General features: G+C 44.9%; 2 protein-coding genes and 2 long non-coding RNA genes across 4 annotated transcripts; 2 read left to right on the forward strand and 2 right to left on the reverse strand.

Moving 5' to 3' along the window:
- The first annotated feature begins 14,274 nt into the window (after positions 1–14,274).
- Positions 14,275–16,321, forward strand: LOC121695989. Its single transcript, XR_006026213.1, has 2 exons — positions 14,275–14,718; positions 14,880–16,321. It is a non-coding gene; the product is annotated as an uncharacterized LOC121695989 (long non-coding RNA).
- A 1,476-nt stretch (positions 16,322–17,797) lies between these two features.
- Positions 17,798–24,803, reverse strand: rp9 (RP9 pre-mRNA splicing factor). The gene is made up of 6 exons (XM_042077257.1): positions 24,513–24,803; positions 24,276–24,306; positions 23,957–24,086; positions 22,305–22,396; positions 21,727–21,788; positions 17,798–18,737 (listed from the first exon to the last, which is right to left on the reverse strand). The coding sequence occupies exons 1-6, from the start codon at positions 24,656–24,658 to the stop codon at positions 18,482–18,484; spliced, it is 717 nt and encodes a 238-aa protein (XP_041933191.1). The 5' UTR covers positions 24,659–24,803; the 3' UTR covers positions 17,798–18,481.
- Positions 24,804–25,178: 375 nt separating this feature from the next.
- c21h18orf21 (chromosome 21 C18orf21 homolog) lies at positions 25,179–43,657 on the reverse strand. The gene is made up of 5 exons (XM_042077561.1): positions 43,278–43,657; positions 37,207–37,226; positions 36,165–36,364; positions 26,353–26,546; positions 25,179–26,257 (listed from the first exon to the last, which is right to left on the reverse strand). Exons 1-5 carry the CDS (start codon positions 43,352–43,354, stop codon positions 26,113–26,115), a joined length of 636 nt encoding a protein of 211 aa, XP_041933495.1. The 5' UTR covers positions 43,355–43,657; the 3' UTR covers positions 25,179–26,112.
- A 1,129-nt stretch (positions 43,658–44,786) lies between these two features.
- Positions 44,787–51,014, forward strand: LOC121696228. Its single transcript, XR_006026253.1, has 2 exons — positions 44,787–45,059; positions 50,240–51,014. It is a non-coding gene; the product is annotated as an uncharacterized LOC121696228 (long non-coding RNA).
- Positions 51,015–51,765: the final 751 nt, after the last annotated feature.

The raw sequence follows: 51,765 nt of genomic DNA on the forward strand, positions 1-51,765 counted from the left end.
GAGAGAGAGAGAGAGAGAGAGAGAGAGAGAGAGCACGAGAGAGAGAGAGAGAGAGAGAGAGCACGAGAGCGAGACAGCGAGAGAGAGAGAAGGATTTTTTCAGATAGTTCATGCAGAAAACAGGTGTGTGAATCCACAGAGCAATCATCTCATTTCGTCTCATTACCATCCCTCATAAAAAAGAGCCCACTTCAAAAGACCAGCCAGACCCAGCTGTACACTTGAGCTTGGTTACATAAGGCAGTCATAATTTTTCCCTGTATGTGTATAATGTGGGAAAACACTTCACTGCTTTAAAATACTGAAAGAAAACACACACACACACACACACACACGAGAGAGACAACCTTTCAGCATTAGCAACAAGATAAAAACCCCTCTGCCATTTGGCTTCCAGCAACTTCAGCTAATAAAAGAGGGGATTTAAAGCTATTCCCAGCCAGTGCCATTTGAGGCAATAAGAGGACCGCTTGGGGCCCTGGCACATAGTGGCTGGACTGTGGCTCACCTGATGGACATGTGGCTGCTGACACTGGGAGTGGCCGCAAACAAGCAAGGGGCGCCGGCTGAGTGACCTTCTGCTCCGAGCTCGGTCAGCACAGCAGGTAACGCTGCCACTGACCCAAAATGGGTCAAGACGAGGTGATGTCAGCCTGCCACCGGTCCTGTCACCGTGGCGACACACCCTGCTCATGCCGACGGTGTGTGTGTGTGTGTGTGTGTGTGTGTGTGTGTGGGGGGGGGGGGGGGGGGGGATGATGGATGGAGTAAACGAGAGAAAGGAGAAGAGAAGATGAAAAGCGAGAGGTGGAGAGGTGGAGAAGTGGAGAGGGATAGAGACACCGAGAATAAAAGAAAAGAAAAAGAAAAGAGAGAGGAGAGAAGTTTGTCTAAACACTTGTGGGAGGGAACAACGGAGACATGGCAGGACAGACGGAAAGAGAGAAAAAAAGAGAGAGAAACAAAAAGAGTGTCAAAGAAAGAACAGAGAAGAGGGGGGACAAAGAAGAGAGGCAACAGAGAGAAAAGACACAAAAGCAAAGCCAAGGAGGAGTATCTAAAAAGGCAGAGGGGGGGAACAATACCCACGTGGTGGGCGGCTGAGAGAGTTTCTCACAATGGGCAATTACCATTCTGAGACTTTATGAGTACAGCCACAGAGTGGCGGGGTAGTTTAAGAGGAGGAGGCATCGCAACATCTACTACAGTGAGGCATTCAGCAAGTCAAGGAGGCCTGTCGGACCAGCGTGTTCCGAGACAAAGACTTCTTCTGCGCTACCCACAATGCATCCGGGGGCCCCTTCGTTCCACAGTGGTTTTTGCGCTCACAGAATTCCAGCTCCACTCGACAGTGGAAAAGAGGGGATGACAGCAATCCTAAAAATTCCAGAATTCCTCACCACCACCACCCCCCACCTCCCTTTTCCCAGAGCCAAACCAGAGCCCCCTCCTCAGTGCCCCCCCCCCCCCCTCCCCTTTGGTCCCCACAAGACTCCAGTATGGCTTCTCTTGGCTTTGGGGCATTCTTCGGGGGGCTGGACTGCATAGCTGAGAGATTAAGCGATCCGAGGGTTGGGGTCCAGAGAGCTGTGGTCTGCTCCGGCCACTGATGCAGTTCCATATCAGGAATGTCTGATGCTGCTGCTCCTTTCAACATCACTACTAGGCTCCTCCAACCCTCCTCCGAAAAAAAGAAAAGAGAAAAACAGAAAAATATGGCAGAACTTACCACTGTATGTGTGTGTGTGTGTGTGAGTGTGAGAGAGAGAGAGAGTGTGAGTGAGTGAGAGAGAGAGAGAGAGAGAGAGTGAGAGAGAGAGAGAGTGTGAGAGAGTGAGAGTGAGTGAGAGTGAGAGAGAGAGGGGGGGAGGAAAGAGTGGGAGAGTCAGTGCGTGCTGTGAGTGTGAATGTGTGTTAATGAATGAGTAACCGAAAGTGAATTCTTGTGAATCTGTGTCTATATACCCATCTGTGTGTGTGTGCGTGTGTGTGTGTATGTGTGTGTGTGCACGTAACCCCCCTACCCCAGTGAGTGTACACACAGTCAGTGAGGTGGTGGTTAGGACGGATAGCTATGCAGAGGCCTGGTGAGTGCCAAGGCCTGTGTTTAACCAACGTCCCTCAGCGCCTCTAGGAGCATTTCAACCCTAATTACTCTAGCTATGCCATCACTGAACCCCCCTCACCCCTCTCTCACACGCACGCACACGCACACACGCATAGACACACACACACCCAACCCCACCACCCCCCAACCCAAATAACAGGGTTTTCAAATCACACAGGACCATCAGCAGCAGCAGCAGCAGCAAAGAAAGATGGGCTAGAATTCCACAGCTAACACTGCATAACTTGTGGCGAAATCATGAGGGGGAAGATCCAAATGGTGGCTAGCAGCAGCCCCTCCCCCTGCACAGTTTAAACTAGATCATGGGTCAACATCTCTAGTCGAGCTCTCACAACAGTGTAACATGTCCATGTCTGATTGTAAGAGAGTAGGCCGTTATTAACACAGGGTAGAATGGACTGACTTAGCTGCTTCCTTAGCTGAGGTACGAAATGGCACCTCTTGTTTTGGGTACTAGTCAGCACATAAACTATGAACTTAAGCCTGCAGGTTGGTTAGAAATCATTGAATGATCGATACTGAACAGAAGCATGGCTGCCGCTGGCCTGGCTGCTAGCCTGATGTGCTGCTTCCCCTACAGTGATTGACCCATGTTGACCCAAGTGTTCATGGGACCCAGAACTAAAACTTTGCTAATTCCGTGGTCTATGACACATAGATTTGCATTAACATGTAAGAAACGTGGTTGTCCACACAGTGTTTGTCCACATGTGAGGGTGTGTTTGATTGTTGTGTGCGCTGACACACATTACGAGCGTTTTGACTGTGTGTTATGAGAGCCATCGTGTAGGTGGCTTTCTCAGGGTTTGAGTGAAATCGTCTGCATCATCAGCATCGTATGTGCTCAGTCACAGGTCTCCATCCTTCATTTGGATTTATTCATAGACACAGAGTCTAAGCCCTAATCACTTTCAATTGCAGTCTTTTAATAATAAAATTCTAAATATATGTTTACTTCATAAGTGAGAGAGAGAGAGAGAGAGAGAGAGAGAGAGAGAGAGAGAGAGAGAGAGAGAAATAAAATGTGAATGAGTGGGCTGTAGAGTGGAAGTAAGCAAAGGCTCACAGGGCAAGTGGCTGTTAGATAAATAAAAATGAAAGAAAGAAAGAAAAACAGATACATAGCTGGCCAGCCATCAGTGGTCACCGATTCCCTGCCTCGGCTGTGCATTTACAAGAGCTCCTCTCTCCGCGCCCTCAGGAGCACTTCAGCTTTGAGTGGGCAGAGGTGGGCAGTAGGCTGGATAGATAAACACACACACACACACACACAAAAACACACACACACACACACACACACACACACACACACACACGCTCTTTCTAAAATACCTCGTTCTATAAAAAGGACAGCGTGACACGGATACTCTTATGAAACACGGCCCATCTCCCATTGAAAAAAAAAAAGACAAACAAAAAACCCCAACTGAAACCCACCAACATGCATTAGGTAATCTGAGGAGTTTCAGTGCATTGTTGAGCTGCACTAACTCCTCCGCACTTCATTGTTAAAACAAAGAAACGAGAGCATGTTGTCAAACAAGTACAATAAACTCTCCAAATCACATGTTTAACAGAGAGCAGCTCCAGATCGAAGGGCCTCACCAGCACACCAGTGCCCTGTGCTAGGGTTCAGGGTTCCTGTCATGTTCAGGAAAGAGGAAGGGAAACAAGCCATTTCCTAAAAAATCCCTAAATATAAACGTTCCGGCCCCCGTTGGTATTCCAGTCGAGGCGACACAAAAGAATTCGGGAGGAAAGACCAGAGGCACGTTGACGCATCGAGAAAGAGAGGGGGAAAAGTAGCCGCTTCTGCCACACACATATTGCAGACTCTACTGGAATCGTTATGAGGTAGCTGCGGGGCTTAAACTAATTACAAGTTAATTGCGACGACAGCACGGCTTACAGCGGCGCGATCATTCAGAGCCACATGGGATCTTTTTTGGTGGCCACCGCAACTTGACACGAAACAATACCATTTCTCTGGGAAAAACGGGTGAAATGGTTTCACAGGCGTACAAAAACGTCTGTTATTCTTCTGTCAATCTTCTACGGATGTGTAGCGAGTATTCATGTTGCGCTCACTCGAGTCTCTATATGGGCTGTGCTTAAAGAGCCATTGAGCAGTTTCAGGATCCCAGTCAGTCAGTGAATGTGTGGGAACTGGTATGGAGCCGTGGGATTAGGGAAGCGCTACAGTGAAGCCAAAAGCTGTTGCTTCACTCATTTATGGAAAATACACATGCAGACACAACACACATACAGGATTTTAATTGAAGCTAATCCTCTTCTTCCCCCAAAGGAAGAGAAAACAAAAACATTGCCATAATTGCATGGCGTCACGTTCCATTACCCTGGCTCTGCTCATGCAACACAACGATCACCCCCCCCCCCCCCCCCACACACACACACACACACACCACACACCGAAAACAAGTGTGTGAGTGCAAGGCAAGCTGAACGATTCTCCACTTCTCCTGAAGGCAAACACAGCATGGTTTCAAACTGAAAGATGATAACAGGAGAAAGCTGTTACGCTTGAGTCGCAACAGTCAATGAATCACACAGACACACACTGCCACACACACAGACTTACAGGTTTGAATGGTAGCTAGTTTCCACCTCATTCATTTGTCTATCTTTGCAGGAACATAGCTTTGGAGGGATACGGTCAGAGCAATAAGCAGGGTAGAGAAAGCAAAGGTCGTAGTGTTTCTATGTTCTAATGTTGATGTTTAAATCAGACACACACAGACAGGCAGACACACATACACACATATATAGTCACACACATGCACACATACAGTGAGTAATAAGCTGTAGTCCATACAGACTAAAAAAAGAAAAAAACCTCATTAAGGTCCTTTACAAATGCAGCCATCACTGGCTCTTCACTGTCCACCCCCCCATTGCTGCTCCTAACAACCAAAGGGCAGCACAGTTTACAGAGCAACGTGGCAGGATATATTCATTTTGGACATCCACCAAATCTGTATCTCAGGCACTCACAGTATAGGCTTTCTAAAAAGGAAACACAGAAAACTCACAAGAAACTCCATCAAGAGTCACTTAACACAAACAAGGACGTAAAATTGTCTCCCCGACTTCAAACGAGGAGTTGTCTTGTCTCGCTCTGATAAGGACCAGGGCAGAACAGATTTGGAAAAAGAGAGTGAGGATAACTGTCACACTAACTGCCGAACATTGTTAGAGAGATTTACAAGAAGGGCCATTCTCTGTGTCTGAGCTGCAGCCAAAAAAAAAAAAAAAAAAAAAAAAAAAACCTGTCTTGGGATCCCTGGTGGTTTTTTGCTACCCTAGATTGAAACCTGAAAAAGGGTCTGGAACATTCTGTGATTGATTTGCTGCTATTTATACATGTCCTATTTGAAGCAGAAAAAAAAATGCTACAAAATTCACAGACTGTGAATGCGAGTAAAAACTCTGTTTTTAAAAGAAACCATTTTCTTTCCATCTCATTCTATAAAATCTGCGATCTGTATTCCGTCCGCGACCTGGGAGGAAAAGCACAACAGTTTATCAGATGACCGACCATAAATTCTGTCATATTTCTACAGTAGCCTCAGAACCTCTCGTTCACTCTCCTCTCCACTCTCCCCCCCTCTTAGCCACAGACAGTGGAAAACATTCTCGAGAGTGAAACGAAAATAAACATTCTCTGAGCCACGAGTCGGGCTTAACGACGGAAAGGTCCGGCAACAATACCACAGTTCAATCGCCACCTCAAAGCACATCTGAAGGCTTCTGCAAGACACATGGCTACGTTTTACGAAAGAAGGAGCTCGCAATGGGGAATCAATCAACACAGTACCGACTGTTCAAGAACCAGATCTGGGCCAGATCTGGCCCAAATCAAGGGCCATATCAAAGCCAGAGTTGACCCACAGTCGGCTGTTATGTGGGATAGCTCTGCTGTCCAAGGACTTCTCCACACTGGAGTCAGCACATATGTCTTATTGCAATATTTCCAAGATAGCGATCGAACACTGTGAGCAATTATATGTTGAGTGAAATACTGGTTGAATGACATAGACATAATCAGAATGTAGTCTAGAATATAGCATACAGCCTATAATCCTCAGGTAAGCTTTGAATTCTATTTATAAAAATGTTAATAAAAGAAAAATCCACCATGTCCACCTCTAAATGGACCACCGTGTCCTGCCCTTCAGACATCTACTGCACTCTGAGCTTAACCCACCACTTGGTCCCCATTTGATTAAAATCATCCAAGCGAGGTAATGAAGACTTAAGGCGTATTAGATGATCTGAGGTGTGCAATATTCTGTCTGGGGCCCGTGGTGCACAAAGCTCCAAGGTGTGACTGGCACAAGAACAGGGAACAATAGAAACACTGATTTATTTTTTCTCTCACTCTCTGTCTCACTCTGGCTCTCACACAGTCACTCTCTCTCTCACACACACACACTTGCCCCCCTCGCTAGTGCCCAGCTGTGTCAGACACTTCACACCCCTCACCCTCCATCTTGGGTGAGTTCCAGCACCCTAGTTTTCTGTGGCCACTCTCCCCTTCAACCCCCCCCCCCCCCTTCACGAGGGTCCCAGGCTCGCCCCTACAGCAAAAGGCAGTGCTGGGTGTAAAGGGACAGCCCCTGCCTTCTGAGGTGGGTGTGAAAACTGGACAATGCCTGTCTTTGGGCCTCCATCCAACCAGAGCCCATGCCGGGAATAAACTGTGTGTGGTACAGAAAGGACGGTACAAAAAAAAAAAAGCAGAGAAAGCGCTTAAGCGAGGACTCAGGAATAATAACAAGGACCTACCTGACCATTCTAGATATTGAGTACAGAGGTTCTGATCTCAAGCATTCACTTGGCTCCCAAAGATCTTTTTTTTTATGCACTCTACATATACAACATGAAGGGGAAACGTGTAGTCAAGGTTTTGAATTGCCAGGGAGTCGGATAGAGTGCATGTATAGAAATAGACAAGAAAGGGGCAGCAAGAGGGAGAGAGGAAGTGAGTGTGTGTGGTGTGTGTGCACATGTGAGTGTGTGTGTGTGTGTGTGTTTAGTCTCAGAGAGAGAGAGAGAGTGGGTGTGTGTGTGCACGTGTGTGTGTGTGTTTAGTGTCAGACGTATGTCTGAAAGCGCTTAGAGAGAAAGAAAGAAAGAAAGAAAGAAAGGGAGAAAGAGATAGAGAGAATGTGTGTGTGCTCACGTGTGTGTGTTAGTGTCAAAGAGAGAGGGAGAGAGAAAGAGATTTTCAGCTCTCTGCCTCAGTCGAAACCCATTCATTGAGGTTAGCTCGGGGCTCTGACTCTGCCCTGTAGTAAAGCACAAAACCGCCCAGCGACGTATGCCCTACATTTGTGGCTGGGCCATTTCGATCGGGGGGGGGTGAGAGAGAGAGACACACACACACACACACACACACACACACACACACTCACTCTATTTAAGGGACAAGGGCACAGGCATGGGCACATTATAAAAAAAGCCTGAACCGCTTTGTGCTCTTTGATGGGTTAAATGTGGCTCCGTTTTGTGGGGCAGTGCCCAGGGTCGGGTGAGGGAGCGAGGGAGTGGCATGAGCTGCAGGAGGGCGGACCGTCCAGCCGAGGCCAACAGAGCCTCGAGGCTGTTCTGCCGCGTTTCATACACAGAGGCGGATTATGTCATTAGACGGGTGATCAAATTAAAGGCAGTTTCTCCGGAAGGTCAGTGCAAAACAGACGAGAGAGATTACACGCTTTAACTCAACATGATGTGAAATGACATTAAAAACCCACCACCACCATCACTACTAAATGCTTCCAGACTCTTTCTCTCTTTCACTGTCCGTCTTCCTTGAGATCAGCCCTTGCAGGAAGTTCTGCAGCTCTCGGTCGCCATGGGGACCACACCCAGCGGCATCCGCTCGATGAGGAAATGAGACCGAGACAGAGGCGCTTGCTTGACAGCAGCAGGAAGTGCAGGGGGCTTCACCTGATGCGTGTTCACGCTGCACTTCCTGCATTCGGAGGACAGCGGTTTCTGTTTTCAACAACACAACCGAAGTCCTCACAAACACACACACACACACACACAACTCTGCATTCCACCCCTGTGTGGTTTTATTGCTTTGGTCTTGGGCTGTGAAATGCGCTCAGACCAGTAGAGCAGCTCACAGATAACCCCTGCCAGGGGGAACACTCCGCTAAGCTGTCAGACAGAGCAGTTAGCTTTAACTGGAGCTGTAGCGACAAGGAGAGAGGCAGACACACACACACACACACACACACACACACACACACACACACACACACACCCCTCCTCCTCCTCCTCCCCTTGCGCTGATGCTGAGCTTGGCCTTAGCTCATCCTGGCACACACGAAACAGTGTCACTGTTTGTTTGGAAACGTGGTGCTGGGAGGGCCAGACTGCGTGACGGGAGATGGCAGCAGGTGGCCTGAACCACGCACCGACAGCCGGACGGAGATAAGAGAGAGAGAGAGAGAGAGAGAGAGAGAGAGAGAGAGAGAGAGAGAGAGAGAGAGAGAGAGAGAGAGAGAGAGAGAGAGATGAAAGAGAGGCAGAGGGACAGAGAGAGCAAAGAGAGGTAAACAAAGACAAAGACACAAAGAGAGAAATGCCGGCAGGGTTAGAAAGGACAAGGACAGCAACCAACTCCTCAAACAGAAGGCAGTTTGACAAAATGAAAATAAACAAAAAAGCTATCCTGAAGCTTTTTATTTTTTTACTTTAAAAAAAGTAAGGTGCATTCCAACTGGAGCAGTAGCCCCTGGTCAACCATGTCTGGAACTGAGCCACAGTGAGAGAATTCCAACAATAGCACCTTGAAAAAGAAAATTGAAAAAAAGAAATAACACAAACTCTTCACAGCTGGCTGCACCAGACCTCCATTTCTCTCTGGGTTTATGAGAGCCACAGACAAGAGACGAGCAGCCAGCTTCCACAGATGTTCGCCTATCCCTCCCACCAGCCAGACGTCCAGACCTCCAGCCCCACCTCATTCTGATCTCAGCATCGCGGTTCCGAGAACTCCGGAGCACTGAGGTTGAACGCAGGGGGAAAAGGGAAAGAACACATGCGTAGGTAGGTAGCCAGCAAACACAAGGTGTTGCATTGTTGGTATGACATATTACAGAATTCCACACCAGCACCTTACCAACCTCGCACAACACCAACGTATCCACCCCATGCCGCCCCCCCCCCCCCCCCCACCTTACAGAAGAGGTAACGCTTGTCAAACAGGATCCCACCAGACCTGCCCTCATTTCTCCACAAACGAGAGGAGATTTGTCAGAGCAGCCAGCAGTGAACCCCCGGCTCCCACACACGCACGCACGCTCTCTCTCCTGGAGGCTGCTGAGGGCTGCTAGTACACTGTCCCAGCACACCTGGCACACTGCACCAAAACACACTCCTAGCCAAGACACTGATGAGTCCCAGCGTACTTGGAACAACACAGACACCGTTTCAATCCCCTCGGCTTCCCAAGCCCAGGTGAGGAAATGTCTGACAGGTACACATGGCAACTTTCACAGAGGCTTCCTCCATCAGCAGGGGATTACGGGTAAGGGAAAAAATAGACCTTAAACTGCACACTGCAGAGGACACAGATATGGTAATCCTGCTGGCTGGGTGAGATATGCGCAAGTGTGATATGACAACAAATGCATTAAGGGGAACCATATAGGTCAGAGAGAGATCAAGCCTGTGTTATTACCTACTTACTAAGAGGGAAAAAACAAAAAACACATACACACACACACACACACACACACACACACACACACACAAATTACTTAAATCCTTTCACCTTTGTGAAAGAAGGGCGAAACTGAACCGCACCCCCTCTGGTGTCGCTTTGAAACGCTACCCGATATCAAAGACTTTTTGAAAACATCTATAGCTCAAGGTATCATTTGTCCCACAGGAGGCAATATCCTGGGCTGAAGAACAGCCACGTCTTCCTCCTCCTCCTGGCTAGTCTATGCCTGCTGCTGTTGCTGCCGCTTGCTTTTTGCGGCCGACAAATTGATGAGTTTGAAACGTAATCTGCACTTTTTACAGAGGGTGTCTAATGGTCCAGATGTTAAATCCCTCCCTGCATGCGTTTAAAAAGGAGGGGGAAAAAGTGATGAGAAAGTAAAAAGGTCTGTTAATCTGGATGCATTCAGAAAAAGGCGGGAGAGAAAAAGAGAGAGAGAGAGAGAGAGAGAGAGAGAGAGAGAGAGAGAGAGAGAGAGACACACACACACACACACAATCAGCATGGCAATGAGAATGAAGTGATGACGAGCAAGTCATGCCAAAGCCATCAGCTGACCAACAGCCCCACACACACACACACACACGCACACACGCACGCACACACGCACACACGAACACACGAACACACGAATGCACGCACGCAGTGAGATTCAGATTCAAGGTCAGTCAGCAATGACATCAACACAAACCAAACACACAGACAGACACATACATCTCTCTCGCCATCTTTCCTGCTCTGACATGGGATGGCTGATCCAACTGAGAGAGACTGCAGAGAGATAACATCTTTTAAAACAAGATTAAAAGCTCACACATATACACCCTACACACACACACACACACACACACAGCTATGCTCACAAACATAAACAATCAACACTCGGTAACACATCAAACCAGTTCAATTTAGAGTTTAAAGGCAAATTGTCACTCACTTTGTGGGCTGCGGGTTTTGTAACAAACACATAATGAAGCCCGCGCACCAGAGTGCACAAGTCAAAAAACAATAACACTGTGTTTAACACTGGGCGTCTCCTAGACCTACACTCTGGTCTGGGTCTTGCCAATTATGGGTTTAACAAAAGGAGCTCGGCCAGAAGACACGAACTGGTTGTTTCTAAATGACTACCTCCGTTTCATCAAACCTTCCAAGAAAGTAGGGAGAAACGAGAGAGAGGACTGGCTTAGAGGATGAGAAAAAAAGAATGAGCTTGCGTCCAGTGCAAAGTAGAGTTTTTCTTCCAGTTCAACTCCCCACTCACCCATATGGGCTGTCCATTCTCATCAGGGGAGCCGTTTGATGGGTCCTGCTGGACCGTATCAGAGGGGGCAGGGTGGGGGTGGGAGAACGGGGGGGGGTCCACTCTGTCCCGGTCTCTGGCTGACTCATACTGTGTGTGTGTGTATGCAGCTAGGCTTCACAATACTGCCAGGAGCCAAGCGTGTGTGTGTGTGTGTGTGTGTGTGTGTGTGTGTGTGTGTGTGTGTGTGTTGGGAATAGGGGATAGGGAAGCTGACAGTAGGGAAGAGGCAGCCAGATCAGGCCAAATGCATGCGCATCTTCCCAAGACCCCATCCAACGGCTCGCCCCTAATGCAAGCCGCCTTCATCCGGGAGGATTTAGGAGCCATCCCTGATCCCGGGAAAGCCATCAGGATCATGGCTAGCTTTAAAACGCCCGTCCGTGCTTAAGAGTAAAACATCATAAAAGTGATCCTCGGCTCGGGCACGTGCCATGATCCTCGGCTCGGGCACGTGCCACTTTGCTCCTTATCCACCCTTAGTCAAGCGATCCCACTGTTATCTGACCGCTGCTGAGCCTAGCACTGATCTGGCATTACCAGGTGTCTGGTCAGGTGATAGCCAAATCCATTTCTGATCAGTAACGGAGTCAGTTATCTGAGCAGTGAATCATGACCCAATCTTAAGAAGCTTCTGCTAGATCAATCACAAAGTTAGACACCGTACTGACCAGTACTGACCAGATCTGCCCCATAATCTTCTGTTATTTGCCTTGTGAGAGGAGAAATGTTGATGGATGATGCTCTGTTGGCTGTAGCTTTTCACAGCTCATGGTCAAAGGAGCGACCAACCCTTGTAGGCAGCAGCCTGAACAGTAGCAGACATCCTAGAGAACTCTTCTGTATCCACACATAAACACACACAAGAACAAGCTGTACACAGCTGGACTGCACTCACACACACACACACACACACACACACACACACACACACACACATCTGTATCTGGAGAACCCTCAAGCACACAGCTGCGTCGGGGGGCCGACCACATGGACGACACGAGGCAAGTTCCCTGGTGATTTAAGCAGGACGTCCCACTGCTAAATCACACACCACTGGCCAGCAGCTCCTCCAACACCAGCAAGACCCAGTGAGCTTCAGCAGTCCTCCCACATTAGAGGCTCCAAACCCTCAGGCATATTTTTAAACATCCCACGAGCACATCAGTGGGCTGGCGAACACGCAGGTGCAGCCCGGAATTAGCTCTGAAGTGAGCAGGCTAGAAACGCACCTTAAAAACCTCTCTTGGAAGAGTGAATGAACGACAAACCAGAGAACTCATTCCCTTGCCAATAGACCTCATGATCTAAAAAGACACATGATCTAGGGGCAAACTGAGGACAGAGGAACAGGTGAGGTGGTACAACCTGTAATAAATCAATAAGCCTTATTGATATTTTAAGCTTGTGTGGCTACAGTGCAGACAAAACAGTACTACATGGCATTTGTGGTTCTCAGAGACCCGTTCCGATTGCCATTTCACTTCAAGGAGTTGTTTCAAGACTTTCCAGCTTAAGATTTTTAACCAAGGTAACACGGAGGATGGCAAATACAAGCATTGAAACCCTCTCCTGGGGAGAAAGAAAAAATAATTTCACCTTGAGATACAGAAACAGAACTTTGCATTCACAAACTCATAGGGAAGTGACAGGGGTTAAGAAACACTCCACAGGGACCACTCCTTGTCAGTGACACTCAGCCAAAAACAAGTTCAAGGGAGTATAAGCCCCCCATAAAAACCTGGCTCCAGGAGAGCTTCTATCTCTGCAGATCAAAACCTCTCTGTGATGAGCAGATAAAGAAGGAGCTAAGGAGGCATACATCAGTTGGGGTGGCAATTTACATAACCTCCACAAAATCCCAGGGAGAATAAAGTCAAATGCGGGAAAAGACGGAGCAGAGACGCACACCACAGCCAATGAGGGGAGAGAGAGGGGGGGGGGGGGAAGAGAGGGGAGAGAGAGAGAGAGAGAGAGATCACGGCAGGCGGAGAACAGCTCGTAAATTGGCAAGGTTGCACTCGGAGGCGAGGGGCTGAGAAACTGCCGGAGAAAACACACACAAGCACGTGTGATGAATTTGAATGAGCTGCTTCTGCTAATGTTGTTTATGCACACGCCAACTCTGTCAGGGAACTTTGCTCGTCACTTCCCATATTTCTCAACGAAAACGGATCTTTAGTTACCTACTTTTGCGCTGCAATGCCACATTCATCAGAAGGACACACCAACATTCATTTGTTACGCGTCCAGGCAAGCTGGTCTCAGATTCTCCACTTGTTTAAATGTGTGTACTTATGAACATATGAAAACAGGTCAGCGACCTATATCAGACATGAATTGACGCACTTCCAGGCCATTTCTGGAGAACGCACTATTAACCAATAACAAACGCATTGCTCTTGTGGGCAACCCGACTGTTTACAGTGCGTGAACACCGACGAGCAGTCTACACACGCTTCCATGAGGTCATCATATCCGCCGGCTACATTGGTGAATCAACTGACAGAGGAACTTGGGGTCTGGATATAGGCCTACTGTTAGTGCAATTTTTGTCTGAGGAGGAGTCTACGCCTAATGCTTGTCATGTGACAATGTCATTAGAAGTGACACATAACTGAGGCGTAGTCAATAGACTTGAAGTAAATTCATGGCAGATGCCGAAAATAGAAATGTCTATTTGACACAGTCCAGTCAGTCTTCATCAGAACACAATGCCCACTCAACTAATTATATTACAGAGGACTTGGGTCATAAGGCAAATGCGTTATAATGTAGCCCCGGGCGTGCGTAAAACCACGTGCAGTAGGAAACGGGAGAAAACCATGTCTTGCCCTCCAGCTCAGCGCTGATAACTAAACTTTACACTTTAGTGAGACACAGCCCACGGAAGGGGGGGGGCAGGAAAGGGCCAGGCAGAGTGGGTGAAGATATCGTTATCTGCAAATCTCATAATCAGAATTTTGCTCGTTCAAAAAGACAGAGGTGTAGTTCAGTGGCCTCGGAAAGCTCGATTTCCAAATTCAAAACAAACACACTGCAATCAAGCTCCAAAAACAAACAACGAGGAATCGTGCATTCAAAAAGACAACTTTTGATCCTATGGAAGTTTAAAGGCCCAAATAATATAACATTTACGAAGAACATCTATTGTAAAATTGACGCTGATCAAAAAAGCGATTTGCTCCATGGGAAATAACGTTAAATGTACCGTGGATTTTCCGCTAAAGTTATGAATCACTGTGATTTCTCCATAGAACGACCAACCCCAATCGGAAGGATACACTGAAAGAGCAATTAAGACGTCTAAATCTAAGAAGTCAACCTAAATTAATCCGACAACAAGCTGTCGTGCTGACAGTTCCACCCGCTACTGTTGCAAAAGGTTTCGGGTCAAATGTTGAGTCTTCCCATTTCCCCCGTACCCTCATCTTCACCTCAAGGCGGAAACTACGATGTATTCAAACGACAAAGCATATGCGTGGGTTCATGCAAAGTGCGTGCACCGACGTTTACTAACCTGGCGAGGTAAGGCGACTTTTCCACCGCAATAAAGTGCTGATGTTCTGACTTTGTAGCAGTCGTTCTCTCTCGGTAGCTCATTTACTCGCTCTCCTCCGCGTTAGTGCTGATGTTTCTACTTCCTCTTTCCTCCTTCGTCTGCTGGTTGGCTCTTCTCCCCCTGCCAGCGATGTGAGGGACATTGACCAATTACGACACAACAAATCCTGACAATTGAATAGATAAGTATCCCCTCCTGCACTTTCATTCACTGATAAAAAGCTTTAAAAATACATATTTTTAAAGAGAGCGTAACCGACTTAGACGAATAAGTGTTAATGAAACCTCATTCTTAGATGTAGTTCATGTTGCGACAGCTAAAATGCAATATTTATTTCAGTGGGTGGGGAATTACCTGAACAATGACTTTTAAATAATTAATGACTTTTAATTATATGTAGGCTACTGTTTAGAATAGGCTATGAACTGGCTAAATGCTTTTTAATATTACCTTCTTTTAAAACAACAGTTACACGGATCAAGATAAACAGTGGTATTTAGTTTAATAAAGTCTGTTTTTTCATTATTATTATTATTATTATTATTATATTTCATCATTTATCAATAGGCCTATAGAACAAGAAAAGAACGAATGATAACATCACCCTGGACATGTTCCATACGTGTTTTAGTCAAGCATGTGACATTACCTGCCTATGATATCCTTTGTAACAAAAGCCCTGTGTCTGTTTCTCCTAACATTTTTGCTATCATATCATACCGTGCACATAATCATGTAGAAATGCAACTACATGTCAATGTCAAATATATATTCATATTTAGCTGAGGGGCTGGTCCGAGGGAAAAGTTTAATCTCCATTGAAAGCCCTTGAAGAATCTCTTCAATTTACCATGTGGCTCAAAAGATTATATAATCCTTAAGCAGTTTTGAAGCTTATTTCTGAATGTTACATAAAAATGTCATCTTTGCAGGACTGTTGTACTCACACCCCTGGGAATAAGACATTGTGATAAACTAACCATACAGATGGATGTAGCATTCTTATCCATACTGCAAGTCCTCCTTCCATCAACATCCAGAATAAGAATCATCTGCTTGAACTGAATCACCGGCCTGCAGCTGTCTCCTCTTGGTGTCTCCAACACACACACTTGCCATGCTTGCATTCGGACTTTAAGCTGAACTGCAGTTCAAACACCTCCATGCCATATTAAGCCTGGGGATGAGGTCTTCTATAAAGCTCTTCTATAAAGTTGCCCTTCTGACGGTCAAGAATGACTACACAAAGCATATACCTTAGGGAGTGCTTGGTCAGTTAAAACACTGAAGAAAGTGTTTTTTATTATTATTCTAAACTCTTTCAAAACTTAACTCTTTAATGTTTATTTAAAACAACTTTTACACATCATACATTATATGACATAAGGAATAACAGAAGTGTTGAAGCATAATATTATTTTAAAAACTGTCGTAATGCTTAATTGTTTTTAAGCCACAAGATGTGATGAATTACAAAACAGCGAAACATCCTGAAACACTTTAAGATTTCAGATGCCTGCCGGGGAAGAATTCACCATGAAAGTATCTTCAAATAAATAAATAACACAATGTATAAGTTAGCATTTTCTTGGGGCCCTGCTACAGTTAAGCTCCCTGTGAGACCCTCCCTGGGAGAGGTGCATCTGTGAGGCTGATGCCTCTGGCCAGATAAAAGACAACATGAAACACACACACACACACACACACACAGAGAGAGAGAGAGAGAGAGAGAGAGAGAGAGAGAGAGAGAGAGAGAGAGAGAGAGAGAGAGAGAGAGTGAGTGAGAGAGACACACACACACACGGTTTCAATAGTGCTGATTTATTTCATGCCCTGAGCAGGGGCGCCACGGAAACGGAGAGTTGCCATGGAAAGCAGGATAAGCAGCCGGGAGGGAGAGGTGATCAGACGGACCCCGCTGTTACTAAGGAGACTGCGTTATCTCCTCCGCGTCTCCGCAGGCAGAGTACCGCTTGTGTGTGTGTCTATGTGGTTTTTTTTCTCTTCAGAAAACCAACAAGCACACAATCCCCAAACCCACATTTATATAAAAATGTATGGGTGTGTCGCTTCTTGAAGGACAGTTTTGGGCTTATAATAGCAGACTAGGAGGATTGGTGCGGCCAAGGCGCTGGCCCTAGACGCTGCTTCTTCAGTGAAGGGCCGGGCCCCAAGCGGCTCTCTTATTAGAGAGGAGCGGAGCTGGGAGGGAGTGTTTGATGTGGTGCAGGGCCACGCTACAGAATGCCACACGTATTCCCCAGGACCCTCAGAGGGATTCCTGGTTCTTAAGAGAGGAATTAAGAGCTTAAAGGAGGAAGGAGCCGGCTCTTCCTCCTCGCCATATGTGCTAATGCGTGTCACCTCCCCATAGTTGTAATTGGGTGAAGAGAAAGTGAGACATTGAATGTGTGAGTGTTTGTGTGGAGCCAGGGTATCGGTTGTGGACATGTGTCTTTGTTTGTTTATTCATCACTGTGTTCCTGGGTTGTGTGTTAGTTTTAGCTCATTGAAGGACTACATTGTTAGGGGATTTGTGTGTGTGTGTAGAGGGTTTAACATGTTTGTGTGTGTGTTTGTGTGTGTGTGTGTGTGTGTGTGAGAGAGTGGGTGTGTTTCAGGACACAAACAGAGCAGGGATTGTTGCATCAACAGATGCAGGAGATAATGCCCACAGAGGCACCATTATCTAGGAGCCTGAGCAGATGAGCAATCACACCTCAGTTTAAATCATGTTGGCCAAGTTTTAAAAATAGCAGCCTACCTGGTAATTTATCACACTGGACACTCCTGACCTACAAATCCATTACCCTGCAGATATAGAACAGTGTGCTCATACAATAGGGTGAAATGATAATTAGTTTCAGAGCACACCAAATCTCAGCGAAACCATACAAAAAAACAAAACAAAAAAAACAATAAAAAGTGAAATAAATAAATATATATGTACAGCTCTGATACTGTTCATTAGCTGTCATGGAGAACAACACTGGGAAAGCTGCTGCAAGCTCTGTGAGGTCAACCACAAACTAAAACACACAAGGGTGGCATTTCAAATTTATTTGATTCATTCACTCAATCAGCCTGCTTCATCATGGTAATCAGTGGCCTTTCACATAACCAATCTTACGTGGGGAAAAAAAAACAGCAAAAGGATAAACGCAGGACATGCAAAGAAATATGGAGAATACAAGAAACATACTGCAGTACAGTAATTCAATGCATTACATCATCCATCATAGTCTTCTCTGATAGAAAAATACACGTGTCCTGCACCTGATATGCATCTCAGACACCATCTTTTCCCACTCCTTCGTCACCAACGTCCGTTCAGCTGGGGTCACACCATGCAGTTTTATTGCCATACAGCACGGCCACTTGTGCGTGCTGTGTCCAGTGCAGATGCCTAACAAGCTCAACACCACCCATGCTGGAGAAAGCAGAGGCAAGTCCATGCATTATTCAACAGCTCCTGAGGGTGGGAAGGGGGGGGGGGGGGGGGGGTGGCCCAAGGGGGGAGTGGGGTTGGGGGTGGAGGAGTGCAGCTGCCCTGCATCCCCCCCCCCCCCCCCCCCCCTACTCATCCCATCCACAACAATACTTGCATCTCCTCTCCGCCCACCCACCATCTATTCTCCATCTTCACTGATCCTCCATCCATCTCTCTCTCTCTCTCTCTCTCTACCCACCCCAGGGCCTCATTCAGATTCAGCCCCCTTACACAGTCAGTCAGTCTGACTCAGAGCCCTTGCTCCTCGTCCTCGACTTGTGCCTGTGTGCGCTCCTCCTCCTCTTCTTTTTCTTCTCTTTGGCCTTCTTCTTTTCTCTCTTCTTCTTCTTCTCCTTGGATCTCTTCTTCTTGTGTTTGTGACCATGGCCGGAGGAAGAGGAGGAGGACGAGGATGATGAGGAGGAGGAGGAGCTGGAGTCGTCGTCGTCGTCGTCAGACGTAGTGTCCTGTAACAGCTGCTGGAGCTGCTGGATGCTGCAGGGAGGAGAGACCAAGATCAATAATTTGTGTGTGTGTGTGCACACTGTTAACTGACAGTGACAGTGGTATGTTGATCTTAATTACTGGTACATCGCAAACTAGGTGTTGGATGTAGGATGTCGACACTGTATGTGTGTGTGAGTTGGCTATGTGTGACCATGATAAACAAGTGTACTTTCACACAGGAAGATGATAAACTTTTCAACCCATGAGTGAATTGGAGAATCACTTAAGAAGCTTTGAACAGCCAGAAAGAAATCCCTTGATCTCCATAGTTGAGATCAAACATTTCCAAAAAACAAAAACAAAAAAAGCCCCAAAAATGAATGAATGTGCTCATTCGAAAGACATGAAACACTGCTTCACTGAATAATAGATCTCCCCTCCTCCTGAAAATAAGAGAGATGTATAAACAGTTTTAATGAACACTGACAATTCACTGGCCCATTACCTCTCATTAAGCAACCACTTCACTAGCTTTGTTTGATCCTAAATGTGCACCGCACAAGACTAAAAAAGTAAATAAGTAAGTAAAACAAAATAAAATAAGACACCCAGCAGAGAACTCCACCAACTAACTTCAAAAGTCATCCTCAAGTGCTCCAAAACCTCAATAAAGTATTTATCAGTGTAGAGGCATTCTTTTGTGGGAGCTCCGTTTGTCTGTTAGCGCCCCTGCGCAACAGTGGCCTGAGAGTAACTCTTAACCAGTCGTCGTTTCATCCGTTTGAAAAAGTAAAATAAATAAAGGAAAAATCAACTCTGAAAACTTCTGGACCACGGTACACCTGCAAGTCTCATTAATCTTTCACACCCCCCACCCCCCACATTTGGTAAAATAGCCTTCTTGCTTTCCACCGGGCCAATTCCTAAAAATGTCAGTTTCGCTCTGAAGACGCATCACTTCGGCAGTGTTTGCATCGCTGTTTATTTTCAAATGCTTCTGCAATGCAACAACATGCCCGCACAGGGACAATGGAGACAAATTGACTAAATATATCAGGTGCAGAGATCCATGTAACTTCATTACACCTCTACTGTATTTCACTTACAGATCTCCCTGAAGCAACTATAATAATTCCATAAAAACACTGCATTAAATTGTCTTAGTGTTCCCCAAGGGTAAGTACAAGTATATATACACTCTTTTGATCCCGTGAGGGAAATTTGGTCTCTGCATTTATCCCAATCCGTGAATTAGTGAAACACACTCAGCACACAGTGAACACACAGTGAGGTGAAGCACACACTAATCCCGACACAGTGAGCTGCCTGCTACAACAGCGGCACTCGGGGACCAGTGAGGGGTTAGGTGCATTGCTCAAGGGCACTTCAGCCACTTCCTACTTCGGGGTTCGAACCGGCAACCCTCCGGTTACAAGTCCAAAGTGCTAACCAGTAGGCCACGGCTGCCCCCCGTATGGACCATGCATTAACATGCATTTCTGAAACCGTACTCCTCTGGCTTTGTATACAGTGCACTCTGAAAAGTTGAGCTACTTCAGTTGAATGGTATCTTGATATCCTTGATAACACTACATCTGAATAAGACAAAGGAGGGAAAATTTCAGCACAGCACTCATTCACATCTTGCCTGCGTTGACACAAGGCAATTAATCTGCGGCAGTATTCTTGGAAGACCTTCATTTGAAATCAACTCTGACAATTAAGAACCAGAGGAAACAATTAAAACCTCTTCAGTTCATCAATTATTTGTTCCCCGTTCCCCCTGGTCTAACCCTCGCCTGCGCTGGATAATTAAAGTGCACCACTTCATGCCTCACTTCACTTGGTGGACTTTACACTCTTCAGATGTCGAGTCAGCTCCAAAATATGGCATCTTCTGAGTTTTTAAAAAAAGAAAAATGCAGGGTATTCCACTGCATGAATATGTATGTTTTTACTCTGCAGCTCATTCTAGCTTGTCCAGGCGTGCCTCCCATACCTCTGGATCAGAGACTTGCAGAGACTACAGAGAAGGTGTAGCACACAGCCACATATCCAGGCAACACATTCCACAAACTGACAGCAGAAAAGAGAAAGGTATTTCTTTCAGTTAAACAGTTGCATTCAAAATGACTTACTCTACAGTTATTCATTTTGTCAGTATGTGTACACGCTAGGTACTGCACCCATGGTACTGCTGTTCCACCAGCTGAGTGACAATAACACTAAAAAGAGCGCATGAGCAAATCACTGCAAGTTATTACTTACTGGGGATTTTGGTAATTACACTGCATGCATTTATACCGTAAACCACCATTTTACTTCAGAGCTCATGTTGCATTGGTTCTTGTGATTAGCATAGTTTCCGATTAGCTGCTACACTTTATGAGTTGTTCGCCGAGTCGGCGCTGCAGGTTTGCAGCTTCCAGTTGGTGTGATTCCATCTCACTAATAGGACATCCATTAAATCCCAAACCTATTACACCAAGCCACACGTCAAGCTTAATAAAATTTCTATAACCCACAGGCCTGTTCTTAAAGTAATGTGGTTTAAGTCATTTTTCTCCAGCTTTTTTTCCTTAACGCAGACAGTGGTGCATCTTCCAAGTTGATATACTCTTCTCAGAAAACAGAGAGTAGCTTTTGTTTTACTGTCGGATTGCAATGCATTCGTCTCCACAATGAGTTGTGGAGACAAAGTTGAATGAAAGAGGATGACGTGTTTGTACTGCTGTTTTCAGCACAGGCTGAGACCTGCCAGGCTGCTGAAGCTACAGCTGCGGGGTTGGGTCAACAAAGAACGACTCCATGCCAAATGAGAAAAAGTAAAGAATGTGTTGCTATTGCTCAGCTATTTGAGCTTCTTATCTTAAATGTTTTTTTTTTCTTTGTTCAAGGCCCTTCCCAAGAAATCATGTCAGATAACCGACAAGTGGAGATGTTAACTCAGCACCCTCATTTCATTAGTACAGGCACGTTTCTTGCGTGTGCGTGCCACACACCACATCTTTGAGGTCAGTCATGGCAGAAAACTCACCGCATTTCCTTCTCATTGCGCTTGTTCTCCCTGATCAGGTCATACATGGGGTCCTCGTGGGCCTACACACACACACACACACACACACACACACACACACACACACACACACACAGCTACGTCAGTGCAGAGGAAGTCGGCGACACCTCATCCATTAACGGATTACAAGACATCATCAAGCGCCAATCACTCAAATTACATCAGCATTTCAGGGCACTTATCCGCACAATGTCATTACAGTGATAAAAGCTTACAGTCATTAAAACTTGGTGGCCATTGGAACTTGAATAATGACCTTGACCCTAATACCAAGAGTGATATTGTATATTAATCTTTGTAAAAAATGATTTTAGAATAAAAAATACAAATAAAACATATATAGCACCACACCAGTTGAGCTACAAGAACAACCACGTACACAAGGTATGACCCATCAAACGGACATGACTAACAGAGGTAATGTGTAACTGGAGCATCTGCAGGCCTTCTCTGTAGAGACTATGTAACTTCCAAATCTGGGCTTTCGACAGGCTTTGCACAATGTGACACATTTAGAGAGCTCTGACAAGGACACGCACCACCCTGAACTGCTCCAGTTTCTGGTTTCCCTTGATGAAGAATGGACACTCTCGGTCTCCAGTCCTGTGTCCATAGCGTTTGCATCTCCAACCTGCATGAGCCACACACAAACAAACACAGTGAATCTCCATGGAAAAGTCTATAAATGGCAATCAGGTAATGACAAAATGAAACCTAATGGTTGGACATATCTCTCAGGAAAGATTATTTGAAAATAAACTACTTGGCCTCCTCCCTAGTCCATCCCTATTTTCCTCAATTTTCTCTTTCCTTCAATGTCCAAAACAAGCAATTTGGGAAGATGTCAGGAAATGCCTGATTATCTTATTCTAAGTTATAAAAAAAACAACACATTCAGCAGTTTTTGCTTCACCGTCAGACTCTATAATTCAGAAGACCATGGCGCAGCATTTTCAGCCAACACACCCAGAACTGAACAGCAGTGCATCTGCAAAGAGCACACTGTCAAAAATGTGGTGAAACCCATGTTTGTCAATGAGGATGGTGTGTTGACAGACCCTTGATTGTCCGTTACATCACACTTATTGAAAAACATTGACTAGGCTTACATTTTTTTTTTACCCACCACCACCGCCATCAGCCTCAACCCTCCCTTCAATAATCTGGATTCATTCTGCTCTTGACAATGCATGCCTGCGCATTCCTAGGAGGAACAACCACACACTTGTGGAACATGTTTGAATGCTCCCGTGCCCAGCACAACTGAAAATAGTGTGGGACCAGAAGCTACGTGGAACAAACAATGGATGGCATTGTTCTCAGTGGAGCATACGAGTATGGGACTTACGGTATCTGTATACTAACTACCCCACACTCATTACAGATAGACTTGAATGGCTGACATGTCCGTCTCTGTTCATTTTTAGCATGCACACAAGTGACACCTTCTGGACTGATTAAGGTATTGACGCATTCATTCTCACAAAGTCTAAGCATGTACAGTATTTCCTGTTACTACTGTTATGAGCTGGATAAAATGGACCATGAAACTGATCGATTAGTATAACACTGATTTGAATACTCAAAAATACTCAATGGGGAAATTAGACACTGGTCAGGAATGGTTCTATAAAATCCTTGGTCACAGAAAGGAAATTGACACCTAAAGCAGGGTTTCTGCACATTTCCACAAATTGAACTTAAGACCATTTTAAGACTATAATTAATGACATTTTAGACTCATTTCATGCCCATACTAGCATAAAATATGAAGGAAAATCAGAGTCTCAAATGTTAGACGCTGTAAAGCTACAATCCTTAATTACAATTCAAAGCCACTTTTCAGTAGCTTTCTGTCCAGAGTGTGCAATTACATAAAACTCCTGAATCTATAAATGGGAAACAATGTGGTTTGGACAGCATAGACTATTCCAGCTTACCAATTAACCAGCTCATAAGGAAGGAGTGTGTTAGTCTAGTAATAAGATCAAATGTCAGCAACCTTTTGCCGGGGTGGAGGCATTCCCCTCAGTCACATGTGAAATTAACATGGACTTCTGGTGCTGTTGGCAGTACTGAGTATAATGTTATGCTTCATGTATGTTTGCTGTATTGTCAGTGTCATATGTATTGATTGTATTGGTTATTGAATCCCTTTTTACAAGTTTAATCAACAGTCAGTGCCACTTACACTGCATGACTTTCACTTCCTTCCCCAGGGGCATCCATAAGCCTTTGGTGGGAGCACTGGCCAGGAAGTCCCGTGCCTGCTCGTTGCCTGGGTCATTCGGGATGCAGTCCTCTGGTCGATCGTCATATTCCTGCAAAAGCCGGGCTTCTGTGTATTACTGAATACCCCACACTCCCAGACAGAGCTATCGCATTAGACTCTTCTGCAGTGATACCAGGGGAAGCCATGGTACTGACTTTAACCGTGCGAGACAGACACCACACCACACAGGCTGCAGCACACAACTTTAGCTAGCCTATCTTGTTTGAGCTCAACGAACCTTTATAAGTCCAGGGGGTGGGTTTTCATAGCTGAAAGAGGGGAAAGCAACAGATTAACGTTATCTTATTAACAGACAAGACATAATGTTAGGCCTAGTCTTCAAGTGAAACTAGACTAGCTAGACACAGCCAAAAGACGAATGTGTGTTCATAAATGTTTTCACGATGGCAAGAGTGCGAAGAAAAACATAAATAATGCATTGCAAGATGTTTTCATATCAATAAACACAACTTACAAAGTCTCCACATGCTTGATTTTCTGCACTTCGAGATTAAGTTTTTTGTCATGTTTTCGGATCTTCTCCTCCTCGTGTTTTGATTCCTTGTGTCTTTTATGTTCTCTCCTATCTTCCTTCTCTCGAGATCGCTTCCTATCTGACATTATAGCTAAATGTATTTATATGTCGAGGCCTATTAAATACACAACTTCAAATAACGGTGGTTAATATCATATTGCTCTAATGTCCAAGCTAGCAAACAACGAAATACAATGCTAGCAACAACCCATCGCTTCCGGGTAAAATGTTATTTCAAAATTAAAGTCACTGCGTAAACACAGTCAATGGGTAGAACCAGAGCCCGTCTTCCTATTAGACATTCTCTGGTAGAACTTCATCCTATATATCTGCAGACACTATGGATTTTGTTCCTATTTACAGAGAATGTCGTAGACGGGCTCTGCTATTTAACAGTTTGTTTAACTTTTAAGTAGAAACAGCCAGCCAACCAACCACCAAGCCCCTACTGCTCATTTGGCAGAAACATACATGTACTTTTAAGTCAAATATGCGTCTCCATTATTAGACATTCTCTGACACCACTATACAATTTTTTTACAGTCTATATGGTTTGAGCACATACACCATGTAATAAGCAACAACAAGAATAAGAATCAACAAGAATAAGAATAATTTGTTTTATTTTTTGAATACATTACAAAAGGGGTGAAATTACTACATTGGACCAGCAACAAAGTTATACAAATTCAAATATGACTGGCAGCATTGGTGTCTACTTGGATATTTTACTATACATCAACTAAATTCGATAAAAGGCAGAATAAGAATTCTTCTTGTCAACGTATCAACTACAGAAAAGCTCGACTTTGGTCTTTGCTTCAAAAATAAACTTGCCGAGTTGCATGTAAACATTTTCATTGCCTTCACCTTTTCCATGATAACAGCACCCATTTGTATGAAAAATGATTTTGTGAATATTAAAAAAAGGAGTTGCACTGTGATCTTAACAACACAGAAAAATAAATACACAGCCATGGGTATTTCCCATGCTTTTTCACTCTCAAAATTGAAGTAAAAAAAGTGATCTATACACATGTTAGCGACACAAGAGAAAAACAAATTGAATCATTACTTGTAAACGCCTCTTAACATACTGTGTAGTAAGAAAAAAGTATACATCACAAATTATAATTCAAAACTCCCCTCTAATTTGATAGGACTGGTGTGGGAGGCAACCAAACCACTCTGATAAAGAGGGTCATGTGAAAGGAGTGACAAGCAGGGGCCTGCAGAGGTCAATGCTCTCTGAGAGAAGCCCGATGAAGCGGGCCACATCACGTTAGCATTTCCCTTAGCTTTTAGCCTTAGCGAGGCCCTGGGATAGAAGGGAAAGAGTACACAAGTCTTACAAATGATGCTGCGCTAACTAGCCCAGCAGGAGGAGCTACAGGTCCTCCAGACAGGTGACCACATCTTTCCCCATTCGAACCAGCTCACTACATTCTCCTTATGGCCTGATGCAGAAGAGACCTTTTAAATAGGCTAGAGGCCCGTTGATAAGGTTTCAGCTGGTATGGCAGACACAGCAACAACACTTTCAGAGTGCTGACAGGAAGTCTTTCAGGCCCCCCTTCTTGGTCTTGGGGCTGTCTTCCAGCATCAGGAGCTTCTTTAGCCGCGAGAACGCTGACTTCTTCACACCTGTCGACTTCGAAGAACTGGTGGAATCGGATGACGCCACCCTGGCAACACAGAATACAACAGAATGTGAAAAAAAATAGTAATTTATTTGTTTAATGTTAGTTTCAGAGCAGCAGATTTGACAAAATGGTCTTACCTTGGTGTGCTAAAAGGTGTTTTCTGACTGGAGGCTGAGCTAGGAGTTGACATGGTTCCTTTGCTGGCCGACTGTGGGCTCTTGTGCTTCCCTGCATTTCTTGGGGTGTTTGGGTTCTTCACCAGAGTTGTGAGAAAGTCCCGGTTTGGTCCAGCTCTTCTGGATGTCTTATTGCAGGTGTGGCAGGTGGCCATCTGTAAGACAGAGCAATCATGGGTCATTAGAAAGACCATCAAACCGACATGAATTAGCAGATCATCTTCACTTGTCCATAAGATTTATACTGACCATTCCAGTCAAACCAATTCATAAACTTTAGCTGAATTTTAATGAATGTTATGGAAGCCAATTCACCTCAGAATCACCTCATTAGAATCAGTTCTGAGGTAAAGTTTGATAACAGAACTCACACAATGGGTATTTTTTTAGCAAGTCAGTGAGCATCCACATTCATACAAATGAATGTACTTAAAAACTCATAATAACATATCTATTTCAGTGCTGATATCACAAGAAAGGCAGCGCTTTAACTCCGCTAATTATCTAGGCCTTTCTTCATGAATATGTATAAGCCTACTGAAAACCATAGCACGTCTTAAGAGGGCTGACAGACAAAACCAAAGTCAAAAGAACAGCCGTGCACTTTCACTGGTGTCTGGGCTTTGTGTAAAATGAGAGGCAAGTGTTAAGGATGCCAAACACTCCTTATCTCGAGGCCCGAGTTTGCCATGCCAGCTGTGACAAGCATCTAAAACAGGGCGCCACCACAGGGTCGTGTGTGTCAGGCTGACAAGTAACATGGGTGGGAGGGAGAGGAGGAGGAAGATATGCTTCCATTGCCATTCTGCCCAGAAACCAGAAACCCACCCCCCATTGCCCCCCACTACTTTGACCTATTCTTAAAATTGATCATACCATTTCAGGATTTCAGGAATAGCCATAAACATACACAGACATACACATACACACATACATACAAGTGAGATTGTCCAAAACCAAAAAAAAAAAAAAAAAAAAAAAAGACGCATACGTTTCTGAAAAGCTGATGCACTTCTTTAAAAAAAAAAAAAAAAAATGGCCTTAGCGAGTCAAGATTCTCCTTCTCAAAATTCACTTTCTTCACAGAGACTGGGTCTCAATCTTAGCAATGACCCACTGGCGATGGTATGAGGCTTCTGTAACGACTCCCTAAGTGCCATTATGAAGGAGAGTGGCTGGTTTTACGAGTCCCTCTATAAACGGCATACCTTGTGCCTCCTGTTGTTAATGTGGAAGCTAAGGCACATGCTTTGCAGGAGTGCATCACGAGGGCTGCACATAGCTGCACCCAGATGATCTCCTACCTCTTACTTAACCACTAAACCCCAAAATTCTCTGCAAAGAGCCTTCCCCTCCTCAAACCCCCAAAATAACAATGCAAAGTAACAATCCCAAAGATATGAAACACAAAACAACTGCTACCGGATAGCAATTATGTCCCTGACTAAAGTATTCAAAGTGATGGCTATAGAAGATTTAGAAGTCTTTTGGAACAAGAGGGTGAGAGCAACAGTAACTCACCGAAACAAAGGTAGCCATGTTTGACAGTCGGACAGGTGGTCGAGTGAGTGTACACGAGTCTCGGATGGTCGCTTCTGTTCTCCTCCCGTGGGGACTGGGTTCTATGTTTACTACAGCTGGGAGGGAATGTGTCCAGGGCTATAAGGCCCAGCCTCGCAGACGCAACATCCGCTCGGCCAATCAATAACCAGAGTGGGCGGAGTTGGCCTGCTACATTCTTAACTGTCACTGGCCCCTTTTTTCACATTTGCCCTGCCAGCTCTGACGACTCTGATCCACAACAGAATTCCACAAGAACCTGGAATGGTTCAGAATCAACAGTCATTGTCCAAGCATTTGCCAAGTAGCCATCCCCATTTTGAAGGTAATGACAAAATGTGAAATGTGCTAACTTAATTCCCACTGTTAGATACAATGGAGGCCTAGAGAGGATTTCCAATAATAAACTGCCTCAGGCTGAAACAATTGATTGTCTGAAATGGAAGGTATTCCCTGGAAAATATTGACTCGTTTTGGGTTGCAAATGCCTTCTATCTAGGATTGCAGTTAAGAGGACTGAGATGATAAAAATGGTAAGAGAGGCCTCCTCTCTATGCATAAGCAAACCTTTTAGTTTTTGTTTTTTATTTTTGTTTGTTTGTTTTACCCAATTTCCATTATCACCAAATGGAATACACAAAATTGAGTAGGTGATGAATTCCCCAATAGCTCCATTTAATGAAATAACATTTATAGAAAAGGCATACAACTGGTTGTGAATATCAAGGAGAGAGTAGATCACAAAGTTCTTTTAGTGGCAATTTATTTGTCTAATGATGCAATTGTCTTTATTGTTTTTAGAAAAAACAACATATATATTATACATAATATCTTGCATTCTATCCTGGTTCTGTAGTGTAGTCTTGAACTTGTATCAACTATATCTGGCCAGATTGGCACAGAAAGCAGACAAAGTTTGCATGGATACAACCCATCCACTTTCAGTGGAGATCATGCCGCTTCCTTCTGGTCATAGATATAGATACCCTAACGTCAGAACCAACTGAGCAAAAAACTCATTCATTCCCATGGCAATAACCCAATTAAATAAGATGTGGGGAGGGGTATGAGAGGAGGAATATATGTGAAGTACTGTGCAGTAGTTTTAGTTTTATTTATTTATGACATTAGGCCTTTTAGGGAAGTGCAAAATACTCCTTTTTACTGTATTCTATTTATTGATGTGTGTATGTTATGTGTTAGATAAATAGTGCTGTAGATGTCTGGTTAAATGTTTGTGTTGTGGATTATGTGTCAACATGCCTATGCTGTAAAACAAGTTGCCTCTCGGGGACATTACAATTTTCTAAGTCTAAGTCTTGGACAACTCATTAAAGACTGAATAATATATTTATTAAATTAACATCTCAAACTTGAAATGTGAAAATCCACATCAAGAGTTATTGCATTTGTGTGTGTGTGTGTGTGTGTAAAACCAAAAAAAGCTTGAGGAAAATGAACATTGCCTATTATTATTATCACACTGGAGATGACCATTACTGCATACCAGTGGAAACTGTGACTGAAAGAGCTGACGGATTCATATTAAGAGTGCAGATGCTATCTAAAGCCTCAAACTCGGAGTTCCCCAAAGCCTATTGTGAAACAGAGACAGGGAACTGCTGTCTGAAAATAAAGACACTAGCTGACATCGATAACAATCGCACTATAAAAACTCACTATAAACACGGGTGGACTCGCTTTGTGATAAAGCTCTGTGGCTCAGTGCATGCAGGTGTGTGTGTGTGTGTGTGTGTGTGCATGTGTGTGTCTGTGTGGATGTGGGATTGTGTATGGAGTTGCCACTTTACTAGGGGATAAACAAAGTAAAAGTGAATGAGGGGCTGTTATAAACATCATTCGATACGGTCGGGCAGAGGATGTTTTGGAGAGAGGTCACCTCTGATGACTGAGAGAGAGAGGGGCCCCCTTTGGCTGTAGAATGCTATGAGGCAAGGCCATGGAGCCTCAAATCTGCTAAATTAGTGTCACTAGTCACTCTGAGAGCGTCCATAAATCTAGCACCACCTTCAAAAATACACACAAACAAGGCTATCGATGGATCTACAACACATTCATGACATGGTGACATGAAGTGGGATCCCCCTCAAAAATGCACGCATGCGCGCACACACACACACACACACACTCTGAGCTGTCAGCGTTTGTCACCCTTCTCATAGAGATGCATTGCAGCTGGGCCAACGCTAAGATTGATGCAATGCCAATAACATCTGTTCAGCTGGGGGGAAACTGCAGAGCCAGGGGCGAGGGGAGCTCAAGCTCAGCTTTTAGAAGGAGAAGAATTTATGCTGAGAAAGCTCTAAACAGGAAAACCTGCAAGATCATGAATGTCAAGTGAAAAGTCTGTTGCAAAAAAAAAAAATAAAAAAATAAGTTTTTAAAATGGCTTCCGTATTCTTCTAATTTGGCTGCAGCTAGTGTAAAAATTGGTGTTCAACACAACAGTGTACACATGTACCAAATGAGAAGGCAGTGGTATTTCAGCAGGGATTACAAGCAGGCTGGGCGAGAGACTGATTGAATTCTTAAGGTCAAAGACACACTTGGGAGGGGGGGGGGGCGCACCAAAGCCTGGGGGCACTTGGCGCAAGGCTGTAAACATCAAACCCACCAGCGAGACAGAGGAGCCGCTCACAGTTCAGACCCTACACACACACACACACACACACACACACACACACAAATCAATCCTTCAGACGAGCTCATTGTTATCTATGAATAGGCCGCCGTTTTAAAATATGCCCCACCACCCTCGCAACCCAGCCAAAGCAACTCACAGCCGGGCAAGGCTGGATCCTGTGACCTTGTTACAGAGAGCCATCGTCATCACACACTTGTGCATGTGCCTGTGTGTCTGTGTGTGTGCTTGGGTGTGAGAAACAAAGAAAACTAGCTCCAATAAGCTGGACACATGATCCTGTGTCATACTCATCGATCCAAGCCCAAGGGCCAGACAGACAACAGTTCACAGCCAGCAAAAACAACAACTCCTCACCCATTTCCACCTGTGCTTCTCTCTCCTCTCCCTCCCTCTCCCTATCTCCCTCTCCTTATCTCCTTGCTGGACTGGAGAAGTGGTTATCTGCAGTGGATCAGACACATATTTTCTGTATCTGGGTGATAAGATTAGAAACCACCGCACAAAGGGGAGCAAGACAACGTGACAACACACTGATATGCACTCATCCCCAGAAAGTGTGTCACCACGATCAAGCAAAACATTAAATGATCCCACACGCTCCTTCTTTGAAGTGGAGTTTAAATGCTTTCATTAAAACATGATGATGCATCGGCACTATTTGAAACACAGCCTCTTTTATTAATAGAGGCGTTTTAATTTGACTTCAAAGTCGGAGTGCATCTGATCATCTTCTGTTGTGGGAGTGGTGTGTCATCTTTTTGGAAGACGCCTCTGGATTACCATCTGCCACCACATCCCCATTGTGTAGCATAGTGTAGAGTAGTCCAATTTCAGATTCCATCTCTGCACTGTCTCCTTAATAGTGGCTGGCGCAACGTGAAACGCAGGAGGAGGAAGCAGTGAGACCGGCGCATGGTGTTAAGCCGTGCCCGAGAGGAACGTGACCAGAGGATAGACCAGTGGTGAGGCGCCCGTGATGAGGGGCTGAGGATAAACAGACCACCCACACACACACACACACACACACACCCCAAGACTCCATTCCATACGTCAAGGCTTTCCCTGAGACTGGAAATAGATACAGCGTCTATGCCATTCGATGCAACAGCTGGACGGCGCGCCACAAAGGGGGCAGACAAAGAGAGAGAGAGCAGACCTCATCAAACCCTGAACCTGGCTTACAATTGACTACAAATTCACTCAACAACACGAGCATGGACAGGTCAGAAATAGCTCTAATCCTAGCGGCTAGGTGCACTTCCTATATTTACATGAAAGCGTGTGTGTGTGTGTGTGTGTGTGTGTGTGTGTGTATTGGTGGAGCTTCGTCTGGACAGATGAAAAAGCCATTAGCCAAGCTTGTGGTGGGGAGAGCGGTTGTTGTGATGGGCAGAGGTGCTTAAAAATAACGCGCTAATGACCTGGCAGAGGGCCGCACGTGCACCACCTCTGCCGGGCATGTGGCGTATTGCAAAAGGCTCAAGGTGATTACTGGGCCAAGGCCAAGGGCACGGCAACTGCCTCCGCGGCTGTAGTCGCATCCATCGACGTCCACCCTGGGTCCATTCTCTAGGGCTTAATGCCATCAATCAACACATCTTGTGAAGCCCCTCGGATGGACATATTGACTCTCTGAGCTTTCCGTCCCATGATGGAAAGAATAAAACAAAAACAAACAAAAAAAACGTCCCAGATGTTCTTTCCATTTCATCCACCGTCTGGCATCTCTTGGTGACTTCATTCATTTCTGCTTATGAGGCAGGTGGCCTACGTGACAGACACAACATCATGAGATAGAGGATTGGGTGTGTGTGTGTGTGTGTGTGTGGGGGTGGGTATGTGTGTGTGTGTGTGTGTGTGTGTGGGGGGGTGGGTATGTGTGTGTGTGTGTGTGTGTGTGTGTGTGGGGGGGGGGTGGGTATGTGTGTGTGTGTGTGTGTGTGTGTGTGTGTGTGTGTGTGTGTGTGTGTGTGTGTGTGTATTACGTTTCTCTTTTCTGCACTCGCTGCGCATAGTTTCCGTATGGCGCAGTGGCAGTGGAGACTGGTGAGCGGTGCCTAATGCAGTAAAGCAGGCACACAGTTACCTGATTTAAAAACGTCCCCCTTGGGCACTGCATGAGAAATCGCAGGCATTAGGGGCAGAAATCATCCAACTGTAAACTGCTGATGCTGGATAAGATATTATTAAGGAAGGGATAGAGAGTGTGTGTGTGTGTGTGTTTGTGTATGTGGGTGTGTGTGTGAGAGAGAGAGAGAGAGAGTGGCCAAAAGGGTGAGAAAGAGTGTGCATGCTTGTGTGTGCAAGTGTGTGTGTGAGAGAGATAGAGACAGAACGGGAGAGAGAATATGTGTGTGTGTGCTCGTGAATAATATTTTATTGCTGCGTTTGCCATATTATCACCTTGCAACAGAACATAATGTTACAGTGCACACATACTGGCTCTGGATACAGCCTGCAGTAAATTACCTACATATATTTAGCATGGCAACATATGGCATATATTTGGCATGATGACATTTACAATCTTGCAAAAGCCAAATGTGCCAAGTGCCAACATTGTTTAAAAAAACAGCACCTCTCCCATTGCTCTGCTGTCAGAATGATTTCCGATTCACAACACGGGCATTTGCAACATGCAGCAGAGGCCAACCCCAGAGGACACAAAGGGCCGAGCCTGTGACTCCTCCTGACCCCAGACACACGAATAGATTGAGTAGCCTCCGGCTTGAACCCAGTGACCCTTCTGCGAGTTGGTTTGTCCAACAGGAGTGGACAATGTCTTGAAATGGGTGAGATAAATCCTCTAAAAACAAATATCCATACACTGACACTCACTGACAGACGTTCCACCTCACGTATTGTTGACTCAGATGCACTAACTTCGGATTAGGTAGTGTCTAGTCTTGTTAGTCAATCTACCCGGGGTATATTTAGGGTGGCTGGAACGTCCGACACGTCAGTAGGTGTCTGTGGCACTGTACATATGGATAGCCAAAAATAGTATTCCGCAATTAGCAGGCCTATCATTATCAAGTGCCATTTCATGATCATGATTCCCTTAGAAACACACACACACACACACACACACACACACACACAAGCAATGGGTTATGCTAAAGGCATTTAGCTTGAACACCAGGCCCGTATTCACAAAGAATTTTAAGGCTAAAAGTAGCTCCTAACTGGCGAATTTAGGAGAAACTCCTAAAAATAATGGGAGTGTCACTCGTAACTTTAGAACTCCTAATTTTTGTGGCATTTCACGTCGCAATGCCGATGTTTTGAAATGAACTTGCGGTTACAGGAGCTCTCAATCGCGATGGAATAATTGTGCATTGTAACTAAGGGATGCAATAACGGCACCAACAACCAAAACCATTCATCGCATGTAAACTAAATGTAACGTTTCATTGTAAATCAAATTAAATTGTTTCTCCTCCTTGCGACTCTACGTGTCTTCATACAGATTCATTTAAAACATGTTGCAAAAAATACTGCTTCAATCCGTAGTGTAGGCCCATTTCATTATGCTACTAGGCTATTTTCTTTATCTTTCTCTTATTCATTTAGGCTATTTATTCATCATCTTCCATCCTTTGCGGTACTTGTAAAGCGCACGTATTCTCACCAGCCACCTGTCACTCATCATCGTAGGGGAGGTTTCTGCCATCATTCCCCTGTTATAGGCCTAATCATCAGCCAATCAAGGTGGTCACTTCGATCAAGCTTGTGCATGAGTAACGTCAACGATGGCAACAGAGCTCTTATCTTAGGAGTTGGCATTTTTCCTTACTAAGAGTAGGTCTGAGAGGCTTTGTGAATAACTCCAAGCTAAAATCTTGTGGTGCGATTTAGGAGTACTCCTAGTGGTAAGATAAAATGCTTTGTGAATACGGGCCCAGAAGCAAGTGAATGCAGCAGCAGCAGGCAGTGAATGGAGATGATGACCGACAGCCATGAAGACCGGCGGAGCGTCCTTCTCCACTGTTTATGGGAGCTCTCGCTACAGAACGCACTCCCTCTATACGGGCAAGTCCATCATCTTTAATGGATCAAAACCACCTGCACAGTTATCGATCTGTGAAAGGAGAGTCTCTCTTGACAAAACAAAAACGATTCTGAGAGAAAGCAGAGGCATTGCATCCAGGTGGATTTATTGCATGTGTCTTTTTTGCTATATAAATAAATTTGACTTGAATTGACTTGACTAGAAAATCAAATCAAACCATATTCCTTTTGCTTCTCTTGGCTTTGAGTATTTCTGCAGGCACTTCGCCTGTCTAATGAAAAGTCATTAATGTATGGAACACCGACCTCGTGCCCCTTCCTTTCCTCTAGTGTCCTTGTTATCTGTGCACACTTGATTTCTGCTTCTTTTCTATTCGCACAGAACCGCGTCAAAGTAACAAAGACGGGACTTTTCTGCAGCAGACTGTCGTCATGTCATCTCGAGCACGTGCCAGCTGATCGAGGCGACATCCTCCAGCCCATTCAAGTTATTATTTCCCCTTGAAAGCTTTGATAGAAACACAACATGGAGAGGGAACATAAGCTCAAGGAATACGTGCTGTAGAGGAAATAGCTCCTAAAAGCAAAGCAAGACTAGAAATGTCTGAGTCTGAGAGTCTGAGTCTGTGTGAGAGTGGGTCTGAGAGTCTGAGAAATGCAGCAAATAAGGTATTGTTGGGAAGACAGCACGGCCTGTTGTAACTACTTCATGGATACCTTAGTTTAACCAAGTAAGGTAGAGGAGGTGAAGCAAACAATCAAGAGCCCAGAGCTGATGTCATTTAATATGGCGAGTCCACCCAACCGGCCCTTCCTTCTAGGGAAGAAACTCTAGTCCAGAACTCTGCAACTGCGGCAGACCCGGTGGGGAGCAGAGCCGTGGCTGCCAGCCCACATCGATGGTATTTTTCCGCTCTCTGGTCACGGCATCATGGGAAAAGCCCCTGTGTGACGGTGTGGCCGCTCAGACAGATCAGTGGACCCGGCCGGGGTCAGCGCTGAGGCTCGAACTGACCACCAGGCAACTCATTAATGGTGAGGTGAGCCAGATATCGAGCTGTCCCTAAACTGGGTGGCTGTTTTGGGTGAGGCTGTCGGAGAACATGCAGTGATCTGTGGGGTACTGGCTGGCTGGCAAAGGTTTTAGAAGCTTTCCAAGAGTGGATGACACACAAAAGGGCAAACCATCTTTGCAAACACCTGCAGATATCTTTGCATAGGCATGGTGCACGTCTACGGATATGAGACTATGACGTGTGTGTGTGTGTGTGTGTGTGTGTGTGTGTGTGTGTGTGTGTGTGTGTGTATGGCACGGAGGGGGTACAATGCAGTGTAATTGATTTTTTTCATTACAAGTGACACGTATAAACAAGTAGACAAAGTACATTTCAGCTCATCTGGTGTTTATGTTGGCCAGTAAACACATGACCAAATGTCCCATCAGAAAATGACCATGCTCTGCCAGAAGAACACAGGATAGCACTGGGCACAGAGTTTAAATGGGCACATAACAGGCCTCCGTGATCCCAGTACTCACCAGACCGCTGGAGGACCTCCTGAACCTGCAGAGGACGTCCTTCTGCTCTAGGCTGAGCTTGTGGCCCTTGGCTTCCCTACCCAGCAGCCTCTGCAGCCGGGCCGAGGGTCTGCGCTTGGGCCGCAGCCGCACCCGGTGGTTGTCCGGCTCCCTCCACTGGAAGCAGAACGGACACAGCGCCTCTGTGGACGCCGCATCGTCTAAAGGGAAAGAGAGAGAGGGGGGGACAAAGGTGCCATGTTGAATTAGTCCTGAGAATACAGTGCATTAACGGTGGTTTGAATACATGGTCTCTTCCCAGACTGGTGCTACACACGTTACGTGGTGCTTGAAGTGTGGTTCCCCACTTCAGTGTAAAGCGATTTGAGTAGCCTACCTAGATTAACTGCTCTATGAATGCAATGTGCTGTTGTTTGTTGTTTATTGTTTGTTTCGGGATCGGGCCAACGCAGCACAAGGTGTGCAAGAGCAAAACAAAATCAGGCAACAATAATCTCAGATGATGACAATGCATCGCACAAGAGAACAGCTGACTGAGTAGAAGGCCGAGTTGTTTCCAGAGCTACCTCAGCAGGGTGTATGTATCTACTCTCCAGTCTCTGCCAACTAGGAAGCTACACAAACCACAACTGAGGGCATTGATCTATTCTGAGGTTCTGAGCTGCACTGAGATCCAACGGGGGGGGGGGATCAAAGCCCTGGGAAGCTTTTCCGACAGGATATCATAGTGGACGGGCTGTTTGCTGTCTGCCAGTGGCTCCGGGCCTGTGAGAGGGGCCAGACAGCGCTGAATTTTAACAGGGCCAGTGAACACCTCACATGAGGTCTACCGACTGACCTAATGGGATTAGTGGTTGATTAATTTTATTTTATTTCTTTTTTTAATAGAGACTTAGACTTTTTTTCCACTGACAGGTCCAGTTTTGTCTAGCCAAGGGTGGCTAAAACTACTACTTGTCATAGAAATTGGCTCTGAAAGTTTAGATGAGTGAAGTGACAGCTGAACAGGAGAAATGAAATAAGGAGGAGTTATGTAACTTACCATCCATCTGCTGGGTTTGCCTGAAATGATAAAAAAGCTATTTAGTTGACTCTGCAATGGTGCCAAATGTAAACAAGAAAAATATCACCAAAAGTAATTGTGCATGTCCCCAAAGCCTACTGAACATGATGAAATATTTTCATAACTTAGAAAATATTTGCTGAAGAATTGCATGGGATATTATTTGCAAGACCAATTTTCAAACCCAACTCATTCTTGCTGACAGCCATGCATAAGCATAAACACACACACTCACACACACACACACACACGTTACATTTCTACACTTATCCCAGTGGTGGTTAGTTAGTTAGTTAGTTTATTTGTCCTTACATAGGAAATTTGTTTTAACATACCGTACGAGCCTCACAAACATGAAATATAGGTACACACAGTTACGGTACTTCACCCACCACCCTGTTACCACATACCCCACCCACATAGATGTCAACAGCACATGTACAGCACATATACAGCACATATACATCACATTACACAGATACAAACAGGAAAACCATCACCAGTTGGCATTACAGAGGAATGAGGGCGGCACAGTGATCCATCACCACTGTGTGTTGTTCAGTGCTGCTATTGCAGAGGGCACAAAGCTTTTCTCAAAACGCACTCGCTTCCACCCCATAGCCCTGTATCTGCGTCCAGATGGAAGCAGAGTGAAGAAGGGATTGAGGGGGTGGGTGGGGTCATGAGCGATGGTCTTTGCTCTGTTCTTGGTGAGTTTATTGTTGAGGTCTGATAGATTAGGGGTGGGGAGGCCTATTGTTTTGGCTGCGGTATGAGTGATGGGTGTGAGACAGTTTCTGTTGGCAGCAGTTAGCATGTTGAAAAAGCAGGGAAGGCAGTAGAGGAGTATGGGCTGGACTATGCTTTTGTGAGGAGCAGGTGACGGGGGGCAACAGAAAGTGATCTGGTGACGCCTTACTTCAAGCATACTGAAGTACAGTGGGGAGAATAAGTATTTGAACCTGTGCTAAAGTTGACTAAAAAGAGGAATATTAAATAATCTGTTAAAAATTGATCTTAATGCCTAAATTAAAAAAATGAGTAAAAATCCAACCTTTAAGATTTTACAATTTTAGTGAATGAAGAATGTATCGTAAATAAATAAATAAATGTTCTTCCTTAAAATACAGGGGTAATAAGTATTTGACTCCTATGTTAAATTCCCATAGAGGCAGGCAGATTTTTTATTTTTTTTAAAGGCCACTTATTTCATGGATCCAGGATACTATGCATCCTGATAAAGTCCCCTTGGCCTTTGGAATTAAAATAGCCCCACATCACCACATACCCTTCACCATACCTAGAGATTTGCATGGTGTATTTTTCAGTTAGCCTATTAGCTGGTTCGATTCACATTAAACTCAATGAACATCAAACCAGCTAATAGAATTAACCAAAAAAAAAAAAACACACCTCAAATTAGTGGCAGAGGCTCAAACCAAGAAATGCCACGATGAGTGTCACTTGGCAGTTCTCCAGACAAACTTCCTCAGCATGAAGAGTCAAAGTAATTTGACTGGTTCTAAAATATGCTTACTACCATATACAATACACACTCATAAAAAAAAACTCTGACATGGTCAGACCTGGAAATCACAATGGCAAGGTGTGCCACAATGTAGCATGGCAAAAGGAGCATCTAACTGAATGAAATCATGTCATCACCAGCTAATAGGCTAAGCCACACACAAAAAAGAAACAAACAGCAAATTCTGACTTTTCAACTTAAATCTGAACCAGCCACAACACTGAAAATCACACAATCAGTGATTCACAATCACTATAGTGATATTCAATGAAAATGGATTCCCTCATCACAGGATTGCGTAGGATTCACAGGATTTTATTACCAAAAGAGAACAAATCAGATAAAAAACATCCACCTCTGCTCACAAAAGCAGGCTTCAGCAGAGCTACCATTTCAGTGAATTTCTTGCCGTTGCCAGAATATACAACCACCTACACTCTAAAGATGTTGTTACATACCTGCACTATTTGAACAACACAAACACAAAAATGAAAACTGTTTAAAAAGGGACTGAATTGGTTTAGCCTAGCCAACATAAAACAGTCAAAACATCAGTGCAATAGTAAAATATGAGAGAAGAGTATCCTCTCCTCATCAACACCCCAGTTGCCAGCTCCCCTTCTGGCACTAGAGACGAGAGCGGTCTGAACCGGCCTGTGCGAACCCCTCATAATGCTCAGCTAAAATTAGCAGACGGCACTAAAACCTGACTCATGAGATTTTGTTTATTGGGGCTCAGAGGGAGGACAGAGAGGTGCACGAGCTGCGGTCAAGCTGCGGGGAAAAAACGAGGCGCTTGGCGGTTCAAATGACCTCCGACCGCATGCCAACTGTCCGCAGGGGGTTGGGGGGGGGGGGCTTGGCGATGATGCCGTCATCCTCAAAACACTGCCCTCCCCTCTTCCCGGCACGATGCCCATGGCACTGGAAGAAGAAAGCCAAAGAGGCATAATCCCAAAGCCTGGCGTAGCTGACTCACTCGGCCAAGCATTTGCCCGAGGGCAATCAAGACTGGACTGTTAATTTGGAGTGTGGGGGGTATTCACAGACTCAGAGTAGCCCTTCAAAAATAGCCTCAGACAGGAGGTTTTTCATTTTGTGAATGTGCACTGGACTAATCACGCACAGTTTTGATGATTGTGGCTACTTGACCCCCTGAGGAGGCTCTCCAAAACTGACATTCTGGCTTTTCATTCCAGGCACGTCTTCTCTGAGAAGTAGATCTCATTATGCCAAAGACGTTTCCTATGATATATTCACGCAAAAGAAAAAAGGGAGACGCACAGCAATGAGAGAGGGGGCCAACATCGTGCCCAGTTTGAGAATGTGCTCAGTTACGGCCTCCGGTTTTCATAACGCTCCAGGAGTGGCCCAGAAAAGATGAGACCTTAAAAACAGTCACCCAGGGAGGCTCTGCATGTTTCGCCATATGAGTATGTGATGGAGGATGTGATACCATGGGGCCCCATTCCCTTCACAGCACTAATTGAATTAACATACTTGTCATGCATCTCCTTTTAAGCACACACTTAGGAGAGATTAGAATCAGCTAATAGGCGCAGCCCTGTTTGTCAAGCTAGATGCTATCAACAAAGGCTTCTTTTGGCCCTCTCCAGGACCACTTCCCCATACCATCGCGTGTAGACGGGTGGGTTGGGAAATCGTATTGGCTCATTTAGCCCGCAGTTGTGCAGCAACTTCACCGCGCGGTGGTTGTGGTCACTGAAGAGGGCAGTGCAGGCGGGCAAAGGGGAGCCCTGCGGTGGAAGTGTGGCACCGAGGCCTCTGGCCAACAGCTGCCATCGTGTCTGGTCAACACGTTCCAATCGAAAGCAACAGCTAGCTCACAGGCATAAAGCTGGGGTTGGCACTGGGAGTGGGGTGTGTGGCAGACAAGCGATCAGGCAGATAGATGAGGTGCTGGAAGTGGGGGGGGGTGCGCAACATGAGATGGCCCCAGCTCAATCATCATGGAGGGGATACTAGCGTCATTCTGGGCAGCAGAGCTGCCATAGCAGTCATTCCTCCAGGGGTCAGCTGCCCGTAAGATACGCACTCTGCAGCTGTGACTCAGGCCATAGCCAGTCCACAGACGTACGAGACAAGAGAGAGCGTGTGTGTGTGTGTTGTATAAGTGTGGGCAGCTGTGGGGCTGGAGTTATGTAGGATAATGAAAACAAAAACAATGCGTACGCAGAGAAAACATCCAGGATGAGTAATGGAAGCACTCAGCCTACATCCATGTTTGACTCTGCCCATGCACACAGAGGACCATAATGTACACAAACAATGAGTCAGAGTACAGCATGTCCCACAATGACTTTATACACACATACAACCAATTTCACACGCGCACCCTAATACGGACAACAGACAGATAGATAGATAGATAGATACTTTATTGATCCTCAAGGGGAAATTCAAAACAGAGAAATGTCTTCGGGGCCAACTTTTCTCATTGCCTATCTTCCTCTATTGTTGTTCAGATTATTATTATTATTATTATTATTATTTGAAGACTCCAGATAGTCATACTGTATATTTATGCAGTATAAACACAAATAACTGACCAAATGAACTAATTCCCCAAAACATCCCCCACCCCCCATTAAGGTACACAGGTTCTGTGAGCATGACGGATGGTGAGCAAATTTCGAAGTAGAAATTCATAAGCACGTTTAAGAGTATAAGGGATATGGCTATGGACCGTGGTGTGATTCCTAATACAACCAAAACATACCCCGGGTTCTACCGGCTACAAAGAAAACAGAGAAGCTCGAGCATTCTTCCCTCACCTCAATCACAGCTGTTGCCTATAGCTTACTGTTTGTGCCTGAGAAGGCTCACCTTTCTCCAAAATGTGGCTTTTTCAGGGCAAGTTGCGGTGCAGACGCCTCGACCGTCTGGACAAAATGCAGCAGGCACGAAGCCATCCACACGAGTGCCGCAAGGAAATAGTGACTGACGGCCGTGACTTTTTGAAGGCTCTGGGTGTTTTGCTTTCCATTCAGCCATGGCCGCAAGTTTCCTGGCTCAGGTGCTGACTGGTGACAGAGAAAACTGTCCGGGTTTGAAACAGGCTGGGCCTGGGCCAAAGCAAACCACAAGGACACGCTAACGTGCCGGTCAGACATTGTCTCTCTTTCTCTCTATATGTCTGTCCAGTTGAAATGAAACTTGCTCAGTTAAACTTAAGAAAGTCAAGTCCCACCTATGCAGGATGTGCAAATAAAACTCTGGTGCTTTTCTTTACATTCAGAGGGCAGGGTCCATAAATTATTCAGCGAAGTGTGAAGAAAATAAGTACAAACACCAAAAGTTCTCTCTCTGTCTTTCTTTCTCTCTATGTGTCTGTCCAGTTGAAATGAAACTTGCTCAGCTAAACTTAAGAAAGTCATGGCCCACCTCTGCAGGATGTGCAAATAAAACTCTGGTGCTTTTCTTTACATTCAGAGGGCAGGGTCCATAAATTATTCAGCGAAGTGTGGAGAAAATAAGTACAAACACCAAAAAAGAAAGGAAGAAATCTCAAAAAGATACAGTAGAGGGCTCAGAGAGGCCGGAGCAGAATACGAATTTGAGTCATGAAAGGCTTTATGGGAAAAGGCAGAGGGGACAAGCAGAAAAGAAAAATCTTAGTGACCTTGACAGCTGCACGTAGGCCCTTCACCGAATAGAGGATCGGCTTACGACTGTCCCCCAATTCCCTCTCTCTCTCTGCAGGGGTACGCGCATTAAGGAAAGTGCAAACCGGACGTTCATATCATTTACAGCTTTAAGCTAAAGCTGGGCGAAAGAAAAACCATGGTATGGTTGTGTTGAGTAAGGAGGGAAGGATCCCTATAACTTTACAGTCCTATCCCTTTGCTATCCCTATAGTCACCCCATGTACCATCCATGTACACACTGATTAGCAATCAAATTGAGTCATTAAGTGAAGAGTTAAATGTGATATCAGGTAGCATCTGGGAACAATTGGTATTTCTAGCGCATGGGCACAACAAGCATTAAAAGCACAAAAGGAAAACATTAATTGGCAAACCTGGATAAAGGTTTTTCTGTATACAACAGTCCCAACTAAATCAGGACAGTGGGTGAGCAAGGTCAAGGTTTTCAAGCAACATTTAGGCCACCATTTATAATCATAGCCCCTCCCCTAACTACCTGTCGACTGTTATTCTGGGAAATAGGTTAGTCGCCGTCTGTGAGGAGGGATTGGCCTAATAGATTACCTGCAGTAATCATTACTCAAAAAAGGGCTGATGCCCTCGACAATCAGGTTCCATTCACTTAAGCTGCAGCTTGTATGTCACTTATTTTATAGGATATGACTTCTAATTTCAATGGAATCAGTCATGTCAATCAACCTCAATCAGTGTGTACCAGAGCCGAAGGAAAGAAAGGAGTGATACTCTTGAAGCTCTGGAGAGAACCTCTGTTGCCCCCTAGGGGATATGTGAAATATTACAATAATAGTGATGTATGTTTCACAAAGGTAAAAATATTCAACGTGTTAACTTACATGAGAAATCGAGCCAGCTCCGGACAGGTGTCTTTATAAAGAAGAGAAGCTTCCGTCAAAAACGAATCTTTTCCCATGTTTGGATAGGTCGGAGACGTGTGTAAATATGTTCATATGTTAGCCGGGTGGCTAGTTAGAAAACTATAGTTCCTATAGTTCACGTGACTTATTGCACTGCAAATGTTAAACATCAGTTCTAAAACAATCGATTACATAATATTCGTATCCTACAAACCAATTACCAACGATATAACATGCACAGTATAATGTTAAGGCAAAGAAATCCTGGTCAAGAGCGAGAGCACTTGCATCCATAAGGCAGTAGCACATGTATCCGGGTTGCCCACAATCCTTCACAAGAAAACTAATGCACTCTGGGATACGTAGTCGTAAGGACGCGAAGAGGTCAATGTGAATGTTTTGGTCAAGGCACAATTGTCACTTATATAGATTAATATATATAATATAAATTAACACATTAGAATATAGGGTACCAAAGTGTGATCTGTAGTATTTAGTAGTTAAACATCCTCATAACGTATGTCTGCCTAATCCCATAACCATAACCATAATGTAGGCCTATATTGCTTATAAAGCTAGAATTTGATCAATAGGCCTATATTAGCATAGCCTACCCAGTGTCTACAAATGGATCTACAATGTAAATAGACACATTTGATCATATTGACCTATAGGCTTAGGCTACATCAAACTTTGTTAATAGGCCTAATAATAAGAACAACAATCCCAAAATGGGGTTGGCCTACATTATCGCCAATTAGACTGTTTTTTGACCAGGACCCACATCTAGCCAGACCTAGGCCTACCTGACCTGGCTGACCTTATAGCCTACCTGACCTGGCCTATATATAGCTTACCTGAGGTGTCATTTCATTATTACTGACCATGTCATAGGGCTATCAGCTTTGCAATAAATCTGTGTCTGAAAGGGTTAAGACTATTATATTCTTTTTTTTCACAATTTAGTTCATATGAGCCAAAAACAAATTGGTTACAAATAGCTTCTCACCAGTGTGAAATCAGGACAACTCACCTTGACCTGTTCTAGCCTTTATGCTCAACGTTCCTAAATCTCAAGAGGAGGGGTAGGCTAGTCAAGAGTTTTAGCCTTGGTGATATGATATATTAATTTGACAGAAAAAAATGAAAAGTTGCTTATATGGTGAAACAAACTGAGGCTTAAGGTTATGCACTGTTTGTTCCCTAGAAATGTCTGACGTTGCCCGACACTGGGCAGCAATTATACGCTCACCGCCCCATTTCTGATCGCACCATGGGGCAGACCTCCCCCTAGAAGTGTCTTGCGCCTCCTCATAGATCCAGCAGGAAAATAATCACATTGACTCCTGGAAAAAAATCCCCGGAGGTGCCGCGTCTATGAAATTGGATATTTAAAGGCGACGCGGAGCCGCTAGCCGCAATTCTCTGCGCTGACTCTGGCTGAGTGAGGACATCCGAGAGAGCAACAGAATCGGGAACGCACCTTGACAATGCTTCGGCTTGCGGGGTGATCGTGACTTGACAAGAAATAAGTTACCGATAATAGACTAGGCGTTTGGCTGAACATGACTGAAGATTCGTCAGGACACAGATGCTGAGAGCCCCATACGAGACACCTGCAGTGTCTCTCTGATACGCGCTCCCCAAAGCCCCGTATCAGTATCCCCAGTCAGTGCTTAAGCACGGCTGAGGGAAGCGAGCGAATGGATCACTCTCACGTAGCCCGCATGGAACTCAAGTAGCCTAGACTATGGCCCACAGGTAAGTGGATCAATTTGTGTCCCTTAATTTGATTTATTTGAATAACATTTTAACACCCTCATGCAAATGTATTGTTTCTATTGTTTCAATTGTCGTGTCATGTGTCAAGTATTCAACGTAAGAGCATATGCTATAGAGATATACATTTAGAATGTTTCAGGCTTTTTTTTTTTTTGACGTTTTCTCTTGTTAAGAAGTCTGAACAGGTCTGGCATCACTTACCTCGGAACTAAGGCGTGTGAGTGTGGGTGTGAGTTGCTGTCCAGCCCTTGCTGACAATTCGAAACAAATCCGCAAGTAAGATCATGTCGGGGGCATTGTAAATAATTTAATTTAGCTATGGGCTATGTGATTAACTGTCAGCATATCACATTGTAATGAACATCAAAGTTGAGGCAGATTGAGATCATAAATGTATGTTTCCCCTTCCATGGCTTCCCAGCACATCAGAGCTGTGACTGTTCAGAGATGAGAACGGGAGACGTTCATATCACACAACTTGTAAAAAGCAAAGAAATGACCTTCATTACCCATAACCCATTAGGCCTAATAAACATTTCGCAGCCTGTAGGGAATAGGATTCACCATAGCCTACCAAGAGGCGCCTCTCACCCTGTCTCAGGACTGACAGGAGACGGACAAAGTAACGCTGCCCTTGCAGCACGCGGGCAGAGGGTGCTATCCAACAAATATGTAACGCAACACCAACTCAGATTGTGCTGAGCCGGCGAACGCAGCCCCGTCTCCAGTGATGTGAGGTGGTGGAGAAAGGGGGGGGGGCTACTGAAACTGCCACTTACAATTCGTTACTGTTAACTTGTCAAACCACTTCTTTACTGCGAGACACATCTTAATTAGTTTTCTAACACCTCTCACATCACAGGCGAATGATCATAGGAAGATATCCTGCAATGGGACGTTTGAATTGTGGTTGGCTTTACTGTTCTCACATTTGTTTTTGTTTCCCTGCTGTTCATGTCACGTAAAGATGATACAGTCTGGCTTTAAATGATTAGAGGGCTGGCTAGATGGCTAGAAGTCCAATCTTTATTCAAAACAAGTTCTCAAACCCAGAATACAAAAACATTTATCCTCCCTTCACAGTCACAAAAGAGGCCCTGGCCTTTGGAAATGAGTTATTTTTTATTAGACTATTCAACCTATTCTGCAGCATTGACCAGATCTATCATCTTTACTGTCAGACCTGTCTGATGCTTGGCAAGACTTAATAGAAATGCATTTAAACGTCTTACATTTAGTATCTGCAGGGATGGAGATAGACTTCCAGGCTGTGTATGTGTGTGTGTGTGTGTGTGTGTGTGTGTGTGTCTTTGGGGAACTGCAATTACTCTCCAAAAGGAGGATCTGTCTACCTTGGTTGGGTGCTTTCATTTGGTGGCAGATGGATTTTTGGATGAGTCTAACACTTGGCCAAAAGAGTGGCGTGATTGTTGTTGGGGTTTTTTTTATCTTTGAGTGCCATTTTTTTTGGGACCCCATCTAATTAGGCGTGCCAGCCTCCTCTCTTTCACACACACACGGGTTCCTCTGTTTATCTTTCCTGCGGTTAAAAAAGTCTGTTAGACTCAGCATCAAAGTGTTGATGCAAAGCTCTATCTCTCCCTGATTTTTTTTCTTTCCCATACCGCTCTAGACACCATGGTGCAGGATGCCCTGCACTGCCATGCATAATCAGGTTTAAAGAGAACAAAACATGTCAGCTCTACAAAAGGTTCAATGTGGTTCTGAGCCTAGACAGAAATCGGGCCCTTTCCACAGCTAATTCTTATGCTGCCCAGCCTGCAAGACTCTGAAATAAGAGAAAGAGTCCAACAGAGCAGAGAGTGCAGCCCAGTAGAGAATTAGAATCATATCTTAAACTTGGGAAAATGACTGGACAAAATTGGAAGATTATGTTATAGGGTAGAACTGTAATATGTCTGTGTATTATACACTGTATTGTCACTGTCTATTTATTGTATGTCAGAATGACACCAAAAGCTGCAGGCAAATTCTATATACATACTTGGCAAATAAATGCTGATTCTTATTCTGAGATGGAGATGATTTTTTGCCATTGACATTGTGACACTGGCAACATGGAATACAATAAGGAATATCTAGATTTGCTATAGACCCTTTCATCAATAAAAACAAAAACAATGCTTGAACGTTCTATTTGGGCCCCAATCTACTTCCTCTGCATTAAGATAACATATGGAATGTTAAAAAGGAAGTCTTGTGGGGCCAACTATGATGCTGATAATGGAACTCTCTTGAAAGGGTCCATAGACTTACTTGAAAGGAAGTTGAGTTAGACTGACTGTTTATGTAAGGTTTATTAAATATTTGTTGAAGAGCTGCCATATAGTTGATTGACTACATGGGCGAATGAAATCAAGGGTTTCCCAAGGAGATGTGAAATGTTTGTAAGAATGCTGTGAGGAAATGAGAGAGACAGAGGGCCTGGGGGCATTTGACTTGCACATATCTTACCACAAAAAGCTTATTGATAAACAAGTAAAGCCAGCCACCCACAATTAGATATTGTATACGGTTGAACCAACACACATATCCTAGTCAAGCGACGGGCCAAATGCTCGATTGTTCCTCGACGCCTCTGACCACTACAGAGGCACAGGCAGGTCCAGTCACCACACAATAATCCACAATAAGTGCTCCTGGTACCATAGGAGGAAACGGCTCGAGTGAGGAATGAGGGATTGTGGGCCGAGGGGCTCCTGCGGGGGGGGGGGGGGAAACATCCCAAGCTCGTTCCGGGGACACTGGGCCGCTATTGTTCGGTGGCACGTGGAACCGTGGGCCTGTTTTTTTCTGGTGGGCTCTTTTGTAGAGAACAGAGAACAAAAGGGAGCCGTTGCACAGTCCGAACATCAGGTCACACGGCCGGCCTACTTTGTGGCCCTAAGCCCCCAGGCTGCGTGCTGGCACCCGGACAAGGACTTTGGTTTGTTTGCTGCTGTTGTTGTTTATTTGTTTTGATTTATTCCTCGTCATTAAATGCCGTTCTTCTGCAGGTCATGAATCATCATTGCTTCTCACTGACTGTGGTGATGCATCACTTTTCATTTGGCCAGAGCCTGCAGTGAATGCGTGGCAGCCCATTCTGACATCTCTCTGCAACATCAACTAATCGAGGGGAGAACCATTTCTAGAAGAAAGGGGCATTTAAACATTTGGTTAGCAATTCTGCACACGCATCTGTTTCGCTGCCAGTTGTCATTGTCCTGATTGCGTAAATGGTACTTATTATAGGCTAAGTCAATACTTTAATTACAACTCTTATTAATTGCCGGCAGCCACTTGAAACACATTTGAAATCAATTCCGTTGTTGCACTAATAATAAAAAAGCAATTCTGACTAATGATTGCAATATAAATGCATAATAGGTGGCCTATTTCTCTCCCATTATGAGCTTTTGCCCCCGAAGTGGCAAAGAAAAAAAATGTAGTTCAGTGAGTTTTACTTTTCTTTGTAAAAGTCATTCCTCATTGTGACTAGCTAATATTCATTTTTAAAGCTATTGGGTTTTTTGCTGTGATATATTAACATAGACAGAGCTCTCGCCTACCAACTGGAGTCACTTTGAACTCCTTTTAAATTTAAACCTTTTTTTGTTTTCTCCCACCATAGCCTGTAGTTCTAAAGCATTTTCAAACGTCATGACAGTATAATTCTGTGCTTTTTCCTCTCTTTCCATCTCTCTCTCTCTCCACTTCCTCTGTCATGTACAACCTCTCACAAACACATCCCATCTCTCCCATCTGCTAGATCATCTGATCTGGCCAGGTTTGGCCTCTGCAGCATTTCTCTCTCTCTCTCTCTCTCTCTCTCTCTCTCTCTCTCTCTCTCTCTCTCTCTCTCTTTTCTCTTTCTCTCTCTCACTGTCTCTTTCACTCTTGTTCTCTCTCTGCTCTCTCCTGTCTGCACGGAAGTTTCCCATCTTCTCCTCTTTCAGTTCACCTTGCCAGGGCGTCCTTGGAAACGTCTGGCGCCACACAGCGCTTGTCCCAGCAGTTTCGGAAGTAGGTTGGACCCATTTTCCCACAGAGAGAAAGAGCGAGAAAGAGAGAGAAGAGAGAGAAAGTAAGAGAGTAGAGCTGGGAGACATGCAGCTGATGATTGCTGTCGGTCACACCTCAGAGGATGCTGAGAACGAAAGAGAGAGAGAGAGAAAAAAAAGAGAGGCAAAAAGGAAATAAAGAGAGAAAGATGGATAGATTATTATTCTCTCACCTCCCAGAAAAGAGATTAAGTAGGGAAGGATGATGGAGAGCTTAGATGGGGTTGGCTTTATCATTCCTATTACCTTGAAAGGATAAGGGACGTGTGCAATGATCAAGGGTTGGAGACGAAAGAAAATGGAAATAATGGCAATCTACAGTCTGGAATGGATTGATAGCAAGGAAATGGAATCACAGCTGTGGCGGTTCTGGATACATTTCTGCATTGCTGTCGCAAATTGTTCTGGAATTGTTCCAAAACTCCCCCGGGAAACAAACATCATTTTATTTTTGTCTCCCCACCTCCTCAACAGTATAAATATTTCAGCCAAGGTAACAGTGGGAATTTTTAAGAGTGTGCGTGACACAGATTCCTGTCATTAACCTTGCTCTGCTCGTGTGCAATTTTGGGCCACACCAGTGCCTCCTCTGAGGGAGGGAGGGAGGGGGGGGGGCTGAAGAGAGCTGGGTGGGCTTGCCTCATGTGGACGCAAGGTGAACGAGAAGAGGGGAGGCTATTTTCAGTGTGTGTGATGAATGTGGTGTCCATGACATGGAAAAAACACATTACCTTGCTCTCTCTCTCTCCCTCTCTCTCTCTCTCTCTCTCTCTTTCTCTTACTCTGTTTCTTATCTCTTTTTTTTTTCTCCCTCTCTGTCTCTCCACTTCCTGTCTCCATTTCACTCACTCCCTCCCTCCACCCTCGTTCTCTTTCACTCACACTCTGTTCTCATCATTCTCTCCTCCTCCTCTTCCTCTCCTCTCACCTTCATCCGCCCTCCCTTCATTCCTTCCTCTATCGACACCTTTCCCTACCACCTCACTCTCATATTTCCTCTCTCCTTCTCTCCCTCTCTCTTGCTCTCACTTTCTGTCTCTCATATTCCCCGTCTCTCTCTCTCTCTCTCTCTCTCTCTCTGTCGCGCTTTCACAGGGAGCATCTGATGGAGCGGGCGAGGCAGCCAGCTGAAGGTGACCTGTGGCTTGGCCAGGGGCTGCAACACAGGACATGGGAGCTGCCTCTGCCTCCCGCTCGTGTCTTGTGTTGCAGCCAGTGGACTGGCCACTCTCCCAGCACCAGCATCAGCCGGAGCGATGGATAGAAGGAGAGCGAGGGAGAGAGAGGGAAAGAGAGAGAGAGGCTCTGCTTCCCACTCCCTGCCCCACATCAAGCAGCGAAGCGACATCACACGGCATGGGCGCTGTCTTGCTTTGGCAACATCAATGGCGGTGATGTCGATTTATTTCTAACTTTACATTAATATTCAATTTTCTTTCTAGTTATGTCTTAAAGCAGATCCTTTTTTGTCCCTCCAGGGTGATTTAGGATTCTGAGTCTTTCTTTTCTCTCGAGGGATTTAAAAACGATGTTGTGTTCGCCTGAATAAGGGCCTCTGGTAAAGAGCTGTATCCTTGCTTAGAGGGATCAAGTGCCAACTGTACGTGTAACATTTCTGATGCTCTAATTCTTACATGAAGAGATGCTGTAAATGTTATAGTTAAAAAATCGCTTGAAAAAGAGCCCAAGTAAAAATGAGCAGGCATCTATTTTTAAAAAGAGTTACTGTTCTGTTCTGATATGCAAAGGGGAAAAAAAGTATGTTGTGTTCTTTAAAGGGACGTGGCGTGGTGCATGGTGGCAGGTTTATTTTAATGACAGGTGCACGCACACACACACACACACACACACACACACACACACACACACACACTCTGAAAAAGAAGAAGCTGTTCTTTCTCACCAGCAGCAAGGCAAACATTATCATAGCGCAATAGAGTGAGACAAGGTCAACAGTAATGCACCTGGGTGTGTGAGGGGAGCGTTTGGCAGACACGTTGGCACTGTCTGGTCCAGTATTAATGGTCCTGTATCTCCCTCAAGGTTACGAATGAAGGGTGCTGATGAAGAGGCACAAGAATGCCTACGCTTCCTAATATCTCTGTCTGTCTCATACACGCGCATACATGCAAGCACACACATATATACATACACACACACACACACACATGTACACATACATAGCTACATAGCCACACTCATTCTTGCTGGCAGCCATGCATAAACAAACACACAGAAACACACACACACACACACACACACACACACACACGAACACACACACATATTTCACACTCACACAGTCACACATATAGATCAAGGCACTCAGACAGGTCATCGTCTTGCAGATGTAAATATGCACACTGGATTGTCTGTTCAAACATCACTGAGATGAAAGCTTTGCAGCCATCAACGAGACAGGGGTCGAGACATTATTTAAACTCCTAAAATGAAACCATTTCCTTTTGAAGGAACCACTCGAATGCAATGTAAAATCGAATTGCTTGACTCGCCGTCGTGTTATGGCCTGATTTGATAGATTTGTTTTCCAAGGAAGAAGGCTGGCTTCCCATATCAACATGGTAGCTTGACCGCTATTTAGCCTGAGTCTGCTGGCTCAC

The sequence above is a fragment of the Alosa sapidissima genome, chromosome 21 (genome assembly GCF_018492685.1).
Source record: "Alosa sapidissima isolate fAloSap1 chromosome 21, fAloSap1.pri, whole genome shotgun sequence".
NCBI lineage: Eukaryota > Metazoa > Chordata > Actinopteri > Clupeiformes > Clupeidae > Alosa > Alosa sapidissima.

Excerpts from the sequence above, each read along its gene's own strand:
- c21h18orf21 (XM_042077561.1), bottom strand. The coding sequence starts at position 43,354 with ATGGGAAAAGATTCGTTTTTGACGGAAGCTTCTCTTCTTTATAAAGAC. Across the intron at positions 26,547-36,164 it reads GGAGGTCCTCCAGCGGTCTG|ATGGCCACCTGCCACACCTG; the intron begins GTGAGTACTGGG and ends TCTGTCTTACAG. Across the intron at positions 26,258-26,352 it reads ACACCTTTTAGCACACCAAG|GGTGGCGTCATCCGATTCCA; the intron begins GTAAGACCATTT and ends CTGTGTTGCCAG.
- rp9 (XM_042077257.1), bottom strand. The coding sequence starts at position 24,658 with ATGTCAGATAGGAAGCGATCTCGAGAGAAGGAAGATAGGAGAGAACAT. Across the intron at positions 24,307-24,512 it reads ATCAAGCATGTGGAGACTTT|CTATGAAAACCCACCCCCTG; the intron begins GTAAGTTGTGTT and ends CCCCTCTTTCAG. Across the intron at positions 22,397-23,956 it reads GGAAGTGAAAGTCATGCAGT|GTTGGAGATGCAAACGCTAT; the intron begins GTAAGTGGCACT and ends TGGCTCATGCAG.